The sequence below is a fragment of the Cornus florida genome, unplaced genomic scaffold, assembly GCF_030987335.1.
Source record: "Cornus florida cultivar Cherokee Brave unplaced genomic scaffold, ASM3098733v1 CherokeeBrave_3.0.0_Hap2_Chr04, whole genome shotgun sequence".
Lineage (NCBI taxonomy): Eukaryota > Viridiplantae > Streptophyta > Magnoliopsida > Cornales > Cornaceae > Cornus > Cornus florida.
The window spans coordinates 11,715,079-11,781,518 of NW_026775574.1; the positions used below are offsets into that span (position 1 = coordinate 11,715,079).

General features: G+C 36.1%; 1 pseudogene; it reads left to right on the plus strand.

Moving 5' to 3' along the window:
* The first annotated feature begins 33,570 nt into the window (after window positions 1-33,570).
* Window positions 33,571-49,514, plus strand: LOC132302725 (UDP-glycosyltransferase 89A2-like; annotated as a pseudogene).
* The last annotated feature ends 16,926 nt before the right edge of the window (window positions 49,515-66,440 follow it).

The window sequence follows — 66,440 nt, forward strand, 5'->3', positions numbered from 1 at the left end:
GCAAATCCTTAATTACATGGATACAAGTCCTCGTAAAATGACCTCGCATTAACCCACTCACATTGAGCACAGCAAACTCCACCAACGACCACGGCTAAAACTCCATAAAGAAAAACACGAAAAGGAAACCACCAGTCCCACTGAGGACAACACCCCCAACTCCACTTCTAAAATGAAGGATGCCAAGGTCAAAGACTTCACCCCCAATATGGAGGTAAGTCGACCAAAATCAATTAAATCCTCACCAAGGACTCGAGACAACAATGGTGACCCTTACAAATCAACAAATCCATAACTATGCATAATGCAATGAAGAAAAGAGACTCACTCCTTATGAAGCCCCAAACATTTACCAAGAAAAGAGGAGAAACCTTATTCCACACAGTGTCAATAAGGCAAACACGAAAAATAGAGCATTCTCCCCACCTTAGGAAAGTGGATAGCCCATGATAAAACAAAATGTGATAACTCCTTCACGAGGAATTCCACAACAAAACCACCGCAAAAGCCCGTATATACACTACGTGCAAACAAAGGGAACACAACACTAGTCCGCGTTCTCCCAAAATAAACCAAAAGGAAAGTCCCGCCTAGACACCATATGTCATGTGAAAATGGAACAATGGTAACACTAAACATCGCAATCAATGAATGTGATGAGGGAATACACTGCTATAAAGATAAATCTACTCGCATAAGTAAAATCAATGATATATGTAACACGTCTCCACGTAGGCACAAAATCATGTTATTAGGGCAAAACTACAACATGGCATCTCTAAGCATATAAGTAAGGAATGCAAATGCCATATGATAAGAAAATACATGTGGGTACACCTCCACCTACTCATGCATCATGGTATCATAAACATAACTACTAACATTGTAGTAAATAAACTATAGAAAGGAATGTAAAGAATGAACCCTAAGGAAATCATGTCCTAATTTGTCTAAGTGGAAGGAAAGGTTAATCCTAACCATGATCTAACTCTAAAAACCACCAAATCACTAACATATCTCAAAACAAACGTGAGTCCTTACCATAATGATAAGACCAAGAAAATCAATCTCTAAACCTCAAGGCAATACTACAAGTGACACTAACAGTGCAATGCTCTCGCCACCCGAACATCCATCAATCCACTCAATCCCAAAAATGTCTTGACATAAGAAGAACCCAAAAAAAATGGTAATCCCAGCCATACCATCAAAGAATCAAATCAATTACTATGTCAGACCTTAAAACCACCATCATCCACTGTCTCAACATCGGACGCTCGAAACAAACTCAAGAGATCCTACGTCTCTAACAATCCTAAAAACTTATAGCATCATCATCATCGATCAAAAGGACTACGCCTATCAAAACAAAAGCCTACACCAATTCCATCTGAACTGCACTCGTAGCTAGCCAGTACGGTAGCATAACAATGCTATGCACCCGCCCACAAATGTACCCGCCCACAAAAATCACAATCTTAGAAGAATTAGCCCAAACAAACGAAGAAGCCTAAGGGGTCCATGACCTCACCATGGACTAAAACCAATAGATCCCTCCCAACACCGAGACTCCAAAACCATCAATCCATAAGACACTACAGCTAAGAAAAGAAACTCATCTCACAAGAGCCTAAACAAAATGTGTCTCTCCACCTATCTCAAAACCAATGCTAGGTTAATAACAACCTACACCACCACGAAACTGTAACGACAATCACTATCACCCTCAAGGAAAAACACCTATACGCAGCTAAGCACATATGTCATCACACCAAGTGCCTAACTCACCGTGCAACTCAACCTCAATTCATACCTTAATGACCAATCCCATGTCATGCCAAACATACAATAACAGTCATTCATATACAAGTCCAATTCTAGCATACATCATACATCATACATCATGCTTAACATTTTAAAATCAAAGGATGCTCGACAAAACAATAAACATATACAACATATATAAATAGCAACTAGCATGCTCTTTACATTAAAATCAAATCACGCTAAACAAATAGCATGCACACATAACACATGTAAGTAGCAACTAACATGCTCTTTTACAAAATACACCTAACAATGCATGAAGACCAAAGATTAAGAAGCTCACATGCCTCTTTCACACCCCACTAGTCTTTCTAAGTCAAAGACAAATGAGCACCAAGATATTCGACTAAGTCATTAATCAAATTCAAGTGCTCACGACCTAATGCATCCCACCAATGAATGCACAGATAAACCCCACATGACAAAACACATAAGCACTTAAGTCATATTAAGACATGTAATAAAAGCTTCAAAACACTTAAACACCTAAGCACGTAAACATGTGAACACATCAAAGCATGTCAACGAGAAGTGTAATACCCCAATATTTTAAAGGATTTATTAATTGGGATTAATTACTTTTATTTTATTTTTAAATGAGTTGTTTGATTTAATTAAAATTAATTGCTTTTATTTTAATTTTAAATGATCATTTAATTAGAATTAATTATTTTCATTTTATTTTTAAATGATTTATTTTATTTAATTGAGTGTTTAGATTAATTGTCTTATTTTAATTAGATTATATTTCGTGATTATATTTGTTGAATTGATATGGTGTTTTGTTTTGTGGAATGTTATGATTGAATTGGTTATTTGATTTATGTGTATTTATACTTGTGTGAATTGTTTGTTAATTATTTGTAATTATTAGCTTTAATTTAATTATTTTAATTGTTAATTTTAATTAGATTGGGCTTAAAAGGAGTGGGACCAATCGATGTGGTCTCAGACTTGAAGGAAGCCTTGATGAGTTAATTAATAAAGGCCCATGATTATAAAGATATTTAAATAATTATCTTTGTATAATTATATATATATATAATTATATGTATATAAATATAATTAATTAATTATTATTATGGAAAGAAATATATATATATTTATTTATTGATATATGTATATATGTTTATGATTTAATTAGTTAAGGATTTGCATGCAAGGAAATATACAAATATATATTATATAATATATGTGTGCATATATATTATTTAATAATTATTATTTCTTTTATTTGGTAGTCCTACTAAGAATAAGATTTGTGATTTAATGTATATAAATATACACATAAGGTTTAAAGTTAAAAAATTTTACACGTTAGAAAAATAAGAGAGACAGAGAGAGAAGAAGAAGAGAAAGCTGACAAAGAGGATGCCGGATCGGAGAAAGATGACACCGGAATTAAAAGAGACAATCGAGGCTTGAGACGTCGGTTTCCTTTCGAAACCTTCAGGCGAGTTTTTCTCTAACTTTCCTATTAGAACTCATAAGAATTTCACCTTGAGTATCAATATTTAGATTAATTTTATTTGCTTAAAAATCATGGTTAGATCAGAATAATTAAAAGGTATAAATTATTATATTGATTTTTTGGATTATTAGATTTTAATTGATATATATAGGTGTTGTATATACATTTTAAAATTAATCTATAGGTGGATCTGTGACCCAAGAGGGTTAATTGGGGTTACTTTATTTTTTGGAATTTTTATAGAATTTCTAGAATTTTTCTATATTTTTCTTGATATGTTTTATATTTTTCTGATATTTTTAGGATTATATATATATATATATTTATTTAGGATTATATATATATTTTCTGTACACGAATTGGAGGCTGCATTATATCGGCGCATTAGATAAGGGGTGAATAATCCAGTGTGGTGCGACTATAGTATATAGGTGTGCATGTAGATCTGGGCCGCTGGTGCATTGAGATAATGACTGAAAAAGATCCAGTGTGATGCGGCGCATGCTATTACGGTACACATGGAATCTGGGCCTCTGATGGGTCTTGATTAATGGGCAGTTGATCTGGTGTGAGTGTATACATGTGAGCTCAGGTGAGATAATTAGGTGTGGGTGTATACATGTGAGCTCAGGTGGGATAATTAGGTGTTGATGCATACATGTGAGCTCAGGTGGGATAATTAGGTGTTGATGCATACATGTGAGCTCAAGGGAGCTAATCTGGTGTGGTGCATTCATGTGAGCTCAATGCTATAATCTGGTGTAGGCGAGCTTACAGGACCTGAAAGACTTCTGCCAATCAGAACGCGCCAGCACACACATAGCTTGAATCCAGCGCGTGCAAGTGCATGGTTAGCGCGTGGGCGCGCGTGGGAAATCCCTGTTGGCTTATTTCAACACTTGAAATTGAAACAGTCATAACTTAGTCATCTTAAATCGAAATTTGGTCATTCTTGAGCTTAAATTTAAGAATTTTTCGTCCTCTTTCCAATGGTACCAATTTCATTATCAGATTCCTATCCTACTAGGAGATATTTATGTATTATTAAGATGGTGTCGGAAAATTATTTACCGAGATGGAGTATTTATAGGAAACTAATTCTAACGATATTTAATAACATTTAAATTGCTTAAATATAATTAAATTAATATATTGTTACAGAAAGAAGTATATATATATATATATATATATATATATATATATATATATATATAATTATTTATATATGTGTATATATGGTTTAATTGTTTAACATAAGTATAGAGGGATGTGTGTGTATATATATGTATATATATGATTTAAATAATCAAAGATTATTATGGATGGTATTATACATATTTATATATTATATAATATATGTGTATGTATATATATATCATTTAAGATGATTAATATTAATTATTTTTATTTGGTATATCTGGATAGGTTGGTCATAAAGAAATGTTATGCTTATGAAATGCATGAGATATCTATATGTGATTTAGTTCATCGTTAAGCTTAAGGTTGGTACATGGTTGAATTGTAGGCATGAATGAGTTGCCAAAGGCTTAAATATGTGGCCTAAATATTTGTATGAATAAAACACATACATAGGAAGTATGGATGAGTTGCTAATTAAAAGTTAAATATATATACTTAAGGAGACATGGTTGAGTTGCCAATATATAAATAAATATATTTATAATGACATGGTTGATTTGCCAAAGCATAAGTTAATGGCTATGTGTATTAGATGTTTAAATTGCATCTATGATTATTGTATGTATAGGTTGGATTAAGATTACATGTTTTAAAATTAGAATAATCTAATACTTACAAGTTTGTGTATTATTATATATATATTAGTAAAATAATATTGGTGGAGACATGGATGATTTGTCAAAGCCTATATATTGGCTGTGTGATTTAAATAATTAAAATTATCATTAAGTATTGGATTAAATGGAATATTCCTTTAAATATGATTTGTTGTTTAAATGATTAATTAACTGTCTAGGATGTGATTGAGGTTAAAGAACTTTTCTTTAAAATAAATAGTGGATTGGTTTAGGTATGATTATTATCCGTTCTTTTAGTTTATTTCAATGTAGGATGATAGACTTATTTTTATAGTTGATTGGATTATTGGATAATGTTTTAAGGGGTCCTTGAGTTACGGGATTCCCGAGTTGTAATTGTTGGAGAATTATTAATTAATGAAATATTTATTTATTATTTTTCTTCAGTAGTTTATTTATTTTTTATTATTCATCTTTGTATTCTGTGCTTGTTTAAATACTTTAATTGTTTTGATATCCCTTAATTTTGTGCGCGGATTTGATCAACCCGTGTTCTAAAATTAAGGGGTATTACAAAAAGTATGAAGTGAACCCAAAACCGCCGTCCTAAGGTTTTCGAACCTCAAGTTCTGATACCACTTGTGACAGCCTAAGTTTTTCAAACCTGGTGCGTCAGCGAGTGACCCGAAACTAATCCGATAACGGATTCCAAATGTAGAGGCAAAAAAAGAAGTGAAGGGGTATCTAGAGATGGATATCATCTTTAAGATGCCAAAGTGACATTCCAGAAAGTCACGAGACTTAATAGAAACGAACGCGGAAGCTAGGTTTTTAAAACGTATAATTTATGCCTATAGGGGTAAAATGGTCTTTTCGCATTGAAATGGATTCCACCGTGCATACCATTGAATAGAAAATGAAAAGCTAATTAATTTAGACTCAAAAATCACTTGATTTGGAGTCCGAACGAGGAAGATATGACTAACGGAAGAAAAAGGTCAAAAGAAAGCAACACATGACCATCTAACCGGTTAGATGATTTATGTAACTGATTAGATGGCAAAACAGAAGGGATGCAAGATTGCCGAAGGTCATTTAACTGGTTAGATAATCCATCCATTTGATCAGATGAACTTCGTAACTCAAAAATGCTTTTTGCCAATAAAGATTTTTTTGGAAAAAATGGGTTTTTGAAGGCCAAGATGAGATTTTTTGGAAAAAGTTTGTGAAGTAACCCCGCACACCCCAAAAAAAATAAAAATAAAAAATAAAAAATCATCATGTTTTCAGATCAACCATAGTCCAAACCAAAGTTGGAAAAAAATGCAAAATGATGAAAATGCCCCCAGCAGAAACTATGCCATAGAAATTAAAACAAGCTAAAAATTTGCATACATTTTATTACATAAAGATGCTTGGCCCTTGGCCTCATTACATATAAATTGAAGTAACATCAAAATAAAGACATTCAAGTTACATTGCATGCCCAAAAGGAAGCAAGCTATGCCTTTAAACAAGTTATACAAATACTACACAAAAGATGAACAATCAAAGGAAGCATGCTAACACTTGTATGTCAAATATACACAAAAGTAATCCAAACGCAACTAAGCCAAGGTAGGAATGGTGAGCATCCAAAAACATTGTATCCTTTCCAGAAAAAGACCCAAATCAATTAGGGTGAGTAAACAAGTTACTCGTAGGATAATGTACATGCGTATAACTTAAAGTTTTAACGGTTTTGTAAGTTAATACAAACGGATACATGTGGATCATGCCGCCTAACGTCTAAGTTCAATGTAGAACTAAGGGAACATCCTAAAACTACCTCTGAAGCTATAAAAATATAATCCACAATAGGTACCACAATTAAACAAAATTGGAACCAATAAAGCCAACAACAAGTTGCAACAATTTAGTATCATTAACTTGAAACGAAATGCAAAATCAAACAATATGGATATATTTGGACATCACGCCAGATAAAACCAAATGCATAATAGCTATTTTGGGTTACTGGCCTGCCGGGAACTACCCTAGTGCGCACAATTCAGGAGGAACTCTTACCCTCCGCACTAGAACCGTGTTACCACAAATATACTAAGTATACAATGCACTTTTCCACCTTTCATGCACAACCAAATGGGGATTCACACAAGTCATGCCCTAAGTCCTCAAGCTACAATAGCAATGTTTATAACAAGATTACAAAATGAACCTCCACTAAGCTACAACAATGTTGTCAATACAAGAATTTCATTCATGTTATACAAATAAGTTTCAATTCCATGATTTAAACATCAATACAATACCAAATATATAATCAAATCATTGTCCACAACAATATAAAAATTCAATAATTACACAATAGAAAATCACAAGATTTCAAACATCCCTAATTGAAACAAGCTTAATATATGTCAAAGAACAAGTATAAGCCATACATAAAACAAAACCCTAAGTTAATTTCATGTTATTCACATTTACATACAACCCTAAAATTTGAAAATGACATATAAACAACATATACTAACTTCAAGAATACATAAAACACTAAGGGTATAAACATATGGCATTCCCTACCTCACTAGAGGATTATTCCTCTTGAATCCAAGGCAAACGAAGTCAAAATAAAAAACTAAGCAAAGGTGTTCCAGAGAAAGAAGAGAGGAAGATTTGATCTTCAAAGTGGAAGATCAAATTCCAAAGGGAAAGGGTTTGAATTTCAGAAATGTAGGCTAGGTTTATGGTTTTCTCAAACTGCCCACTAGAGAATTGTCCCTCTAAAATCCAAGGCAAACAAGGTCAAAATGAAAAACTGTAAAAAAGTGTTCTAGATATAGAAGAGAGGAAGATTTAATCTTCAAAGTGGAAGACCAAATTCCTCAAGGAAGGGGTTTGAAAATCAGATGTGGCAGCTAGAGTTTTATGGTTTAATAATGGTGGCTTTGAGAGGACGCAACAATTTTACAAATTTTCCCACTAATAATGGCTTTGTTAGGCAAACACACGAACACACCAACACAACCTCTCTCTCATACACACACAGCCACCCTCCACTTGTCACTCATCTAGGCCTCCTCACAAGATTTGATCCTAAGCCTACACTTGTCTACAATCTAAGCTAACAAGTGCGCCAAAGGTAAGTCAACACATGGTCCAATGGGAGAGTGGCACTTGTCACTTTTATCCCCTATTTGCAAGTTAGTCACTCCACAAAATATCTAGCAAAATAATTGCACAAAAGTCCCTAAGGCAAAATATCTCAAAAACATAATTACACAAAGGTACCCTGTAAAACAAAAATGTTTCCGAAGAAACCATGCATCCATACCCTTGGAAAATATAAATAAACAAACATGCATTTCTATGAAAATAAGACATACGCGGGCAGTAAAAGACAAAATAATGCAATGCACGTGGTGCAAGAAATCGGTTCCGAGCACCGAAGCCTACCTCGGGTGCAACAAAAGCCAAAGGTAACGCAGAAAAAGAATAAATCAAACAATTAAATAATAAAATAAAATAATGAATGACGAAAAATCGGAGAAGGAAAAAAAAAAAAAAAAAACCAGAGTCCTTACATAAGTTTGAGACATTCCACAAGAGATACCCCATGCTTATAGTTATAATTATAGGGATTACAAAACACAAAGTTATACATATCATGATTACATTTTTCAAAATGGAACTTTGGTTGCAAAAGCTAGCAAAATAGTCTTCTAGTCCAAACTAAGCCTATAATGGAACGTCGTCCGCCACTTTCTTTCCGTGTCCTGAAAATGATAGAAATAAGGGATGAGCACAACTGCTTAGTAGAAGTCACATAAGGCATCAACTTTGAACTCCCTTGAGCCACGTGACACACAAAGGGATAATGAAATTGGGAACTTGGATTAGGAGTCCATATAATAATATTTGCATTCCAAAAAAAAAAAAAAAAAAAATTTATTTCAACGACACAATACATTTCAACAATAAACCATGTATAGTATGAAATACAATGCACCCTTTCCCGTGCTTGGTCTCTACCGACTCAACTTCCAATTTTCGAAACCCGCTAACTAACTTTACTAAGGCAAGATTGATAACTATCCTTGGTTCCAAATCCGGCAACCATTTCGAGCCTAGTATCAACTTTTTCTCGTCCTACACTGGGCCGCACTCCTTCTAGGTCAAGTTAGTCCCGGACTCACGAAATCTGGTTCATTTTTTTTAAAAAAAAATCCCACTTTAAGAAAAAAATTCGTTTTGCAAAAGCTTGCTTTTCCAAAACCTTTTCAAACCCCTTTCCCTTGCTATGTCATGAAATACACCAAGTTATGTCCTCTAAACATCAATCTCATCACAACAATAATGATATCACATGATAATTACAACTCAATGGACATAAACAAGGTATTCCATAATAATATTCAATTTCATTCGTAGCATGCGCATCATAGAATCATATCAACATAACATTATGATATCAATTTGTACATCAATATAACTTCCACATAACAAGGTCATGCATGTCTTTTTCACAAAATTAAACTAAATCATGCTTTAACACTTTAAACATGTTGTTAACACCAACAAGACAACAATATAATCTCATATATACAAATCTTAAAATTTTAAAGAAAGAAAATATAGAATTGCTTAAATAAAGACAAAGCTTGAGGTATTAGGAAGACCCTTACCTCAAATGGAGAACAAACCAAACAAAACCCCAATTTCAGCCCAATTTTCCCAAAATTCGAAAATGGTAAAGTGCTCTAAACTGAGATTAGCTCCGATCAAAACGAAGGCCTCGACGAGGTCATTAACTTTGCCTTCAATGGCAAACTCTAAATCTCCAAAGATAAAGAAGGATCTGAGCTTGTAATAGTAGGAAAAAAAAAAAAAAAAAAGAAAAAAAAAAAAGAAAACAGAGAGACAAAGATCTTGCTGTGTGAAAGAGAAGAACAAATGGTCTGATAATGACTATATATGTTCATTTGCAATGATTAACAATAGTGGCGGGTCCCACAGCTACTAAAATATCTTATTAATTAACATTAACATTAACATGTAAAATATATATATATATATATATATACACACACACACACACTAAACATAATACCACCACACATTTAAACATATAACCATGTATACAAGCATTAAATAATAATGAATGAAATGCAACAAACCCAAAACACAATCCCCATGCATAATAACTTCAGTAACAGGTCCAACCTGGAACCTCCTTCCCCGAAAAATGAAAAAATGTCGAAATGGCAACCATTGCATTTTCAAGAGTCTTGAACTCGAGGAAATGCCCCAACGAACTCTCGGGACTCACCCGGCACACCTCATAGTGTCTGGCATGCAAAATGAGGTACGAAAAGAAAAATTCTGAAAAATAAAAAAATTCCCAAAATTAAAAAATAGGAAAAATCAGAGACACTACACCCTTGTTGATGTATCTATCGAAATCAGTTAAGTTAGAAGTGTGTAATCAATGGTAACGGTGTTTCATTCTTATATTATCAAATGTTTATGCATGTATGTTAATTGCACCTTTAATGAGGTTTATGGGATGAAATTTAGCATAGACTAATGGTTGATTAGGGTCCAAGAGGGGTAACCAAATGAAAAAGGGACAAAACAACATTTAAAGGGCTTCCCTGAGATCGAGCTTGCAAGCCCTGGTGCGAGCGTTCAGCATTCAGTTTTGTGATTTGAGGTTTCAAAATAGAACCAAAAAAGCTTAATCGAGCACTTGCAGGTAGGACCGAGCGATTGGAGCTTGTCAGGATCCGCGTATGTGGTTGTTTTACGCACGTGTAGTTGTGCACTTGGCATTGTGTGAGTGCTCGCGTGACACCTACCGAGTTCTCGCAGTTCACTCTACATGTATGGAACATTTTGGTTTTTGGCCGTTGTTTTCAATGTGACCTCACCAGCTAACTTAAACGATGACCGTGAGCCATAAAGGACCTGTTAATTAATCTTGTGACGTTGAATGACCGTTTTACCCTCAAAGTCTTTAGGGTTTCGAATTGAACCAGAAGTTGGAAATTATTATTCTTAATTGAATAAATGTGATGCAAATTGGCTAATAGGACTTCATTATGACCATTGTCATGCAGTATGATGTGTATTTACCATTAAACCCTTGTGTGACCTCAAGTTCGAGTAAGAACCCGATTCATGATTCGGATCCCCGGATCCGGGTCGTTATACGTTATCTCCTAAGAGTTGGTTAGGCTCAACTTAGGCTCGATAGAGCTTTGCCTAACCAAGCTCGGGCTTGGCTCAGTAAAGATTTTATAAGTTCAGGCTTGGCTCAAGATCGATAACAATCACTAATTCCTGATCTGTTCCATGAAATCCATTCACCCTCTTCAACCAAAAAGAAATCCATAATCCATTCGAACTCCATCTTCCACAAGGAAAAAAAAAAAACAAAATAAATAAATAAATAAATAAATGTAAAATAAATTTTCAAAATGAAATCAAACCTTTCAAGGTTTTATCCCCTGATCTACAGTATTGTTGCACTACTTGACCTTAAGATTCGTTAGAGGGAGATAGAGATAGAAGAGCCATGTGTTGTATGATGAGGGTTGCTGGCAATAATGACTTATCTAATCTTAACTTTAGCAAATCAAGGGCTGAGATGTATTAAAGATTAATGGCTGAGATTCAATCATATTTGGATATATGATGGGCTAATTAATTATAAGTCATTAGGCCTTATTAACGAAATGGTGTATTGAGCCAAACTTATATGGGCTATAAACCTTAAAAATACAGATTGGTAATAGAATATAGGCTAAACATATTAAATATAATGTATGACGGTACTATAAATGGGCCTTTACTTAACAAGCTTGTTCATGAACCTAACGAGTTGATCTCAAGGTCATTCAAGCTCGGCTCATTTACTAAACGAGCCTAAAAATTGAGCTCGAGTTTGACTCATTTACTAAATGATCGAGCCCGAGCTGAACTTTTAACGAGCTGAACCCGAGTTGCTCATGAACACAGAGCTCATTTGCAGCCGTAATTGAAACTATCCAATTCAAACTAAAATCTTGTAATGTTAAGCTAATAAGAAAGCCTTTATCATTTCCGCAACAATGCGGTCACTATTGCCTTGGGACAAGAACTAACCATTACCTCATCCTTCCCTCTTAAATGTTAAATACATGATAAACATATAAATTATTCAATTTATTTGATTAATTACAAGCATTTTTATTTTTTATGCCACACTATTGCCACTATTATCCCAACAATTATGACGTCGGGATAAATCAGGGTAAAAGCAAAGAGGCCCCAACAGGTATTTGTTTGACGAAGGCCTCCCTACATCAATGAGGAAGGTCTTATGCTTATAAGAAGTAGAAAAATACTTATGTTGGATAATTAGATTCATTTTTAGTTCCATATAAAACATTATGGGTCAACCATAAAAGAAACCTCTCTACTTTTTCTCTCCCCTCTCTCTAACCCCAGCCGCCCCCTTCGTTCTCTCCCTCTGTTTTGCTCCCCACCCCCTCCCATGGGGGTGGGGAGGTGTTGATCCGCGCCTCCCACCGCGTAATAAACACGGTGTGTTGTAAATAATCACTCGGTGGGTGGGTTTTTACGCCGTTTTATTGTTGTTTTGTTAGATCTGCTCCTGTTAAGCTTGTTTCTGACTTGATGGGGTAGATCTGCTTTTTGTTTCCAACTAGATCTTCGATCTAGGTCGGATTTTGTTGTCCCTGCCTCTGTGTGGGTTTTGTCTATCCTAGTTTCTTGTGCGAGGTTTGGGTGGGTTTTCTTCCCCGTCGGCGATGCCTTATGGATGCAACCTTAGAGCAGTTGCCTTGCCGATGGCCTAACCTATGGGTCACTCCCGTTGCTGTTTTCCTCCCTTGGTGATTTCCGCTGTTGCGTTATTTCTCAGCAAATTTAGAGCCTGTTCTTCAGTTTTTCTTTTATTACTTCATGATTTGTTTGTCTTTGTAGGGCCATTTTTAGTGCTCTTTGTAGATGTCGTATGGCTGTTTTCTTATTGCTAGGGTAAAATAATAATAATAATAAAAATAAATAAATAAAAAATCTCAACCTCCCAAAATTATAAAAAAATCCCACAAAGTGGGCGCCCTTTTAAGTATTAAGTTTCATCAAACTTTTATTTAGTTCCAAGCCTACATAAATTTGTAACAGACCCCTCCAAACCTACATGAAATTTGGCCCATCTAAATATCCATTGCATATAAGACCTCTATCCAATTATCCAAGTCGTACTTGATTTTCTGCTTTTGTTCTTTCGCAAGTTGTGCATGTTGATTTTCGGTTTTGCTTGGGTGTTGGTTAGAGTGTTTGGTTGTTTTTGTTTTGGAATTCCTTTTTTCAAGAGTTCGTGTTCTGCTGTTGCCGATTGATTGTTAAGTCGGCTCGTTGTTTTTGGGGCTGGATTTGCTGCGCCTCTGGGTTTTTCGGCTGTGTGTTTTTTGGCTTCTTTGGTTTTTTCGTTGTGGTGTTGGATCGGCTGTGGGGTTTTGTCTGTGGGGTTTGCATTGCACCGATCTTGTGCTGTGCCGTGTTTGGATTCCGGTGTGTTTGGTTTCTTCCGACTTTTGCTTTTTGGTGTTGGGTTCTTTGGGGGTGCTTATAGGTTCGATTGACCTTGTAATATGGGGCCAGACGGTCTATAATTGCGCCGATCATTGTACTGGCCGTTTCTTTCTGGCGGTAGTCTTGTTTTTCTCTCATGTTATGCACTGTTTTTTTGGTGCCTGAAGTTTGTTGGGCTGGGCTGTGGTTTTTTTGGGCCTGGTGGGAGTGTTTTTTGTCTTTTTACCGCACTGGGTTTTTGGGCTGTAATGTATTCTGCCTATTTTTTTGGACAGCAGTTGGGCTCGGGTCATGGGCAATTGGAGTTTGATCATAGATGTTTGTCCAGTTTGGTACCGGTATGTTCTCTGTTTGCTCACTCACACTGTCCAAGTTGGCACTTGATGAGCGCTGAAAAGTGCGCATTTAAACCCCTTAAGCTTAGGTATTCTAGGACATTTATCTATCTTACTTTCCCGTTTTAGACTAATTTCGTATTATTGCCCTTTTTATGTGCTTATCCCGAAAATAAGCTAATTCAGCTAAATAAGAGCTTAAAAGAAGCTAACTCAACCTGGATGGAAGAAAGGAGCAAAGTGGAAACAGATTGAAGCAAAGTGTGGAAATCAGTATGTTCGATCGATCTTAAGAATACTTCGATCGATCGAAGTTCATCGATCTAGACTCTCCAAGATGGATCGAAGCCCTGTTGTCCTTATCCAAAGATCTCACAAATTTCGATCGATCCAACAATTCTCAGATCGATCGAAAAGATTCCATCTTATCCTGTTGTACCACCTTACCTAACACTTTTGTCTCTTTCCCCAAAATATCTCAGATCTGTCCTTATCCAAAAAGGCACCGCCAAGGGAAGATCGATCTAGCCAAAGTTTGATAGATCTTAGCCATGTTTGATCGATCACAGCATAGGTTCGATAGATCGAACCATCTCAAATGAGAAAAATATATATTTCCAACTCATTAAAAGTTGTCTCATTATGCAATCATTAGAGGAACCCTTGTGTACGAGCCTAGACCATTGGGTCTGACATTTGAGCTACATATATAAGGAATATGAGATACTTTAACATATAGTTTTGGATAGTCTTTGATATACTTTTTGGAGAGATACAATTCTTAGAAAGGAAGAAAAGAGAAGAGGAGGCTAGAGACACATTCTTGAGAGGTTTTTCATCTTCCTCAAGAAGAAGAGCACTTCTACCATGGAGATAGCTCTTGAGGGTTGGAAGACACCATTCATGAGTGGCTAGACATTCTCTTGGGGCTAGAGTTAACATGCTTTATTTACCTTGATTTATATATTTTTGAGGGGATTTGTGTTGTAATACATGTTTTGACATATGTATATACATAGATCTTGTTTATTCAATGATTTGTGTGGTTTAATTCTTCCAATTGATCATTTCATTCTATCCATATGTCTATGTATGCTAGAATAGATGTTCATGTGTTTATCTCTATCTCTTGTGTTGTTGATACATGTCTGTTTGTGTTGATGCTATAGATCTAGAGATTGTTAAGACATAGTGCTTAATAGAATGCTCTTGTGGTTTATTTGATGGTTCATACTGATTTCTTGATGGATTGTGCCTCTCCCTTAGTTTAATTAGTTAATTTTCATGTCATTAGCTTAGATGTAGTGTAGTTACCTTAGTTGTTAAATGGGAGGATAATCCATACTTGTTGTTTGATGTTCCATACTTATGAATGCAAGTTGTATATTTCTCTAACTATGTGATGTGTTTGGATTGTGAGCCTAAAGAAGGATTAATGACTTAGTTTGATGTATTGTGCTATTCAATGTGTTGTTTAGACAATATATACTTAATTGGCCATCCATGCTTGTTAAAACAACCACACACACTCACTATTGTTGCAACATATGTTCCCCCCCCCCCCCCCCCAATTAATTGTGAATTGAGTATTGAGAAAGGTGATACTTAGTGGTGATCTCTAAGTTTCAAGACCTCTCTCTCTTGTTTACTCTATCCTTTAATTACTTGTTTTACATTGAGTTTGTAGTTTAATCAACCAAACAACCTACATTTGATCACTCGACCTACTAACCCTAAGCATTGATTCCATTACTAGTAGCCCTCTAATCCATTAGGACAATCCCTACTCACTCTTGCTACGTTAGTAGCAGTGGTAGTAGTGGTTTTTATAAATTTAAACTTGACCCAAAAGGCTTTTCTTGAACCTACATTCACTACATTATTTTAGCGTATAAAAGCGGCCACCGTCAGCACTTACCTTCTTCATCTACTGTTCCGTCTCTTCCCGTCATACCGGACTTTTCCATAGGTTCAGCTATTAGAAATCCATCTATTTTAATTTGGAATTGCCAAGGTTTGGGTTCCCAATTGACTGTGCAGCAACTTAAAAGCCTTCAAGCTCGTCATTCTCCTGACATTATGGGTCTATTGGAAACCAATAATAGTTCTTAGAGACTTCTTTTCTTACAAAATTTGTTGGGTTTTTCAAAGGGTTGCTTAGTTGAGCCATTGGGGTCGGCGGGGGGCCTTGCGCTTTAGTGGTCCGATAATGTTTAACTGCAGGTGGTAGATAAAAATCGATTTTCCATTACGGTTATGGTTAGTTCACCCGTTAAGGTTCCTTGGTATTTATCTATTCTCTATGCTAGTATGGTTGTTCGTGTTCGGGCTTCGCAGTGGGAGTATTTAGTTCACCGGGCTGCCTCTTGGTCTGGTCGTTGGCTACTGGTTTGCGATTTTAATGACATTCTGCATGCCTCTGAAAAGCATGGGGGACGAGTCAAATAGAGTTGGCAGCTTCGTGCTTTTCGTAATTTGGTTAACCAGTGCGCTTTGTTGGATCTCGGGTATGTGGGTTTTCCTCTTACTTGGTCTAATAAAAGGGATGGCCAATCTAATATTCAGGAGCGCCTCGATCGGGCTCTGGCTACTAAGGATTGAGTCTCTTTGTTTTCCAAATGCTCAAGTTTCTCATCTCACAGTTGGGGGTTCCTATCATTTTGCGTTGCTTCTTCAACTTCAACCATTGGTTCGGCCTCGGAAACGAAAATTTTATTTTGATAGTCGCTGGACTATGCTGAATGAGTGTCGGACTATTATTGATTGTGCTTGGTCCTCATCAATTCGGGGTTCTTGTCAGTTTCGATGGGCTTAAAAATTATGGCAGTGTAAAGCTGATCTTATTCATTGGGCAAAGCTTAAAGATTTCAATTCTAAAGTTCGCATTCATCGGGCTACTGAGCAACTATGGCAATTAAAATCTCAGAATTCTGATTATTATCATGCTGAGGTGGTGCAAGTGGAAAAATATTTACATTCGTGTTGGTTAGAGGAAGAACTATATTGGAAGCAGAAATCTCAGGTTTTGTGGTTGCAAAAGGAGGATCGTAATACTAAGTTTTTCTATTTTACTACAAAACGTCGCCGTGCTCGGAACACTATCTCGAGTGTGTATGATGAATGGAATCAGTATGACGGCCCTGGTTTTTAGGTCAGTGTGTCATTGATGAACCGAAAAGATGATCCGATAACGGATCCGAATGCGGAAGCGAAAATAGAAAACAAGACTCTAAGAAGTCAAAGTGACCTTCCATGAGGTCATGGAACTCAACAAGAACTGATGCGGAAGTAAAAGATCTAAAATATGACAAATAATCCCTCAGGGGCAAAATAGTCATTTATAAAAACTGTAGATTCGGGTGCCACCGAGCACACCGCTGGAAGGATAACGAAAAACTAATCAAGATGGATTCAAGAATCGCATGATTCGGAGTCCGGACGAAAGAGAAACGGCATGACGAAGAAAAACGAGCACTTAAGGCGAAAAGGGTAAACTGGTAATTATCCAAGAAGATTCGGGTACAACCGAGCACACCGTTGGAAAGACAGTGAAAAATTAGTCAAGTTCAAAAAAAAGTTCACTCGATTTGGAGTCCGGACGAGGGAGAAATGAGGGTTTGAAGTTGAGACGTCGCGGCGGCCCAACGAAGGCCATGGCGCACACGGTGCCCATGCACGAGCCCACGGGCGCCTATGCCAGCGCCCAATGGCATGCACAAGCTGACAGCAAGAAAAAAAAGTGAGATTCCAGAACTGAGGCTTGAAACGGAGGTCAAGACGAGTTTTTATGAAAAAACGCGAAGAAGAAATCCCCCCTAAAATCGATTTTTCTACCCGACTAAGTGAACGGAATAAAAAAAAAAACTCACTGTGAAATCCCCAAAATGCCCCTAAATCAGAACTGGACAGGAGGCAAAAAGTTGCTACAGGATCTATCTACATCTGAGATCAAAAAGGGGTGAGAAGATGATTTTTTCTGGAAAAACACAAAGAAGAAACCCTTGTCAAAATTGAGTTTTCTACGTGACTCGCTTGAGAATTAAAAAAAAAAACGCAATCTAGAATGTCTGAAATGCCCCTCCATGAAATTTGGTCATGGAGGTCCAAAAAGCTGCTAAATAAAAAAAACAGAAAGCTGAACTTTGCGATGTGTTTTCTGGAAAAACACAAAAAAGAAACCCCCCCTAAAATCATGTTTTCTAAGCGACCATGTCGAAAGAAGAAAATAAAACTGATGTGAAAAGTCTATAATGCTCCTAGAACAGATTATGCAACAAAATTGAAAAATGATGCCATAGGAGGCTCAAATCACAAAGAAAAGGGTTTTTCCCGGAAACGATCATGCACGCAGACGTAAATGGTGATTTTGAGCGCGCGGGAATGGTCCACGGCTCCCGGAAATGGCCGAGTCAAAATCTGACCCCCCAACGGCCAAAAAGGCGAAAATGAACTTGAAATGGAAAAATATGGAAACCAAAATTAGGATATGGTTTCAAATGACCGTTTGGCCCTTGGACACACTTCATACAAGATAAATGAGACCTAGTGGAGGTGCCGGAATACACTTTGCACCACCCGATTTGAAAATGAATCCTTAAAGGCTCGGTTTCTACTATTTTAGACCAAAATGCAATATGTGAATTGAAATGCAAAAATGAAAACTAAATGGTGTTTGGCCCTTCGCCACACCTCACATATGGCAAATGAATGCTAAAGGATGAATTACATACACAATGCACACACCGGTGCGAAAATGACATATTGAAACCCAAGTTTTCATGTTTTTCTCATTAAAGGCAAAATTCTACATTTTTGAATATACATGGATTACAATGAAAAGAGTGTGCTTATGCACACTTTACATATATGGAATCAAAGAATACAAGTTTTATCAAAATAAACAAAAGTAAACATGATATGCTACCATGTGCATATTCAATGTCATCAAAAATACTTAAAGACTTCTAGCATGTCTAAGAGTGTTGTGTATCTCACAACAAAGCTTCTTTACCTGCAAAACACCCAGTAACTTCGGGGTGAATAAACAAGTCTAACAAGTTTATTCGTAGGGGACGAGCTTGCATGACTCGATTTCTTTAAGATTTTTAGACACCATGAATCATTTCAAAAAGGGATCATGTCACCTAACGTCTATGTTAAAGGTTAGACTCAGGGATCATCCTAAGCTATCATAGATCAATTCTAGCATAAATCACATCATCTATGCAATCAAACAATATGGAAGCACGTTATACGAAGCAACAAGATAAAGGTTCTTAAAGGTATTAACTTGCAATCTAGAATACAGAAACAACTAAAGTGATCATGCCACCTAACGTCTATGTTCTAAATAAGTCTAAGGAATCATCCTAGACCATGTTGAACAATCAAAACACAATTACAATTTCAATGCAATCTAGCCACATAAAAGCATGTTATACAAGGCAACAAAATACAAATTCTTAAAGCTATCAGCTTGAAATCTAAAGCACGAAAACAACAAAAGTGGGTCATGCCACCTAATGTCAATGTTCCAATTGAATATATAGGATCATTCCTAAACTACATTAGAACATCAAAACACAAATCACAATATCGATGCCATCTAACCAACATTAGAACTTCTAATACAACGCGTAAAGCATGGTTTCTCAAAATAAACATCCTGAAACTTAAAACGACAAAACAAGTAAGAAACAACAAGCCATAACATCATCTAGTTATCAACTTGAAATGAAATGCGAAATCAAATAAAGTGGATACTTGGACGTCACGGCGGATTAAACTGACAATGTGGTTACTTTAGGGTTACTAGCCCATGGGTAACCTCCCTATGTGCGCACTAGACTATATAGAGGGTGTAATGACCCGGTTATTTCCCTCCCTTTTTTTTTCTGAAATTTTACGGATAAATTTTTTTCGTTTAATTTTCCTTTTTGAGTTCTGTTTCTCGTTGTTTAATGTCATCTCGAGTGCTCGAAAATGGTTTCTGAGACTCTTTCGTTTGGATTGACAATTTCCTTTGAGGACTAAGTCATTTCTACATTTTCACTTTTCGGACACTATTTACTTTTGTCTTTTTTCCTATTCTGTCTTTTCCCCGTTTGTCACTTTGTTGGCAAAACCTCACTTTTCGTGCTCGGAGTTAGTTTTTGACTTCACGTGTCTTCATTCGAGGTGGTTTCCACGAAATACGTGTCTTTACTTTTGCAAGAAAGTACTCTGGTTACTCCCGATGTTCATAGGGGCATGGATGCATAGTTCTTTGGAATTATTTTCTTTTCTTGGTGTATTTTTCATAAATTTCTTTTGAAGATATTTTATTTCAGGGGTATCTAAGAAAATATTTTTGGAAGATATTTTCATTCTGGTGCATTAGTGCAGTTTTCACTTTTTGGAGGGGCCATTGTGCAATTAACTAAAGTTATTGGAAAAATATCTCGTCTGGAGCCTGGATCCTCGTACGGGATTCATTTTCACATTTCGTCGAGTCGTGTACTCTTAGAATTCCGTTTTGGTCATTTTTCTCCAGTTTCAGGGTTTCTGGCCCTAGTTGCTGCCGAACTTGTTCGGGGTATAACTCTCTGCTCGGAACTCGGTTTTTGATACCATTTCTTCCGTTGTTCATATTTTCTCATTTTGAATCTTTTTTGTTCACGGAGTTTTGCCGTTTGAGCGCGTTTGCTCAAAATTTACTTTTCCGGACCCGGCGGGACCCGTTCGGGGCACTTTTTGAGATTTTCTATAAATAGAGGGACTTAAAATTAAAAAGTCATCTTCTCCCCTCTCCATGCATGACCAGAACCTGCTATGGCAGCCCAAGGGGGCTGCCACCCTTCTTCTTTCATTTGAACCTTCTTCCCTTTGTTAAAAAGTCGAAGTGCTTTCGCCTTTTGTGTTTGTCTTGACCACACGCATCTTTCCCCCTTATTAGAACCTGTTTCTGACCATTTCTTGAGTTTGGATTTGAAGCCAAGGCGTGAATTTGATGGGGCTTCTTGTGAGTTCATGTAGATCGTGTTGTCCCCGATAAAACCTAGGAGTTTCGTCGGATTCAGAGTACTTTTTTTTCGGTGGGCTTTTGAGATTTTCATCTCAAATTAAGGTAGGGGGTGTTATAATTTATTTTCTTGTTATATAACATACTTGTGATGCTTATACAACTCAATTACATGATTATGTATCAAATCTAGAAACTATGATTTATTATTTCTTTGTGTAAGATTTAATTTTTTCCGGTTGTCCATAACTTGTTTTAAACATGTGGCATGATAGAATATTACCCCTTAACACGATCATTGACATATATTAAATCTAGATCATTTGGACAAGTAACGAAGATTTTATTTAATATTTATCTTGAATAAAATATTAATTCATGTGGCCTTAACTAGTTTGAAATCAATATATGTTAGCATATTATATTAGGCCTTAGCATGCTCTCCAACATAGATGAATTTGAGAGTAATCGGAAGTGTTTTGAAATCTAGTAATACTTAATTAATTTATTCCGAGTGTACTATTCACTCCATTGGATTTTTGGCTTCATTTTATTGATATACATGCCATATAGTTTCACATATATTTAATCGAAAATATTTGATTAGATTTTGAAACCTTTCATTTAATTATTTTTTATTATTAAAGTTTAATACTCATTGCCGTACCTTGCATGGAAAAATTCTTGTAATAGGCTTTTAAGTTAAGTCTTGGCATGTTATATAACATACTTTAATTTGAGAGCATTTGGATGAGTTTCAAGATCTAGAGATTTTAATTAAAAGAATTAATTAAAATATATTCAATGGTTCCATAAGCTTGATTAAGTTTCTAACTTTGTATTCATGATTTTCTTGATAAGTTCCTTCACGTGTATCAAATTAAGAATAATTGGATAAGTTTTAAAGCTTATATATCATTATTTCCCTTGTATAGAACTTAGCCCACATGGTCGTAACTTGCACTTCATGAAGCTTCTAGCTTTTTATCATGTATCTTATACTCGTGGTATATTTACTTCAATGGATTTCTTATGCTATATATCTTGGTTCTAGTCTATATAGATGCACACTATGATTTCTTGACATTTCACATGCCATTATAGTTGATGAACTTAGGGCATGACTTGTGTGTTCCAAAATCTTGGTTGTGCATGAAACGTGGTTAATGCATTTCTTGTATTTTGATATAATCTTGGTTGCACAACTTGTTGATTTTGGGACTTGGGATATCAATCAAGAATAGGGGAAGGTACCTTTGGGTTAGTAGCCCTAAAGTGATCCCAAGAACAGGGGAAGGTACCCTTGAGTTGATAGCCCTAAAGTGATCCCAAGACTAGGGGAAGGTACCATTGGGTTGATAGCCCTAAAGTGATTTCAAGAGTACAGTTTTAATCCGGACGATATCCAAGTTTCCACATTGTTTGATTTCACTCTTTAAATTTCAAGTTGCTATTCCTTGAAGATTTAAACTTGTCGTGTAGGTGAAATGCTCCAATCATGTTAAATTGCATAGACATTATGCCTTATTCTTGATTTCATGTATTACTCTTGTCTTGCTAATTGGAATGTTCCAATCTTGTTTACTTGCATAGATATTATGCCATGATCTTAACTTCACGTATTTCTCTTGCCTTGTCAATTAAAATATCCTAATCATGTTAATTGCATCGATAATGTAATCCCTGTTAGCTCGTATTCAAGCATCCTTCTTGCCGTGTTCCTTGGATTATTCCAAGTCTTGATTTGTTTCATAGATGTATATGTATCAGGATTCTTGTTGTTTGCACTATAAGGTAGCTTAGGATGCTCCCTGAGTCTCACCTTTGACATAGAAGTTAGGTGGTATGACCATTTTGAACTGTTCCATGTAGTCTAAAAATCTCTAAAGAAATCGAGTCAATGCATGCTCATTCTCTACGAGTCAACTTGTTTACTCACCCCAAAGTTACTGGGGGTTTTGATCAGGTACGAAGACTTGGTTCGTGATTCTTATCATGCTTGGATGATTTGTAGACTTGAAGATTTCAATTCTTGTAAAGGTCGACTTGAAATGCCATTTATAGCCATTTTGTCAAATGTGTATATTTGACTCCAAACTTGTATTATGTGCTTAAGCACACTTTTTGGTATTCATTCTATGTATATGATATGTGGCCAAGGGCCAAACTTCATTTGTAATCCATGTATATTGAAAAATGTAGAATTTTGCCTTTAAAGAGAAAAGCATGAAAACTTGGGTTTCAATATGTCATTTTCGCACCGGTGTGTGCATTATGTATGTAATTCATCCTTTAGCATTCATTTTTCATATGTGAGGTGTGTCCAAGGGCCAAACACCATTTAGTGTTCATTTTTGCATTTTAATTCACATATTACATTTTTGGGCTAAATAGTAGAAACCGAGCCTTTAAGGGTTCATTTTCAAATCAGGTGGTGTAAAGTGTGTTCCGAAACCTCTACTAGGTCTCATTAATCTTGTATGAAGTGTGGCCAAGGGCCAAATGGTCATTTGAAACCATTTTCTAATTTTGGTTTTTATGTTTTCCATTTCAAGTCCATTTTTGCCCTTTTGGCCGTTGGGGGGTCGGATTTTGCATCAGCGGTATTTTTAAGCCATGGACCATTGTAACGCATTCAAATAGGTAAGTCACATTTGCATGCATGATTGTTTTCAAGAAAAACCTCTTCATTGGCAATTTGAGCCTCCTAGGGATTCATTTTGCACTTTTGTTGCATAATCTGATCTAGGGGCATTCTAGACATTTCACATCATTTTTATTTCTTCTTTCGACATGGTCGATTAGAAAACGTGATTTTAAGGGGGGTTTCTTCTTCGTGTTTTTCCAGAAAATGTTGTCATGGTACCGGAAATCCCTCGTGAAGTTTCAGCTTCCAGTTTTCATTTAGCAGCTTTATGACCCTCATGACCAGATTTCTTGGAGGGGCATTTTGGCTATTTTACAGTGAGTTTTTTTCATTTTCTCTAATATGTCTGGGTAGAAAATTTGATTTCGAGAAGGGTTTCTTTTTTGTGTTTTTCCAGAAAAATTCATCTTCTAGCCCGTTTCTGCTCTCAAATCCTATAGCAACTTTTTGCCTCTTGTCCAGTTCTGATCTAGGGGCATTTTGGAGATTTCACAGTGAATTTTTTTCGTTTCTGTCCATGCTGTCGGGTAGAAAACTCGATTTTAGTGGGGGTTTCTTCTTCGTGTTTTTCCAGAAAAACTCGTTTTGACCTCCGTTTCAAGCCTCAGTTCTGGACACTCAATTTTTTTCTTCTTGCTGTCTATCATGTGCATGCCATTGGGCGCCGACATAGGCGCCGGTGGGCTTACGCATGGGCGCCGGGTGCGCCATGGCCTTCGTCGGGCTGCCGCGACGTCTCAACTTCAAACCCTCATTTCTCCCTGGTCTGGACTCCAAATCGAGTGAACTTTTTTTTATCTTGACTAATTTTTCGATGTCTTTCCAACGATGTACTCAATTGCATCCGGATCTTCCTGAATAATTACCAGTTTACCCTTTTTGCTTTAAATACTCGTTTTTCTTCGTTATGCCGTTTCTCCTTCATCCGGACTCCGAATCATGCGATTCTTGAGTCCATCTTGATTAGTTTTTCGTTATCCTTCCAGCGGTGTGCTCGGTGGCACCCGAGTCTAAAATTTTCAGAAATGACTATTTTGCCCCTGGGGGCTTATTTGTCATATTTTCGATCTTTTGCTTCCGTATCAGTTCTCATTGAGTTCTACGACCTCATGGAAGGTCACTTTGACTTCTTAGAGTTTTGTTTTCCATTTTTGCTTCCGCATTCGGATCCAGTTCGGGTCATCACAGGACACTGGGTTGAAAAAAATCCAGGGTCGTTACAGAGGGACTATCCCCGTATTAGAACCACGTCCTAGCCGTAACCAAACAACGACATCCCCAAGTTTCCAAAATCAACAAGTTGTGCAACAACGTATATATCAGCATGTATATACAAGATAATCAACTATCTACCAATACATGCTTTAAGTCCACAACTAATATGATATGATGAATGTCGAATCTTCAGTGTGCGATTTGTTACACGCTATGCATGAAAGATGTTAAGTACGAAATGTACAAATCATTACACAAGGCAACAATATATTCAATAAGGAAAACATATTCTCATGAGTATAAACATAGCAACTATGTTATCCAATGCTCAAAGCATAACCAAATGAATATACAACAAGTCTATGTCCAGGATTTTGATATAAAAACGACTTTCAAACACAATTAAATCCATTGCTCAATTAGATAGAATTTAATTAAATAAAAATAATTAAATTCCCTAGATTCTAATTCAATTCAAAATAACCTCAAATTAATACATAATAAAGAACATGGTATGGTCATCACCTATATCCATTCTAAAACTCAATTAGGTTATTAGAACAACAAAGTAGAACTCTAATTAAATCATGCTAATTTAATTACCAAGGTTCTAAAGCAACTTCAAATGGTCCACAATTAATATGATATGAGTAAACAAGTCATGGCCAATACAAATATCAAGTTAAAATCTTAATTAAGCTAATGGGACCACAAAATAGATTTTTATTAATTCTTTTAATTAAAATCTCTATATTTTCAAACTTAACCAAATGCTCTCAATTTAATATATCTTAGAGAACATGCTAAGGACTAATGCAATATCACATTATAAGTTTATTTCATTCAATTTACGACCATGTGAATTAAACTTTCACTAAAGTTAAATATAAAATAAAAGTTGCAATTCTCATGCAATTAATCCCAATTTAATATATGTGAACAATCATACCAAAGCTTAATTTTCTAACATGCCAATTCAATTCCAAGTTGTATATCACCATGAGGATTAAATATTAAACAAGGAAATTAATTAAATGAAATGTTTCAAAACCTCACCGAATATTCTAAATCAAATATATGTGAAGCTATATGGCTTGTGGATCAAGAATATCAAGTCAGAATTCAAATGGAGTGAATAGTGCACTCGGGGCAACTTAATTAATCAAGTTAATTAATAATTACTAATTTTTAAAACACCTCCAATTACTTTCAAATTCAACTATGTTGAAGAGTATGCTAAGACCAAATATAATATGTTATCAAACATTGATTTCAAGCTAGTTAAGGCCACATGAATTAATATTTTATTCAAGATAAATATTAAATAAAATCTTCACTTCTTATCCAAATGCTCCAATTTTAATATATGTTAATCAACATATCAAGGTGTAATATAATGTCAAGCCACAAGTTTAAAACATGCTGTAACTCACCGGAAAAATTAAATTTCATACTAAAAAATAAATAATAAAAAATTCTAGATTTAATATCCAAGCATGCAATTGAGTTGAATAAGCATCACAAGCATGTAATAGAGCAAGAAAGTAAATTATAACACCCCCTACCTCAATTTGAGATGAAAACCTCAAGGCCTAGCGATAAAAAAGTGTTCTGAATCCGCTGAAACCGAAGGGTTTTGTCGGGGACAACACGATCTACATGAATCCGAAGGAAGCCCCATGAAAATCACAACTTGACCTCAAACCCAAACTCAAAAAATGGTCAAAAATGAATTCTAATAAGGGGGAATGGTAGAATACGTCGAGGGAAACAAAAAACGTGAAAGCCGAAGACTTTTCACTTAGGAAAAGTAAATCAAAGGAGGAGAGAGAATGTGGCAGCTCCATGGGCATCCATGGCTGCTTTAGGTCGTGCAAGGGGAGTGGGGAAGATGAAGAATGGAATATCTCATCTCCCTTTTATAGAAATCTCAAAAAGTGCCCCGAACGGGCCCCGCCGGGTCCGGAAAAGTGAATTTTGAGTAAACGAGTTCAAACGGCAAAACTCCATGAACGAAAAAGATTCAAAATGAGAAAATATGAAAAACAGAAGAAATGGCGTCAAAAACTGAGTCCCGAACAGAAAGTTATGGCCCGAACAAGTTCGGCGGCAACCGGGTCCAGAAATTCTGAAATTGGAGAAAATTGACCATAATGGAATTCTAAGAGTCCACGACTCGACGAAATGTGAAAATGAATCCCGTACAAGGATCCAAGCTCCAGACGAGATATTTTGCAATAACTTTCGTTAATTGCACAATGGTCCCTACAAAAAGGGCTGACCGCGAAACTGCCCCAGAATGAAAATATCTTCCAAAAGATATTTTCTTAGATACCCTTGAAATAAAATATCTTCAAAAGATATTTATGAAAAACACCCCAAGAAATGAAAAAGATTATGAAGAATTGTGTATCCACGCCCTTATGGACACCGGGAGCAACCAGAGTATTTTCTTGCAAAAGTAAAGATACGTATTTCGAGAAAATCACTCAAGATGAAGGCACGTGAAGTCAAAAACCAACTCCAAGCATGAGAAATGAGGTTTGTGCCAACAATGTGACAAATGGGGAAAAGACAGAATAGGGAAAATGATGAAACAGGGAAAAGGCCGAAAGACGCGTAGTGTTCGAAAAGTGAAAATGCAAAAATGACTCGGTCCTCAAAGGAAATTGTCAATTCACATGAAAGAGTCTCAGAAACCAATTTCGAGCACTCGAGATGACACTAAGCGACACGAAACAGAGCTTAGAAAAGAAAATTAAATGAAAAAAATTCATTCGTAGAATTTCAAAAAAAGGGAAAGGGAGGCAAATGACCAGGCCGTTACAACCTACCCTCCTTAAAGGAATTTCGTCCCCGAAATTAGGAACATACCAAAAAGAACAGAATAATGACCGAACAAAAGGTCAAATCAAGTGACAGCTCACAACGCACTTAAGGACAAATCCTAAAGTCTAAAGATCAACTAAAGGAATGCGAAATTATGAACTGAGACAACACCCCATACAAATCGGCACGTTAACTCAATGTTAACTACCGAGAAAATCCCAAGACAACGAAACGTTGAAACATGATAGAAGAAGAGAGTGACAAGGCAATACGAATAGTGACCAGAACCTACCCATACTTACTCGTCAGCAAGGTAGCATGACAATATAAGGCACTAGTTCGTAACATGCCTCAGAAGGGAACTTTTCGATACAAATGACATCAATGTTAGAAACGATCATTACCAAAAGTTCTGCGGGAACCAGGCATCTGCGAGAGTTGGAGTAGCTAATCCCAAAACTCTGACAACAATGACACTGGCACCATACGCTTAAGGTCTTAGATTTAGAAGCCACGAAGGAAAAGGAAATGAATCGCAGTCCTCTACGCTCACATGAGCCTTACTCGCATCGATTGACAGAACAGACAAGAAGGTTCCCGACATGGGTCCTTACAGAATGAATTTCCCCTATCCAAAGAGGAAACTCGTGAAACAAGAATGCATCCAAGGGATACGACAAATCCTAAGAGGCAATGCCAAAACCAGACATAAAAGTAAACAGCTAGCATGCATCATAGCAATGGACTATCTACTCAAGGTGCCATATAAGCAAACATGTCAAACAAAGATACTTTTAAACACATAAGCATATAAGTACAGAAAACATGTCATCACACCGAGCATGTTATCAAACGAAGCACGTAAACATGTTATAATACCAAAACATGTTATCAAAGGCATATAAATATATCAAGGTACACCAACAAAAGCATGATATGCACCCAAAACCCATCGTCCTAAGGTTTTCGAACCTAGGAGCTCTGATACCACCTATGACGGCCCTGGTTTTTAGGCCAGTGCGTCAGTGATGAATCGAAAGGATGATCCGATAACGGATGCGAATGCAAAAGCGGAAACAGAAAACAAGACTCTAAGAAGTCAAAGTGACCTTCCATGAGGTCATGGAACTCAATAAGAACTGATGAGGAAGCAAAAGATCAAAAATATGACAAATAAGCCCCCGGGGGCAAAATAGTCATTTCTGAAAACTATAGATTCGGGTGCCACCGAGCACACCGCTGGAAGAAGAACGAAAAACTAATCAAGATGGACTCAACAATCGCATGATTTGGAGTCCAGATGAAGGAGAAACGGCATAACAAAGAAAAACGAGCACTTAAGGTTAAAAGGGTAAACTGGTAATTATCCAGGAAGATCCGGATGTAACCGAGCACACCGTTGGAAAGACAACGAAAAATTAGTCAAGTTCAAAAATTAGGCAATATTTGTCTCCTCCGTCATCCCATCCTACGGGCCGTGTTTTCCATGGCCCCAATAAAAGCCCTTGGCCCTGATGGGATGAGTCCACTTTTCTATCAAAAGTACTGGGAGGTAATTAAAGTTGATGTGGTTCGTGTTATTTCTAGTTTTTTTTGCCTCGAGGAATTTATTATTTTGTTTTAATCACACCAATATTGTGTTAATTCCTAAAATACACTCTCCTACACTGGTCAGTCATTATAGGCCTGTTTCTTTGTGCAATGTTTCGTATCGGATAATAGCAAAAATTATGAGTAATCGTTTGAAATGGATTATTCAATCCCTTATCAGTGAATCCCAGTGTACTTTTATTGCAGGTAGACATATCACGGATAATATTTTGATTACTTATGAGCTGTTGCATTTTTTAAAAAATAAGCAAAAGGGGCGTAAAGCTTTTATGGCACTGAAGCTTGATATGAGCAAGGGATATGATCAAATTGAATGGGGTTTCTTATTGCACATGTTGCGCCGGCTAGGGTTAAATGATTTTTGCTTGTATTTCTATTGTGTCTTATTCTCTTAAAATTAATGGGAATTCTGTTGGCTTATTCTATCCTTCGAGGGTTTTACGCCAAGGTGATTGTTTGCCCCCGTATCTTTTTATTATTTATGTTGAAGTTCTTTCCATTGCCACTTTGAGTGCGCAGCAAGCCCAGCTGTTATCAGGCCTTCAAATTTGTCGGGGAGCTCCTTCTATTTCTCACCTTTTTTTGCAGATGACTCAGTTGTGTTTTGTGCTGCGGTGGAACCAGAGGTTCGGGTTTTGAAACGTATTTTGGCTAATTATGAGTCGGCACTTGTCCAGTAAGTGAATTTTAGTAAATCGTCTATATTTTTCTCAAAAAATGCTTCTGGTTCAATGCGCCATTTTATTAGTCACTGTTTGGGTTTGCAGTTAACTAGCTGGAATGATAGGTATTTTTGGGTGTGCCGGCTCTTTTGGGACGGTCTAAGCGGGATGTTTTTCAATTCCTTTTTTCTAAGCTGCAGGACCGTTTGTCTTTCTAGAAATCTAAATCTTTGTCGGCGGGCGGTAATGAAGTGCTTGTTAAGGCGGTATTAACTGTTTTGCCGACGTATGTGATGTCTTCATTTAAGCTGCCTCGCATTTTGTGTTTGGATTTGATGAAGCATATTCGTGCATTTTAGTGGTGCAATAAGGATAAAAATCGAGCTATTTATTGGGTGCATTGGACCTATTATGTAGGGGTAAGAAGAGGGGTGGTCTTGGTTTTCGGGATCTAGAGGCATTTAATTTGGCGCTTTTAGCGAAACATGCTTGGCATTTTCAGGTTCAGCAAAAGGGCCTGCTGTTTCAGCTATTGAAGGCTAAGTATTTTCCTTCCTCTTCTTTTTTGGATGCGCAGCTGGGCTATAATCCTTCATGGGGTGGCAAAATATTTGGTTTTCTCAACTTTTATTGCGTTGTGGATTGAGATGGTTGATTGGGAATGGTCGTTCTACTCGTATTTGGGATGATCATTGGGTTCTTGCGCTTTCTTAGAAGATTCCACCTCTGGCACATGGTGTTCCATTTTTCTGGGTGGCTAATTTAATTGATTCTACTACCCGTACTTGGAAGGAGGATGTCTTGCGTCTTTTGTAATCTCTTATTGTGGTTTGCGAAATTATGAAATTGCATATTAGTTGTTGGGATAAACCGGATGTTCCAATCTGGGGGCCTGACAAGTTTGGTTTTTTTTTTTTTTTTCTGTTCATTCAGCTTATCAGCTTGCTCTATCGATGACTAATTTTTTAGGTGTTCAGGTGTCTAATGGTTCGTGGAATTCTATATGGCGTTGTCAGATTTTATCTAAGGTGCAACATTTCCTTTGGCGCTGCTGTCATCAAGCGTTGCCCACTACGGTCTCCTTGATGGCGAGGGGTTGTGGTGTGTCATTGTTGTGTCCTCATTGTGGTAGTACGGAGGAGACTATGGTGCATCTGTTTTTCCTGTGCCCTCATTCTTTATAGGTTTGGAAGCTGTCACCTTTCTGTTTTGATTTTTCTGATTCTAATATTTCTTCATTTTGGGAAGGTTAGTCTTTTTTTGTTCAAGTAGCTACAAATTCGTCTGATTCAGCTGGGGTTCTTAGTTTGATTTCTTTCTGTGCTTGGGGTATTTGGAAGACGAGGAATCATTTAGTGTTTGAAGGGGTGCTCTGGGGGCTGACTTGGTTGTCGAGCGTGCGGTAGCAAGTTTTTGGGAATTTCAGGATGCCAGGTCTCATTGTTCTGTTTTTCATCCTGCTTCATCCATTCCGTTGGTGGGTTCTTGGATTACACCTCCGGTTGGACAGGTCAAGTGTAATTTCGATGCTTCCTTTTCTAGGAGTATGTCATTAGGAGGGGGTAGGGTAGTTTTTCTTGATTTCCGCGGCATGGTTCTTCAGGCGGTTGTTTTCCCGCAGTTTCCTGCCTCTTCGGCTCTGGCTGCTGAGTGTCTTGGTTGTCAACGTGTGGTGTTTTGGGCTTCGGAGTTGGGTTTTTCTTGTGTTTGGTTTGAATCCGATGCTAAGGCTGTTGTTGAGGGTGTGCTGAATGACGACGATATGGCACCATCTGAAATTGCTTCTCTCTGTTATGATATTCGACGAGACTTACAGCTGATTCAGTCAGTGTATTTGTCTCATGTTCGTCGTTCTGGCAACAGGGTAGCTCATGCATTGGCTTAGCTATCTTCATCTTCTATCCAGGTGGATCACCTTTTATCGCCAATTCCTTCTTTAATTCAACAACTTGCGCTGGAGGATGTTGGGGGTTAGTTGTGGCGGTTGGGTTGCTTTTGTTTTGGGGCCTTTTGGCTCCGTTGTCACAAAAAAAAAATAAATAAATAAATAAATAAATAAAGGTAGTCGTACCTGATTATTATTTTTTCCCTACAAGAAGCAAATAAATTACACCTTAGAATGTATCTAAACCAAGTTATTTGCTTCCTTATAAATTCAATGCAATGAGGAGCAAAACTTGCCTAAAACATATTGGAAAGATTGTCTTGATTTGATATATGGGATATATGATAAGGTTAATTATTTTGTCCATTTTTTACATATCTATGCAAAAATTGACTAAATATACTTTTAATGCACTTAATGAAATGAAATATGTAATTTTTTTTTATTAATAACCACCCTTATCTCTGATCCTTTACATTAAAAATATATGTTAAAAATTATAGCGTGAATAAAAATATAATGTTTTTAAATTTTGTATTCATATTATTAGTTTTATCCCTTGCTGAGTCCGCTCCTCAATATATAATTTGACCATTAAATTTAAAATTGAAAAAAATTTAATATAAATATTGAACTAAATTTTTTCAAATTTTAAATTTCAAATCTAGGGTATCTATATTCTTGCTACCAAACATAACTTCACTTGCATTCTCAAAGTTTCTCGGTTTCTTAATCATCCTACTATTAATTACAACTCATTTATGACAACTGGGACAACAATTTCAGTTTCCAAACAGAAGTACAATTTTTCTTAGTACAAAAACTAAAAAGGGAAAAAAATCAAAATTGTCACTAGAACACTTTTTTTCTGCCATATCTATCCTATACCACTGTGGTCTCATCACATTTTCATTGAAGTGGTGAAATTTCACCTTCCTACTTAATTCTTTAACATAATATTCCTCCTTTTACTTAATCTCCAAAAAAAGCTCATAAGCATATACCATAACTTTATGAAAGGATCTGATTCAGTGAGCAATGTGTGAGTATGGTCACTTTTCGTTTGAGAATATCAAATCGGGATTTAATTCAGAGGAGAACTTACTCTTCGAATATGAGTATGATTATTTTTCGTTTAAGAATATCGAATCGGCACCTTAAATTTAAAATTAAAATAAATGTAGTTCAAAATTTTATTTTTATAAAACTTTATTTGAAATTTTTTATAATTTTCAAATAATCAATTGAATACTTCCAAACACATATAACATCAACGTATTTGAAAAGGGTTGGCTGACTTGCTTCCGCGGAATAAGCATAAGTTCTTCAAGAATAAAATTAGGAAAGTTGTGTTCACATCTACTCTATGATACATTTGGTGCAATAGGAATTTTTATTTTTATTTTTGGGTCTTGCTGTTCTGTTGTTTGTAGAGGGTTTGTTGCATTTTGTTTTTGTAATCATTGAAGTTGACTTATAAATGCTGAACTTTAATCAATTTTTAGTGATGAAATTGCGACATTCACCCTTTAGATCTTCCTCTCCTTTCAGAGGAAAATGCAGAAAGTCTTTTTTTTTTTTTTTTAATAATAATAATAATAATAAAGTGCTGACATTCATTGTTTAAGGCTTTAAGCATGGGTTCCAATCTACAGCGACTGTTGCATGTGTTTTTGTTTTTGTTTTTTTTTTTTTTTTTTTTTTTGGGTAATTCAATGTTGCATGCGTTCATGGAAAGAGAGCGATATTTTTATATCTCATAACATATAGACTTTTGGTTATAAAAAAGTAAGATTTTGTTCTCGAGTGTCATGGGGTGGAGTAGCACGGTATATTTATCCATCCTCCTGTATTATTAATCTAAGATATAGAAAGCTACTGTTTTAAGTAATATTTTGATTTTAATTTGTTACAAACCGTAAATTGAAAAAATGGAACCAAAAAAAAAAAAAAAACTCACTTCGTAGGAAAGTTTATATACTCCCCCCATCTATTTATTTCCGGGGAAGGCGTCCATGCTACCTATGCTGGACCTAACCCACCAATTATCTCTCCATGGCCTAACCATAACCATCTTGGTCACACCCAAAAACCTTCCCACACTCAGCACACTTCTCTCCACACACCCTTCAATCCAAACTCTAGTCCTTCCCTTCCCATACCACACTTCTCTCCCCTCCGGCGTCGTGAACGTCAGAGGCGTCGGCTTCTCCGGCATCGTACCCATCATCAACGCATTGAGTAAGCTTCATGATCCAATAATCCAGTGGTTTCAGTCCCATTATGCACCCCCTGTTGCTCTCCTCTCTGATTTCCTCCTTGGGTGGACCCACCACCTGGCCCACCACCTCGGTATCCCCAGGATTGCATTTTTCTCATCCGGGGCTTTTTATGCCTCTGTCAATGATCAACTTTATCGCAATGTAGACACCGTCGTTTTTTACTTGTGGTTAATTTTACTCATTTACCGACGTCTCTGAGTTTTATTGAGGAGCATCTTCCTTTTCTGTTCCGGCAACACAGAGACTCGGATCCCGGGTGGGAGTTTGTAAAGAATGGCATGATTGCAAATACTTCGGGTTGGGGGTGCGTTTTCAATTCCTTTGATGCTTTTGAAGGCCAGTATTTGGATCACTTGAAGAAGAAAATGGGGCACGGGCGTATATTTGGGGTTGGACCACTTAATTTGGGGGGTGGGGTTGAGAATATGGGTAGGGTTAACCCTTCACTAGATACGAGTGATTGTGTGTTGGCATGGCTCGATGAGTGCCCTGATGGGTCTGTTTTGTATGTGTGCTTTGGTAGTCAAAAGTTTTTGAAGAGGGCCCAAATAGAAGCCCTCACTTCTGGGCTTGACCAGAGTGGGGTTCGATTTATTTGGGTTATAAAACCGGTAACGACCCAACAAGTGGCAGATGGATATGGATCGGTACCCGATGGGTTTGAGGATCGCGTATCCGGATGGGATGGGCCCCACAGGTAGCAATCCTGAGTCACCGAGCCGTGGGTGGGTACGTGAGTCACTGCGGGTGGAACTCTGTGTTGGAGGGAATAGTGGCTGGGGTGATGATCTTGGAGGCGGAGCAATATGCTAATGCTAGGATATTGGTGGAGGACTTGGGGGCTGCAGTTCGAGTGTGCGAGGGTGCGGACCAGGTGCCTTAATCGGCCCAGTTGGCTCGGGTAATTTCCGAGTCAATGAGTGGGAGCATAATTGAAAAAGTGAGAGCAAAGGAGCTGAAATATAAAGCACTTGAAGCAACCAAGGATGGTGGGAGCTCCAAAAGAGATTTGGACGAGCTCGTGAGAGAGTTGGTCCAACTTCACATGAAAAGAGTTGTACATTGAAAAGGATGGCTGGTAATGTCCTCTTTCTCGTGTCAAAAGTCCTCTGTTGACAAGTCTTTCCTATAAGAAATTTTATTAGAAGGAATCATGAAAAAAAAAAAAAAAAAAAAAAAAAAAACATTTGGTGAGTTTTCTTGACCATATTGTTTCTTATCCTAGTCAATTACAGCAAGCCCCTAATGAAAAGTGCAAATTCGGCACCGCGTGGCACAGGTGATAAAAGGTGGGGACGACAATGGTGATGGAAGGTGACAGCAGTGGTGGTGGTGGAAGGTATCAGCGGTGGTGGAAGGTGGTGATGGAGTTGGTGGAAGGCTGTGGTGATCAACAAGGGACCAAGATAGAATATAAGGTAATCTTGTCCATTTATATATGAAAATTACATGAACAATTTTGGAGAATTTTCAAAAGTCAATTGGGTTTAGATTCAACTTGATTGCAGAATTTTGAAACCATAATAGGTAAGAAAATGGATTTTGTTATTATTGAATTTATTATTTATATAAATATATATAATTTATATAGAGTAACCGAGAAACGAAGGCATGGATATACACCGTCCAAACTAGAGCTTTTGGTCGAATTGATTGATCTTTAGCCTCAATCATAGAGAATTTAAATCCATTTTCTCTATAAGTTTCAAAAAAAAAAAAGAAATGAGTCCTTTTAAGAGATCTATAGTAACATTAATTTGCATGTCCTCTGTTTGCATAAATTTGTTTACTTTGTTAAGAATTCAAAATTCTCAATTTCATATGTAGCTAAGCACTCAACATCACTTTTTGTCTTGGGATCTTCACTAGTACTTGCTAAGTGAATTAAAACATTTCTTATATCTGGAGCTTGAAATCTTATTGCTTTAACACTTTCTAGTTGACCTTCTCAACGTGTTTGTGATGGTGGCGTAAGTGTAAAACCTTTAACATTGTGTGAGAACTTTCCATCGCTTTGTGGAAGATGAAAACAATTAATACATGCGTTGTACAACTCCAACAAAAGATAATGCTTTAAAACAAGAGTTTAGCATATCACAAAGTACAAGATTAAGAATATGACAACCACACAGCGTGTAGAATGCTTTAAGATTTATATCTAGTAATCTTTTTTGTACACCTTCGTGTTTCCTTTCATATTAGAACCATTATCGTACACTTGTCCTCTTACATCACCAATATCAAGTTCAAAACCTTTCAAAGCATCTACAAGTTCATCAAAAAGCCCTTCCCCTGATGTATCATTCATTTTTAGAAATCCTAAAAAGAACACTTCTACACTTATTGGACTTGCTGAAACATTAACACATCTGAATATAAGTGACATTTGCTCTTCATGACTTGCATCTGGAGTATAAGCGAGAATAACTGAAAGTATTTTGCTTCTTAACCCTTTTAATGATTACACATTTGATTTCATTCAATATCCGAAGAATAAATTCATTTTGAATTTGCGACTAAGATATTGGTAATGAATTTGTCTATCTAGCTTGAATTTGAAAAATGTTTTTCTTAAAATGTCAATCATTTCAATTATGCTTTAAAAGTTTCCATTATTTTCTTCATAAAGTTTCTCATTGTCCCCACGGAATGCCAAACTATTTCTAGCAAGAGTTTTCACAACGGAAATTATTCTCAATAATACTTGCCTCCAATGTTCTCTATCTTTGTTAATTTTTTCTTCCACAATTTTATTGATTATTGCATTTTTTCGTAATCAGATTTCTACTTCAATCCAATTCCCCATGCTAACAATGTGTTCACGACTAGTCTCGTGACTTTTAAGTTTGTCAATAAGATTTTTCCAATCATTGACTTCTTCATTTGCCAAATGAGTTTTTTATTCGTCACATTTAAACAACTTACAATAAAAGCAATAGACTTTGTCCAAATAACTCGAATAAATTAGCCATCTCCTATCATATTTTTCACCGTTTGACAAGTGTCAAATGTAATATATAAAAGATAAATGTCCATTTTTTGAATTTTTAGGAAAATTTTCAAGTTTGGCATCTCTTTAAGAACTTCTTTCAACTAATAAATCTCTCATTTTTTTATCAATATTTTTCCAATTTCCTGGATCATTAATGTTCAAAGGAAGATTATCATTCTCATTCATATATTCTTTATTTACCAAATCTTCAAGTTCATTCACATTTTTTTCATTTTGATTCTCATTCCTATCTTCATTCATTAAATCTCTATGTTCATTAAGATTTTCTTCATTCCTATGTTCTTCATTCACCAAATTTTTAACTAAATTCTCAGTTCGTGCATTGTTCCTAAAAAAACTTATGAATAACACCTTTTGAGATTACATCAATTCTTTTTTCTTTTCTTTTTTTTCTACCCAAATTCAAATTTTCTTGTAGACATAATTGTCAAAAATCTTGAAATCTTAGAAATCTAAATAACAGGAAATGCAATCAACATAAAACTAAACTTAAAAAAAAAAAAAAAAAAATGCTTTGCTAAAAAAAATATAGATTATCTCAATGGCTCATGATATGTCTTCAAGTGAAGGATTGCTCATGAGATGTCTAAATGATATGATTTACAGAAAAACAAAAATTTCTCATGAGATGTCTAAATAATATGTCTTCGAGTGAAGGATTGCTGGATTGGAAGTTTGGAACTCCTGTATTACAAATTTACAACAAATTCATTGAGTTCACAATTTACATAGAAGAATAAGATAAATTAAATCAAAATAATTTTTTGGTTTAAAAACTACTTGAATTAGAGTACCGTGAACTAGAAGTTTGGAACAGAGGCAAGCCAACTACAATGGAGAATGTCACCATCTGAGCTTTTCTCTAACCAAATTTCACTAACAACCTGCCTAACAAAGAGGCCTAATATAACTTTTAGAAGCATCAAATGATCAAAATATGATGATGGTACGGGAGAAATCTGTCATTTTCCTGTTTGTTTCCCTTATATTTCAATGTTTTCTGAGAAATATTTATTTCCCCAAGTTCATTTGAGAGGAAAAATAAAAATAGATAGAGAACAGGAAAAATCAGTTTATTTCTTTTTTGATTAATCCAATCTGATAATTTTATTAAGAAGAAACAGAGTTATAAGAGAGATGCGAGTCTGGTGGCCAAAAGTTTCCCCTTGCTGCCTTTTTATTCTTCAGTATCTGTTTGATTGCTTATAAACATTAGAACAAAAAGATTACTTGGTAGTTGATACCTCACAGCAGGTTGTGCTTGGCCCTAGGCCACCATGCGATGTGAAGAATAAGCGACGATGATGATAGATTGATGCAGATGCGATGCGAGTAACGAACCCAAACTGCGAACTGGAAGTCTGGACTTTGGAACAGAGAGAGAGTCTGAGAGAGGAACAAAAGAGTGAAGACGATAACGATGTGATGTTTTTGGGTTTTGAACTTCTGATTTTTGAGGAAAAAAAAAAAAAAAAAACTTTTGATTGTTGCAGTTGTAGTTTTACTGAGCAGAGAGAGGGGGTAAGCTTTAGAGTTGAGTTTGTTGAGATTCTTGAGAACCAGAGTTACGAGAATGGAGATTGGCGGTTCAAATGATTTGCTAGCATTTGCCTTTTTTTTTTTTTTTCTTTTTTTTCTTTTTTTCTTTTTGAGCCCCTTAAATGATTTGTTGGGTTACAAATTTTTTTTGGTGGCCCATCATTCACGGGCTTATAAATTTTGAGGCCCCTTAAATGATTTCCTGCATTTGGTTACAAATTTATTTATTTATTTATTTTTTGGTGGCCCATAATGCATGGGCCTATAAATTTTGAGGCCCTTAAATTATGAGGCCCTAAGCGATTGTCTTGGTCGCCTTGGGTCAGGGCCGGCCCTGGGTGGTAATGGCATTGGTGAAAAGTGGTGGTGACGAACAAGGGACCAAGATAGAATATAAGATATTCTTGTCCATTTATGAAAATTACATGAACAATTTTGGAGAATTTTCAAAAGTCAATTGGATTAAGATTCAACTTGATTGCAGAATTTTGAACCATAATAGGTAAGAAAATGGATTTTGTTATTATTGAATTTATTTTATATATATAAATATATATAATTTATATAGAGTAACCGAGAAATGAAAGCATGGTCATACACTGTATACCCCTAATTTTAAAAAGGATATTCCTGGTATTTAATGGTATTTAATTTATTATTTAAGTGCATTTTATTTGATTATGTGTCATTATTTTTTTTTTATTAGGTGCTTAATTGTTTTCTTTTGTGGTGATTTAATTTATTTAAATGTTATTTATTTTTAGTTATTTGATTGGAATTTAATTATATAATTGGCATTAATGTTTTAAGTGTAATTGGTTTAGTTATTTGATTGGAATTACTTGTTAATCTTTTAATTATTTAATTGGCATTAATGGTTTAAGTGTAATTGGTTTAGTTATTTGATTGGAATTACTTGTTAGTGTTTTAATTATTTAATTGGCATTAATGGTTTAAGTGTAATTGGTATAATTATTCTATGTGTGTCTTATTTTATGTGTGTCTTATTTGGTTTAATTGGGTTTACTAATTATTATTTTGTTCAATTAGATTATTTGTTAAATATTTAATGGTGAATAGGGTAATTAGGTAAATACATCTAATTAGAGTTTTAATTACAGTATAAATTAGGGTTTTATATTATAACCGTCGTAGGTTTCTACGTTAATTGGATGGGCCGGTTAGGATTGTGAGTTGGACTTAAATGAACCTAGGGTTTAGGAAAACTCTATAAGTATAAGGTAGACGTCTGTGTAGGGTTTTTTTAAACAAAGCACACGTTTTGTGGAAGTGAAGAAGGAAAAACGCAGTTTTTCACAGCCTGCCAAGGTTTGATCAAAGCTCCGATCCCGCTTTGTCCGTGGTCCGATCGAGCTGAATTTTGGAGGAGAGGTTCACGACTCAGTGACGCACAATCTGAATGGTGAAGATCAGAGTTTGACCTCGGGAACAGTGATTCGTACTCGTGAACAGTAAATGGGTCGCACAGGTTTTTTCCATTCTGCCTAGATTTCATCAAACATCCGATACCGCTTCGTCCGTGGTCCGATCGAGCTGAATTTTGGAGGAGAGGTTCATGACTCAGTGACACACAATCTGAACAGTGGAAATCAGAGTTTGACCTCGGGAACAGTAATTCGTACTCGTGAACAGTAACTGGGTCGCACAGGTTTTTTCCATTCTGCCCAGATTTCATCAAACATTCGATCCTGCTTCGTTCGTGGTCCGATCGAGCTAAAATTTGGAGGATAGGTTCATGACTCAGTGTCGCACAATCTGAACGGTGGAGATCAGATTTTGAGTTTGGGAATAGTGTTTTGTACCCGTGAACAGTAACCGGGTTTTGGAACTTGCCGGGATTTTTTAAGAAGACGACGTTGAAACTTTGAACAAAAGTTTCTGAGGCAAGATTCTATCCTTACTCTTTCCCTTAGGCTTCATACTCTTTGCACTCTTAAATGATTCTAGGATTAATGAAGATTAAACCAAACTAAAATGATATCTGTTTTGCTATGAAACTGGTAGTTACAGTAGTGTTGTATGCTTGTTCAACCTAGACTAAGCATGTTTGTGGATGAATTGTGGTTCTGTGGTTCACGTTTTTCCTTACCACTGCTAGTATAAATTATTGGAAGGATGGGTCTAGATGATAGCTATCTTAACTTCTGTAATAGCAACTGTTGGAACTTAAATACTAGGAGGATTTGAGTTGAACACTAGATCGGTTTTGTGGAACACTATAATTTGGGCGTGTCTACATACATACTGTGAATATTATTTTGATGCTTACATTATCACAGTTAGTATCAACTGTGGAGGTTAGGATTTTGTGATACATATCCTACATATCTGTATGTCATTTGTAAGGTGTTAAATGGAAGTTTTAATTAATTTTGTCTTTATATCAGACTAAAGGGAACAACTTAAATTGGGCATGTATATGTTGTTGTTGTGACCCTGTTTATCAATGCTTATTTTATCACTGCTAACATTGAATGTTGGATGTTGGAATTTAGTTGATATATACTTGATTTATTGGTATTATTGACTACTGGAGGATTGGAAAGAAGGCACCGGTATGGGACGGTGGCATACTAAGGATGGGTTTGGTTTTTAAAACAATACCATTACCCACCTACTTGGAATAAGGATGGGATTAACTAAAAGTTAAGTCCCGTGGATTTGTATTGTCATGGCAACTACTTGTTGAGCGGCACTACCAGGGATTTTGGATGGATTTTATATATGTACTGTTATGGTGCCTCGGTATGAGCTTGAGCCTCAGGACCGATGGCTAGGGAGCATATATGCATCGGGCTGTGTAGCTGGCTACGATGGTTGGAGGTGTACCCTGTTTAGGTATAGGTACATATGCCCACTTCGTGTGTGTTTTAGCATGTTACCTCTATTCAGGTTGAGACCGGCCTGTAGTCTAGTGAGAGTCCTTTAGTGTGACTATATATATATTTACGGACTATTAGCTATTGTTGAATTGTTTAGGATGTACATGCGTATCGGGCCTCTATTTGGATTGTAGTAGTATAGAACTTGCGCGTGGGCCTAACCCACTTCTATTTTTCAGGTACACGACAGTTCCAAGCTTAGACGTGTTCGTGCTGAGCAGAGGTCTCTATTCACTCTTCCGACGATGTAGGGCTCTCTCTATAGTTTTATTTCTGGACGTTTATTACAGTTGTTCTATCTTCCGTTTGGATGTTTAATAGGAGTCCGCTAGAGATAGATTCCCAAGTTGTAAACTGATGGAGTTTTGGAGTTTAGGTTTGATGGATTTTAATAATTATAATATTTTACGGATTCTATTTTTAGTTCCTTCCAGCTTTAATTTCATTTCTTAATTTATTTTGTATTCCGTGTTCATTATAAAATATTAATTGTTTGATATTCCCTCGGGTTTGGGCTTGGGCCTGATCAACCCGTGTCTCGGATCCAAGGGGTATCACAGTTGGTATCAGAGCACTCCAGGTTCAAGTGGCTCTAGGATGTTTTCGTATTAAGTCTTCCGCGTAGCGTTTTCTCTTGAATAGAGCTTAAGTTAGGATTCATTGTATTCCTTATGGTTCGTATGGAAAGGGTACTGACGTCTGTCTTTTCGTGTTAACAGATGGTTAACGCTAGAAATGGACAAAACATGCAAGGAACTAGAAAGGAAAGGAGAACGGCACATAGGCAACAATATCTCCTACGGCATCAGCAAATGGAGGAAGAGTAGCAAAGGCTTGGGTTTCATGATGACATGGATCAGTTTCAGGAGGAACAGGAGAATGTTCAACAGACTCTAGACCAGGTCAGAGATCCAGAGATTCCTCCTCACCTCAATGACCTCGTTGCTCGGGCTATAGAGGCTAGGGTAACAGCTGCACTTCGGAATCAGCCTTAGGTACAGCCGGCACCTGTACCAGCACCAGTGGTTCAGACGGATTCTTGGGGAAAGGCTAGGAGCTCTTTCACAAAGGGGAGTCCACCTGTGTTCTCAGGCTCAACCGATGCGAGAGCAGCTCACCAGTGGAAACAGGACATTGGGTGTCATCTTCGTTTGGTTCAGTGCACGGAGGTTCAGAAGCAGATGCTTGCTACTTTCAAGCTAGTTGGGGATGCACTACAGTGGTGGGAGTCAGTTTCCACCTCAGAGGAGAGGATGGCATTGTCTTATGATGAGTTCAGTGCTCGCTTTGATGAGAAATATTTTCCCTATGCAATCAGGGCAGCTATGAAGACCGAGTTTCTAAGTCTGCAGCAGGGAAACATGACAGTGGCGGAGCATGAGCAGCAGTTCACACGCTTGTCTCTCTTTGCACCGGAGGAGGTGGATACAGAGGAGAAGAAGTGTAACAATTTTGTCAAGGGACTGATGTGGTCTATCAAGAGAGCTATTACAGGTAGTCCAGCTTATACTACCTATGCTCAGGTGGTAGACGCCGCTCTACAACAGTATCAGTTGACTGTGGACATCAGACAGGCTCGTGGTGAGAAGCGGGGAGATAAAGACTCTACTAATCAGTCAGCTGAAAAGGGGAATGGCAATGGTCACCGGTAGAATGACAAAGGCAAGTTCCAAGGACAACAGCCTTGGAAGAAGCACAAAGGTGGTTCAGATGCTCACCGGAATGGGGCACCTATTCAGAGGCAACAGAATGGAGGACCACAGGCAGGACAGGGTCAGCTACAGGCTAACCGACAGAGGAGGCTATTTGGTACTTTCCAGGGTAGTTGTTACACTTGTGGAGAGTATAGTCATACCACCAGGCAGTGTCCTAAAGCAGGACAAGGATAGGAACAGAGACAGTATGTGCAGTAGGGACAGAGGGCGCCAGTGCCTTTACCAGCTCCACAGGTTCCATGGATTCAGGAACAGACACATCTGGCTTTACCGGCACCGCCGCAAACTCAGGGACAGACACCACAGCAGTTGCACTATGGCAGGGTGTATAACCCCATGCCACAGGATGTTCAGGCACCTCAGACTATTGAGGGTAAGTTTCTTATTCATGGTTTGCATGGACGTGTTTTATTTGATACGGATGCTACACACTCATTTGTAGCTAGGACTTTTGTTGTTTTGTCTGGGATGAGGACGAGGGTATGCACTAGACCTCAGGGTATTTCTACACCATTGGGTGATACAGCTATTATACATAAGAGTGATGGGCCTGTGACACTAGATATTGGCAGACTCAGATTTCTAGCCAATCTATTGGTCCTGGACATGCACACTTATGATGTGATACTTGGGATGGATTGGTTGTCTCACTACCATGCCTAAGTTGTTTGTTTTGATAGATCTATTATTTTTACCATACCTGGTCAGGATATGTATGTAGTAGCTATGCCACATTCTAAAGTGGGCGGTAGCACCTATTTGTTCCATGTGGATGAGGAAAATGAGGAGGGGATTACTGTGTCATTGAATAACATACTGATTGTACAGGATTTCCCGGATGTATTTCAGGAGATTCCAGGGTTGCCACCTAGTCGCGAGATCGATTTTGTGATAGACTTAGCTCCAGGCGCTGCGCCTATTGCTAGGGCACCCTATAGGATGGCACCGGTAGAGATGAGAGAGCTGAGGGATCAGATTCAACAGTTACTCAGCCAGGGTTTTATTCGTAGGAGTACATCACCTTGGGGAGCACCGGTTCTGTTTGTAAAGAAGAAGGATGGTTCGCTTCATCTGTATATAGATTACAGGGAGTTGAATAATGTTACGATTCGTAACAAGTATCCTTTGCCCAGGATTGATGACTTGTTTAATCAGTTAAGGGGAGCCACATATTTCTCCAAGATTGATCTGCGTTCTGGGTATCATCAGCTGAGGGTCAGGGAGCAGGATGTTCCTAAGACAGCATTTCTCACGCGATATAGTTTTTATGAGTTTCGAGTTATGCCGTTTGGGACGACTAATGCACCTGCAGTATTCATAGACTTAATGAATAGAGTCTTCCGGGCTTATTTGGATCAGTTTGTTATTGTCTTTATTGATGACATCTTGATCTATTCTCGGTCGGAGGATGATCATGCTAGACATCTTCGCATAATCTTGCAGACGCTTCGTGAGCACCAGTTATATGTCAAGTTCGAGAAGTGTGAATTTTGGCAGCGGGAGGTGAAATTTCTGGGTCATATGGTGTCAGAAAAGGGGATAGCAGTGGATCCGGCCAAGGTTTCAGCGGTGGTTGAGTGGGGACAGCCTACATCACCTACTGAGATTCGGAGTTTTCTTGGTCTGGCAGGATATTACAGGAGATTCATCCAGGGGTTCTCCAAGATAGCAGGACCACTCACTCATCTGACCAAGAAGGGTGTACAGTTCGTGTGGGATGAACACTGTCAGTGAGCTTTTGATGAGCTGAAAAGGAAGCTGACTTCTGCACCGGTTCTGGCTACTCCGCAGAGCGGGATAGAGTATCTTGTTTACACGGATGCTTCGTTGCAGGGTCTTGGATGTGTATTGATGCAGGAGGAGCGACCGATTTCTTATGGATCTCGGAAACTTAAGCCTCATGAGCTTAATTATCCAACACATGATTTGGAGTTGGCAGCAGTGGTCTTTGCCTTGCGTATTTGGAGGCATTATCTGTTGGGTGAGTCCTTCAGATTATTCAGTGATCACAAGAGTCTGCAATACTTGTTCACTCAGCGGGAGCTAAATATGAGACAGCGCAGGTGGTTGGAGTTTGTAAAAGACTATCATTTTTCTATACAGTACCATCCAGGGAAAGTGAATGTAGTGGCGGATGCATTCAGTCGCCGACCTGTTGGTAGTCTTTCTGCTCTATTCACTATTGAGTGGAATGCTTTAAAGAGTGTGGATGAGTTATCGGATCCTTTTATGGCTTGCATGGTGGTTACACCTTCCATCATTCGCAAGGTTTTACAAGCACAACTCACCGATCAGCAGTGTGTCGACAAGGTCACAGAGATAGCTTTCGGAGAGGTTCCATTCTACTATGTTGGGGCTGATGGAGGTTTAAGGTACAAAGGACGGTTAGTGGTACCTTCTGCTGATAATTTGAGGAAGGATGTGATGACTAAGACTCATTACTCTGAGTTCTCTGTTCATCCAGGAAGCGATAAGATGTATCAAGATATGAAGCGGCAGTTTTGGTGGGCAGGTATGAAGAGGGACATTGCTCTTTTTGTTTCTCAATGTAGTACTTGTCAGATGGTTAAGATTGATCATCAGATGCCGCCAGGAGCTCTACAGCCACTACCAATTTAGAAGTGGAAATGGGAGAGCATATCTATGGATTTTGTGGAAGGGTTGCCAAATTCTTTCAAGGGGCATAATTCCATATGGGTCATTGTGGATAGGTTGACCAAGTCAGCTCATTTCTTGCCTATTTGCACTGACTACACTTCGGAGCAGTTGGCGAGGCTTTACATTTCAGAGATTGTGAAGCTACATGGCATTCCATTATCTATTACATCGGACAGGGATTCGAGCTTTGTATCTGGATTTTGGAAGAGTTTTCAGCAGGCTTTAGGTACGGAGTTACACCTTAGTACTGCTAATCATCCTCAGACTGACGGACAGATTAAGCCTAAAAGCATCCCCCATGACTAGTTTACAGTAGTTGACAACAAGTATAGTAATAACATCTGCTACAAATTTAACATGATAAAAGCGACGAACTGAACCCAGATTTTGCAACTACTGTAACAGAATTATTTTAACATATACAGATCATCAAAATATCATATAATAAACATATATTTTCAGTTAATGATCAATTAAACCCTAGAGACTATCCAGGTGCACAGAACACAGGCCAACGAGAGAGAGGAAGAAGAGAACTTGCCTGTAGTTTTAGACTCAAAACTTGTCGCCGTCTTCCTAACTTCCGACAACCACTGCAACATTGTCTAGCCTCCTATTACTTCTACTCTTCCCTTCTCCTAGGTCTGACCTTGAAGCCTAAGTCGAAAACCTCACAAACTTGCTTTGCTCTCTCAAAGCCTTACTCTATAACTCTCTGTATCTATGTTACGTGAGTAGGGTTTTCCAACCCTTAATACAGATTATAACTATGTATATATAGGCATAAAAATAATAAACCCCAATCCTTGTTTAATTAGAGACAGAGCCCTAATCCTAATTCTAGTCGGCCCACAGAACCTAAATCATATACATATTTGATTCATGTATGATGGCTCAAAGAAAACCCTAACTGAAAAAAATGTATTTAAAACCTTAGTTAACATATTTACATATTTAACCTATTCAAATTAAACAATTAACAAATAATTAAATTTTAAAACAACCAATTTATCAAGTAGTTCAATGTAACAACAACATTTAATTAAATGACAATTAAATCAAACAAGTCACAAAATACAAATAATTTCAAATAAATCAAATATTAAACACAAATAAATAATTAACACACCAAAAACGCACTTTAAATAATTTATTAAAAATACCAGGACTATCCTTTAAACTTAGGGTATTATAGGTTACATGATCAAGAGATCATAGCAATCCGATCTCATGAGACTCTTGAGTTGCTCAAGAGGTTAGAAAGATCAAAGCGATCTGGGTCGTCCATCGTTGATAGTTGCAGATGGAGCGATCTTGGCCGTCGAATGTTGGAAGGTAGTGGGCTTATAGATTAATGGCCGCATTTAAACCCACCTCAATCTGAAACACGGGCTTGAGGTGATCCCATATATTCTATATGAGATGTACCAAACTTGTGAGAGAGGGAGAAATCCGGTGAAACATCGATGAACCCAAATTCTGGTGAGGTACCGGCGAGACTCTGGCATATTCCGATGAGGTTCCAATGAAGTTTTTGGCGAGACTCCAGTGACAAACCTGGATTCCGGCGAAGGTTCTAACCTTCCAGCCTGGATTCCTGTGACCATTCCGACCAACTTTTGAGTAACAAATTATGGAATTTTAAACATTTCACGTGCATACATTCAATACATGTCTAATAATAGATGATCCCATGCCAGTTCTTCAATTGACTCATTTTGTTCAATATGAATCTGTACTTGAACAAGATTGGGGTTGAAATCAAACGCTCCAAAGCCATTAGTATCTCAGCAACAGGTTCACCGACTACGAGTACTAATAGCCTCCTTTGGAAAGAACTTGCTTGGAGGTGGACTGACATTCTATATATATATATATGTTGATATATGTGCTTAAATATAATTTTTTAAATTATATTTTATTTTGAATAAATGATTGGACGGAGATAAATATATTGGTTCATAGAGAATCCCACTCTATGGACATACAAATCGTTGAATCTGGCTTAGTTGAATCTCGGGGATACTACTGTCATTTGATATTTCAATTGCACCTAGGAGGGACTTTAACTATCTTCAAGAAGCCATTATGAGCTTCTAAGCTTTGATTTGAAATTATATTTAATTTTATTATTATTTATCACATATTTATATTTATGTGATTATCACCTCTTACTATTGAATATATTGTCATTATCTGACCAAGTTCCAACAATTTGAAGATACTTTGTCTCTAACCAAATTTTATGGTTTTTTGTGAGGGGTTAGCTCTAGCAGGTTGCAATACGTCTGATCAAATCATGTTTAGTGATTGATGAGAATTTCACAAAAAGAAAGTTTATTACTTTCATTGGAAACTTGTGATCGGTGTTGATACTAGAGCGAATGTCCATATTTCAATTTTTCAAAAATCATCAAGGTCTATGATTAATGGGGGATATAATGACAATATAAAAGAAGAACTCTTCAACTTCTAAAGTGGCAAGCACTGACATAATTTTAGTAAGTGATTTGTCTCAGGAAGGTCTTCAAATTTGCAAATAATGTGAGTTTTTAAACTAATCACTTCTTCGTCCAAAATGAAATATCATTAATGGTATGCTTGCATTTATGAAATTCTTCTATTGATAATACCGAGCCAGACTATTAGAAAAGCCGGCACCAATCAAATAACAAAAAAAAAAAGAAGAAAGAAAAGAAAAAAGAAAGGTAATCAATCTATTCTTAACAAATTCTTCTACTGCCCAAACCTGAAATTTTAAGTGGCTGTCTAAAGAATATTACCTTTTCTATGTCTTGACAGTATGATGATGCTCTTTAAACTCAAAATAGAAAAATAAAAAAGTGCAAATGAAATAAAAAAATCTAAGCCAATTCAACTCAGAACAACTGATTAATTGAATGAATAATTTCCCTTGTTTGAAGCTGATTTTTTTTTTTTTTTTTTTATATAGATTCATCTGAACTTTTATAAGAATTATATTTCTTGATTGATAGAACTAACGTCTTGGAGATCATCTACAAGTCCATGCTTGTGTTCTGAATGCAACCATAAAATCTGATAATGTTAGATAAAAACCTATTGATTAAGAAGATGACTTGTTGTTTGTTTTTGTTGACGCCCATTTTGACAGATGGAATGGTAGTGATGTGGCAATAAACGGGCTTCCATCTTGGCAGATGATATGGCAGTGTGGCATGGTTTGTTATGGTATATGCTCCCAATTCTTATGATATGGGGCATGTTGGCGAACCTGGATTCCCAGTTTGGTTGTCCACTCCTTGCTCCAATCATTGATTGGCTTCCACATTCCTGGTAGAATGTCAATTTCTATTAAGGCTAAATTGTTCTTCAATTTTCCTTGCACTTTACAAATATTGGAAGAACTACAAAAAAAAACTAGTGTTAGTAGCTATTAATTTAAATTGCAGTAGCGTAAGCGACTGTACATTCACAATTGCAGTTAAGATTGGTTAGTTTTAAATGCATTAATTATTTTGACTTTCTATATTTATAGAACCCTACCAACATTTCCTCTTTTAATCTATATCTTTTTTAAATCTCAGAATCTGTATCTTGTTCTTGTTTCTTCCTTTTTTTCGGATTTTTTTCTATCTTCTTCTTCTTCTTCTTTCTTTTTTTTTTTTTTCAGCATACATTCACAGCACATTAGTTATTATTATTATTATTATTACATACATACATGCATGCATACATACATACATACATACATACGTACACATCTCCATATGAATTCATTAAAAGAGGAGATAAAAAGAAAGGAATAATTTAAAAGTGTATTTTTGTCTAAAAAGTAATGTTAGTAGAGTCCCATAAAAATAAAAAAGTTAAAGTAATTAATACATTTAAAACTAACTAATCGTAGGCTCCCTCCCCATTACAAAACACAAAAAGGAAAATTAATCCTATTTTCAATAAGGACCAAAAATAAAAGATAAAATATTAAAAAACATTAAGGACTGACCATGGCTAACAAGTCTAATAAAATAAGACTAAAATATATTTGTTCCTTAATTTAATAAAAAAATATTCATCTATTTATAAAATAAAATAGAAATATAGATTTTCTTTTTTTTTTTTTTGTTTATCATTTTAAAATTTTCTAGCTTCCTCTTTTTTAAGATCTGCAATTGCTTCAATATTAATTAATTATCATGTGGTAATTTTAACTCGACAATGTTAAAGAGAGAACACCCAAATTTGAATATTTATTTATTTATTTGTTTTTGTCGAGGTGTAGGGTCTCTTAGAACTATTATTCTAAATCTAGTTAGTAAATTATTCTAAAATCATCTCCTATTAGATCGATCAATGGCAATGTGTAATTTAATCAAATTTATTAGGTACTCGAGAATCAATAATGAAGAAGTTCATATTAATTAATTGTTGTGTAGTAATTTTAACTCGGACTTGATGAGGTAGAACCACAATTTGAACTATTATTTATTTTTTTATTTTTTTGTCTAGGTGTTGAGTTTCTTAAAACTACTCTATTTTAAATCTAGTTAGTTCTTCTAAAATCACCTCCTATTAGATTCATGAGTAATTCCAATTAGTTCTTTGAAAATCATCTCCCTAAAATTAATCTCCTCCAAATATATAAGTGAGTTACTCCGGTTAGTTCTTCTAAAATCATCTCCAAATATGTTAATGCGTAACTCCAGGTAGTTCTTCTAAAACCATCTCCTATTAGATCAAAAAGTAATTTAATCAATTTAGTTATGTACAGAGAATCGATGATGAAGAAGTTCATGTGACTGCCTAAGAAATAAATTAGAGTATAATGATTCATACTTGATATTGATTCAACCTGATTAATTAATATTGAATTGAACAATTCATAGAATAATTTTTTTTCATTGGGAACTTGAAAGAACCCTTGGTATAGAATAATTTCCTGATTTATATATAAATGCATATCTATATATGTGTGTGTGTGTGTGTGTAATGTGTGAAATAAATATATAACATTTAGGAAAAATTATTAATTGAAAATAATTTGGATCTACGGATATATCAATACTTGGATAACTTGTTATAATTACATATGATCATATATATATATATATATATATATATATATATATATGCTTTGGTCATTAGAATTTATCACTCACAAATTTTCAATTAGTTAATTAAAAACTATATTTGTTAAATTTAAAAGTTTAATTATTAACAATTACTCATAAATGTATTTTTAGAGCTTGTGAATTAAGTTATTATTATTATTATTTTTACTAATCTAGTACTTGACATACCATTTGCAATTATATACCATTTGGCAAGTGTTCATTATTTACAGTTTTTTTAGTTGATTGTATTACATCCACTTTTTTCTTTTAAAAAAACAAAATGATGAATTATATTAATGCACTATTTCTCAATTTATAATGTCATAACTACCCTCTATTTAATTTTAACATATTTTTACCTTCTTTACTTTATTTACTATTTATTTTTTCCAGAGGTTCTCTCAAAGAAAATAATTTATTCCATACTAATAATTTAATTTTTGACAATCAAAACAAATAATTTATTTCATTTTTTTTTTTTTTGTACAATTGAAAGGAATATTATTCAATAAAGTTAACTTTTTTCGGTCAAAAGAGATACATTTTTTTTATATATATAATTTTTTATGGGTCATGTCAAAAGAAATAATTTATTAGATAAAAATAGCCATTTTTTTTTTTTTTTTTGGGTCTTATCAAAAGAGATAATTTATTCAATATAGATAAAAATAAAAATAAAAAAAAATTAATCCTCTTGTTTTCATACTTTTTTTTTTTTTCTTTTTTTCTTTTTTGGAACTCTTGACCAAAAAGATAATTTATTCAATAAATATTTTTTTTCATTTTTTTTTTTTTTTCATGTCAAAAGAGATAAATTTTTTTAAGGTTACTTTCTTATTTTTTTGGTCCGGTCAAAAGAGTCAATTTATTCAATATAAATTTTTATTTCTTGGTTCGGTAAAAATATTTTTATTCAATTATTTAATTAATTTTTTGTTTTATCAAAAGAAACCTAAATTAATAATTATCAGAGATAAGGAGAGGAAATCTAAAAGGACAATTTTATCATTTAAAAAATAATTATTATTTATGAAAAAACTACATATAAGTAGGACTAGGATGTCTAAATAACAAATTGGTCAATTTTAAAAGTTAATTTTTCACATTGGTTGAATTAAATTAAATAATTACAAATGCATCAAGAATGATTGCTAAAGTCCAAAATACCCTCACACTTTTATTACAAAATACAAAAATATCCTTTTTAAAATTATCTAACTTTAAAAATTAAAATAAATAATTAAAAATTAATTTAATTAGAAAATAAAAACTCTCCATCTCTTCGTCCATGGCATTGGATTGCCCTTTGGGATTCATGTCATTTGATCCAAAAGGTAAGAATTGAAAAGGAAAACTCCACAACAGTGGTGATATTATTGGGAAACGTGCAAGTTTTTAAAACTTTTGAGGGATTTGCAATCACGGATCTTGATTCATCACACAGAGACAAGTTTTGTGTAAAGATAAATAAAAGATGATGCATAATTCAATAAACAGATTGAATACTTACATCAAAGGTCTGAGTAAACCTTTTGAACTTTCCTCTAAAGTGAATGTTCTCATTTATTGTAGATCCCTTTATTAAGATCCTTTCTCCTTCCGTTCGATTATTATCTTCCCTTTAGGAATCACCAATATGCCTTGATGAATGACTTTGGAATCTAGGCTGGTGGTAGCCTCCTTTAGAAGAGAAAACAAAACCCTAAAATCTAGAGAGAGAAAGTGTATTCCTTTTTCTTGTTCTCCAAGTCACACCTAAAATATACATGAACTCATGTATATATAGGCAAAATAAAAATAAGAATAAGGAAACAATAAATCATTCTCCATCTCTAATTTAACTTTCTCAATCCTAACATGACTCCAATATCAACTTGGGCTATTGGTGAGAATCCTTTTGGGTTTACTATTTTCTTGGCTCCTATAAATTAATAATTGGTCCGGTCCATTAAACCATGGACTCAATTCAATTAATTCATAAATTAATTTCTACTCCACTAAAAGAAATTAATTGCACTCCAATTAAATAGTAAATAACCTCTAAGTCAATGTTGCACTTTGACCCCTCTATGTTTAATTATTTATCGGATAATTAAAGCCATCAATCCGACAACATAATTAATATAAGTATTTTGTTACCTTTGATTATTTCCGGCTCGATCACAATAAAATATTTATTTGACAAAAAATAATAATAATTTATTAAATAAATATATATAGAAAACATTTGTCTAAAACATACGAAGGTCTTCGAATTTAATTTGTGATCAACCATAATCAAAACAAAATAAATACAAATAGCACTGATGCAAATATTGAGAATATAGACCTCTAATTATTAATTACATAATTACCCAAAGTGTCGATCTAAGGATCCCGAGGTATCCGCCGAACAAATCAAAGTAATTATTAATTAATAAAAGAGTCTATACTTCTCTCATACTTGAGAGTTAAAAGCCATGACTGTGATAGAGAGCAATTACATACAACAGCTCTCGCAATATATCTCAATCTATCGTGGACTCGGTTTAAGTCTTAACTAATTAAATGTCCATCCATAATTACCGACTTTAAACCATTTATGATTACTAATTTATATCATAGTATTAATTGCCATTACATACATATATAAATATATTTTGTAATCAAGCAGACACCATCAATTTCATAAAGAATCGAAAAATAATACATTCCATTCACCAATTGTATAATGCTTTAATAATAATATCCAAATAAGAAACCATGACTTTTACAATCCAAAATTAGAATTTGCTATGTTAGGGTACACATATCCTAACAGCTCCCACTTGCACTTATAGCCAATTCAAATCACATCTAACTCCCATGTTCTCCATATGACGATCAAACATCTTAATCGGTAAAGCCTTTGTGAATGGATCAGCAAGGTTATGTTCCGATGCAATCTTAGCCACAAGTATATCTCCTCGCTTTACTATATCACGAACCACATGATGTTTCCTCTGAATGTGTCTTGTTCCTTTATGAAATTTTGGGTCCTTGGTTTGGGCTATAGCTGCACTATTGTCGCAATGAAGCGTTATAGGCCGATCTATGTGCTCCACAACCTCTAGTTCAATTAGAAAGTTTCTCAACCAAACAGATTATTTTGCTGCCTCAGAGGCTGCAATGTATTCTGCTTCCATGGTTGAGTCAGCAGTACAACCCTGCTTGACACTCTTCCAACTAACTGCCCCTCCGTTGAACTTGAACACATATCCAGATGTAGATCTCCTGGCATCAGGATCTGATTGAAAATCAGAATCCGTATATCCGACTGGAACCAGATCATCACCTCCATAAATGAGCATTAGATTCTTAGTTCTTCTAAGGTATTTTAAGATATTCTTCACAGCTGACCAATGATCAAGTCCAGGATTGGACTGATATCTACTGACAATCCCTACAGAGTAGCAGATGTCCGGTCTGGTACAGACCATGGCATACATGAGACTACCAACTGCCGAAGCGTATGGTACCCGCCTCATTTGCTCAATTTCCTTATCAGTCTTGGGAGACTGGTCATTAGAAAGAGCCAACCCATGTCTAAATGGCAAAAACCCTTTCTTAAAGTTTTCCATTCCAAACCTGATCAGAACTTTGTCAATGTAAGACTCTTGAGACAAGCCTATTTTCTTTTTAACCCGATCTCGCATAAGCTTGATCCCAAGAATATAGCTTGCTTCTCCAAGATCTTTCATCTCAAATTTATTGAACAACCACCTTTTAACTGATGACAATGCTTTTACATCATTACCAATGAGCAAGATGTCATCAACATATAAAACGAGAATCATGATGACATTACCCTGTTTTTTCTTGTAAACGCAAGGTTCAAACACGTTTTGTTCAAAGCCAAATAATTTGACTGCCTGATCAAAACAAATGTTCCATGTGCGTGAAGTTTGCTTAAGTCCATAAATAGACCTATTCAACTTACATACACAGTCCTCACGACCTTTAACTATGAAACCGTCTGGTTGCCTCATGTAGATGTCTTGTTCAAGATGGCCATTTAAAAATGCCGTCTTAACATCCATCTGCCATATCTCATAGTCATAATAAGCACTAATGGCCAAAAGAATGCGAATAGATTTAAGCATTGCAACTGGTGAGAATGTATCCTCATAATCAATACCTTCACGTTGAGTGAAGCCTTTGGCAACCAATCTAGCTTTGAATGTCTAAACATTCCCATCCATTCCTCTCTTTCGTTTGTAGATCCACTTACAACCAATGGGCTGAACCCCACTAGGAAGTTCTACAATATCCCAAACTTTGTTAGAATACATCGATTCCAACTCTGATCTCATGGCATCTTTCCAACGATTCGCATCTATATCGGTCAACGCTTCTGCATAGCTTACTGGGTCCGACTCATGCTTATCGGGGACGGCCTCATAGACCTCACCCAAAAGTGTGAGTTTTTCGGGTTGGATGATAGTCCTCCCACTACGCCGAAGGACCGGTGCAGGAATCGATGTACTAGATGATGGTAATTCAACAGGGACTTCTTGTGTCTCATCATTCTCAGTATTTATATTAGGTGTGTCCACAGGGGGTATATCTGACGTGCCAACCATCTCCTCTAACACTATCTGGCTACTAGGTCTGTAGTTCATAATATAATCCTCCTCCAGGTAAACAGCATGAGTGCTGACAATAACCTTATTGTCCCTGGGATCATAAAATAATCCACCTCTAGTGTCCTTAGGATAGCCAACAAACAAGCATGCATCTGATCTTGCTTCCAACTTGTCTGCTTGTTTCTTTCGTACGTGTACTGGGCACCCCCATATATGCATATGATTTAAACTAAGTTTTTGTCCAAACCACAGCTCATATGGCGTTCCTGAAACAGACTTGGATGGAACACAGTTCAAAATATATATCGCTGATTCTAAGGCTAATCCCCAAAATGATAGAGGTAATGTAGCAAAACTCATCATAGATCTAACCATGTTAAGTAAAGTTCTGTTTCTCCTTTCTGCCACTCCATTCTGTTTAGGGCAGTCAGGTGCGGATAACTGGCGCACAATACCCTCATTGACCATATGATCCTTGAACTCCCCTAAGAGGTATTCACCTCCTCGATTAGATCGAAGTGTTTTGATTAGTTTACCTAATCTATGCTCCACTTCCGCCTGAAACTGACGGAATTTTCCATAAGCTTCTGACTTGTGTCGCATTAGGTAAATATATCCAAAACGTGAATAATCATCAATGAAAGTGATGAAGTATTCAAACCCTCCTCTCGCTTAGGTGTTCATGGGACCACACACGTCTGTGTGCACCAACTCTAATTGTTCTTTGGCTGAGTAAGCCCTTCGAGTCATTTTTCCTTCAATACATGATTCACAAGTTGGCATAGGCTCCTCTGCCTCACAAGGTAATAAACCTTCTTTAACCAACCTTTGAATCCTATTTTGATTGATGTGACCCAATTGTAGATGCCAATCATACAATGAGTTTGGAGAAACTGCTTTTCTTTTAACATTCAATCTAGATGAAGTTGCATTTAATTCATAATTTTGCATTTGATATGAGCTAGGAGTTAAAACATATAGATTATCTTTCAATACATCAAAAGTTATAACACAACTATTTAATTTAATTAAAACATTTTTTCCAAAAATAAAAATATAATTTTTGCAAACCAACGAAGAAACTGAAATTAAATTGTGCCTAACATTTGGCGCATAAAGACAATCTTCTAAAATAAGACTCCTCCCACTATCAAACTGCATATGAACCACTCCCACTGCTTTAGCTTCCACCTTGGCATTAGATCCCACATGTAAGTATATCTCTCCTTCATTGAGGCTTCTGGACTCCTGGAATCCCTGCAATGAATTGCAAACATGATTAGTGGCTCCAGAATCTATGCACCAGGAATCTATAGATTCAACCACATTACATGTCTCAACAATGAATATACCTTTTCCTTTGCTTTGTGTGCGAAGTATTGGGCAGTTAGGTTTCCAGTGACCCGGTTGACCGCAATGGAAGCAGTTTCCTTCGCCTTCAACCTGCACTTTCTTCTTTCCCTTATCCTTTTGGATTACTTTGTTTGGCACAACCACAGTTTTGGCACCATCCTTCTTCTTTTTCTTGCCCCTCCTCTTGAGCCTAGAAGTGGATGGTCCAGCAGACTGAGTGTAGTTGATAGATGCACCCTTGCTTTTGTTTATCCCTTCAAAGGTTACCAACTCATTCAATAGTTCAGCGAGTGTGTACTCAAGCTTATTCATATAATAATTAACCCTAAAAGAGTTAAATGAGTCTGGCAATGAAGCGATAATCATGTCAACCTGAAGTTCACCATCCAAGTTGCATCCAAGGATCTCCAGTTCATTTAAAAAACCAATCATTTTTAAAACATGTTCCCGAACTGAAGTACCTTGGACCATCTTAATGGTCATCAAATTTGTTATAGCATTTTGGCGTGCGCTCTTACCAATTTGCCCAAACATTTCCTTAAGGTTAAGCATGATGTCTGCAGAAGTGAGATATTGAAGATGTTGACTTTGGAGTACATTCGAAAGTGAAGCAAGAATGTAGCACCTAGTCATCTCATCTGCTTTATTCCATTTCTTAAATACTTCATGCTCCTCAGGAGGATCCTCAGGCAAAGGTAGAGAAGGTCTAGGAGTAGTAAGCACATAATTCAACCCCTCATATGTGAGTACAATATCTAGTTGTCTTTTTCAATCGATATAATTAGGTTCAGTTAATCGATTTTCTTTTAGTATGTTTGCAAGTGGACTAAATGGACTAGTCATGATAAATCTGAAAATAAAAGCGTTCATACAATAAATAAAGTGAATAATAATAATCATGCAAGTATAAAATAATTAATTAATTGTGGGTCCCTTAACCACATTGCATGAAAAATCGGACAATCAATATGCCAATAACTTATCCGGTTGGCGGAATTCATTATTGCTTATTGACGAGAACAACTCATTATTTCCATATCTCTTTAGACAATGCCTTATCTATATATGAAATAATTCCCGATTAGATTTAGCCTTTCTAAAATCACCTATTATAGACCACTCCGTTGGGGAGCTAATACTATTGATTTTAGATTGAGTGTATAACATAATTAATGCTCCAACGGAAAAACAAATATTAAATATATTGCCATTAATAGCTTAGACTCTTTAAATCATGCGTAGGGTCTTATTTTTAAAGATCTAACTATAATGGTTATTTAATAAATATATTTTCGTGAAACAACCATTCTTGTAATCTAGACTCTTTAAATCATGCGTGGAGCCTTATTTTTAAAGATCTAATCATAATGTTTATAATTACGAAGGCCATGGGGTAATGTATAAAAAATCCCCGCTCCCACTCAATTTTTAATAATATAAAACTAGGGTTTTCAATTCATGATTTAATGCATGCAAAACGCCTTGATTTTAATCCAATTAAATTTAGAAAATATATGAATTTTAAATGATTCACTAATCTTTAATTTGAGGCAAAAAATAATTTACAAAAATAATTATTCTGTTTCCCAATAAATGCTCTCAAATTAATTAGCAATCTAATCCAATTTATCTTCATAATTTAATTAACATAAATCAAGCCATTTAATTAAAAATCATGGATCCAATGCATGAACAATTATAATAAGTATTAAATTATTCCATGCATCAAATAATAGACAGAAGCAATATAAATGGCCAATGGATTCAGCTTTTAACGCCCGGAGGACCCCACACGCGCTGGCACGCGCCTAGGGCAAGCTGAACGTGCTCCCAAGCTCCCCCACGTGCCGGCACGCGCTTAGGGCGCGTGGGATGTGCCCTCACGCGCTCCCACGCGCCTGGGGCGCGTGGGACGCGCTTTCACGCGCGTGGAGGGTGACACACCCTTGGCTGGCGCGTGAGATCCACGCGCTAGCTTGTCCTCTCCATGCAACTCCCTGGCGCGTGTGGAACACGCGCCAAGCTTACCAAATCCATGCCACACCTGATCCGGGCCACCTCCGACGCCCCTTCTCGCCGCCGGCGAAGCTCCGGCCACAAGAAAAACGCCGAAAAAATTCCAAAAAATCCCAGAAAATTAAATTAAGCTTCAAAAAATTCCCGAAAAATTTCAGAAAATTACTGAAGCATAATTTTACCCTTTCGGACCCTCTTGAAGCTTCATAGCATCCTTTGATGAATATTACATGGCTTTAATAAATACTTACAATTTGAAATACAATGGAAAAATTAAATTACATCATTGAATTTTCAAACGGCTAAAACAAAGCCTTAATTACATTCATCCAAAAATAAAATTACATTCTATATACCTATAAGTTTCATCCATGACCCAAACACACATCATCATCCATTCACAATTATACATATATCATTATGTATTAATATATATCAACATAATAAATCATACATCAACATATATCAATAAATTTATATATGTATATACGATTTGGATCCATGAATATGATTTTTATAAACACATGTTCTCTAGTAATGAATCAAACCATGTGCTCTGATACCACTGTTGGGAAACGTGCAAGTTTTTAAAACTTTTGAGGGATTTGTAATCACGGATCTTGATTCATCACACAGAGACAAGTTTTATGCAAAGATAAATAAAAGATGATGCATAATTCAATAAACAGATTGAATACTTACATCAAAGGTTTGAGTAAACCTTTTGAACTTTCCTCTAAAATGAATGTTCTCACTTATTGTAGATCCCTTTAGCAAGATCCTTTCTCCTTCCGTTCGATTATTATCTTTCTTTTAGGAATCACCAATATGCCTTGATGAATGACCTTGGAATCTAGGCTGGTGGTAGCCTCCTTTAGAAGAGAAAACAAAACCCTAAAATCTAGAGAGAGAAAGTGTATTCATTTTTCTTGTTCTCCAAGTCACACCTAAAATATACATGAACTCATGTATATATAGGCAAAATAAAAATAAGAATAAAGAAATAATAAATCATTCTCCATCTCTAATTCAACTTTCTCAATCCTAACATGACTCCAATATCAACTTGGGCTATTGGTGAGAATCCTTTTGGGCTTACTATTTTCTTGGCTCCTATAAATTAATAATTGGTCTGGTCCATTAAACCATGGACCCAATTCAATTAATTCATAAATTAATTTCTACTCCACTAAAAGAAATTAATTGCACTCCAATTAAATAGTAAATAATCTCTAAGTCAATGTTGCACTTTGACCCTTCTATGCTTAATTATTTATCGGATAATTAAAGCCATCAATCTGACAACATAATTAATATAATTATTTTGTTACCTTTGATTATTTCCAGCTCGATCATAATAAAATATTTATTTGACAAAAAATAATAATAATTTATTAAATAAATATATATAGAAAACATTTGTCTAAAACATACGAAGGCCTTCGAATTTAATTTGTGATCAACCATAATCAAAACAAAATAAATACAAATAGCACTGATGCAAATATTGAGAATATAGACCTCTAATTATTAATTACATAACTACCCAAAGTGTCGATCTAAGGATCCCGAGGTATCCGCTGAACAAATCAAAGTAATTATTAATTAATAAAAGAGTCTATACTTTTCTCATGCTTGAGAGTTAAAAGTCATGACTGTGATAGAGAGCAATTGCATACGACAGCTCTCGCAATATATCTCAATCTATCGTGGATTCGGTTTAAGTCTTAACTAATTAAATGTCCATCCATAATTACCGACTTTAAACCATTTATGATTACTAATTTATATCATAGTATTAATTGCCATTACATACATATATAAATATATTTTGTAATCAAGCAAATTTCATAAAGAATCGAAAAATAATACATTCCATTCACCAATTGTATAATGCTTTAATAATAATATCCAAATAAAAAATCATAACTTTTATAATTCAAAATTAGAATTTGTTATGCTAGGGCACACATATCCTAACAATATAACGCACAAGATTTTTCAATTGTTATTTAAATGAAGCTATTATTATTATTATTATTATTATTATTATATTAGAAGGATCATGATACTCAGGCCGATCTATTTGGCTTATTTGTTAGGCAGAATTTTAAGTGGCAGTCAATGCTGGCGATAGATGAACAAACCTTGTACTAAACACACTATTCGTCTTCGCAATCTCAGATTTCGACAACAAAACGCGGCTCACCAATTGGGAGGCCACGACAACAACGGCGACAACGAAGCTAGCTATCACAACAAGGCGAAGCTTGCACAGACAAATCGCGGCCGCAACAGCAAATCCAACTCACAACTCGGCGACGAGATTCTATTCTGGTGACAATGGTACATTGACACGGCAGCGATCGTCGATTCTCTTTTCCGACAGTGATCGGGGACCGAGTGCAAAGAGGCTCAAAAGAGGTGAAGCAGAACCACCCCAACAATACAAGAGGGTGAAATTTGTGCTCTGAACCCTTTCAGACTTGCTCGCCGCCGATCACGTCGCTTCCCGATCCGGCATCCTTTAGCTACTTTGATTGATCGCCCCCAAGTCCTTCTATGTTCGACGTCTCTATTGCTTCGATCGTTGCTCTCAACTTCATCGTGAGCACTTCCCCCAATCCTTGTCTTTCTTTCAGACTTGCTTACCGCCGATCATGTTGTTTCCCGATTTGGTCATGGACGGAGTCACCGATAAACTTGCGTTCACTAACCTCGCCTAATTTGTCTCCTCTGCTCTTGGGGAAAACGAGACTTACAAGCATCAACTAAACCGGCGACTCGCGACGAAAAGGAGAACAAAAGAGTCTCAACTCACAACTACAGACCACAGCAACAACACCGACCTGAAAAAAAAATAAAAAAAATTCCAATCATGAAGAAGCCAACACGACACCCTTTTCTTCACGGTGAAGTCAACAAACAATTTTAACAGGACCGAAGCTTATGTTCGCCGCCTTCGTCACTTCACCCGAATCGTCTTGCCAGATTTGTGGGGCGTTAGTGAGATGTTAGATAGAGAAAGAGAGAGAGAGAGAGAGGAGAAAGGAAGGAAAGTACAAAATTGTCACGTGGACAACCACGTAGACTCTACCTACCTAATCGGTCAAATGCTTCAGTTGAAAATTTTTCATATTAGAATATGTAAAAACTATTGCGAAGTATTTGTTTTTTTTTTTTTTTTCTTTTTTGGTCCAAAGGTCTCTATTTGTTGTTTGTTTCCTTCTTCAATCAATTATAAAAAATCACAACAAATTTTGAGATGCCAAATTAATAACCCTATGCAAGAACCCTAATTTCATAAGTTATAACATACTTCTAATGGGATAATACTTACATACTCACTGGTGAGTAAGTTTATTCTACTGACCAATTATGTATTTTAATAATAAGTGGACACATTAGCTTTAATGACAAATTTAAAAAATAATTGAAAAAAGAGTATAAACTCGACTCGTTTTGATTAGGTAACTAATACCCTGTATTCCCTTTTTTTTTTTTTTTCCCTCTCTCTCTCTCTCAGCCATCCCAGTTTCTCCATTGTTCTTCTTATTCTCACAAGTCATCGTCAATCAATAAGCCTTTTATTGTTAATTCTCTTCCTACTGCGTCTTTAATGGGTTTGTAGATGTACCTCGATTAGATTATATATTTATGTTATTTATAACATCTACATCTAATGTGATATATAAAATGTTTTTTCCCAATAAATAAACAAATCAATCAGAATTTTTTTTTTTTCGAAAATTAATTAACTATAAATTTTTTACTAACACGGTCGTAGCATAAACTTGAAAATGTATGTTTGTTTTTCTACCAACAAAGTTATTACATCAATTGCATTCTGTATCTGTAAACATACATATTCATCGGTAAATAGCCTATATATAAACAATTTGTACTAAAAAAGCATATATGATCATAATAATAGTGATGAAATAGGATTAGAAGTTCAACTTCTTAAGAAGTCGTGAGAAGAAGCTGAAAAAGTAACCCCACAGCCCACCCTTGCCTATTAAGTGATATGAAGAAGCCCGAGAGATTTTGCAAAAGTGCTCGCCTATTGATTGACGATGTTCCATTAAAGACGAGAGGAAGAAGAATAGTGGAGAGAGGACAGTGTGAATCTAGGAAGGGGGTGAAAGAGAAAAAAAAAAAAAATACATAGGGTTACAGCTACCCAATTGAAGCAGGTCAATCCAGCTTTATTCTCTTTTCTATTACTTTTTTTATTTTGTCATTAAAGCTGATGTATTCACTTATTATTGGAACACATAATCGGTCAATAGAATAAACCTACTCACCAGTGAGTAGGCAAGTATTATCCCTTCTAAAGCCTATCTCTGAAACTTGTGAACAAAAATGATTACATATTTATGTTGAGATTTTATTTTTTGTAATCCGAGATTATACAGCTGTAGGATTGCATTATTTTCTCCTTTATTTAGGGCTAATTGGTAGGTAATTAGTTTTCCGATTATTGTATATTTAGTTATCTATTTTAGCTAGATATTACTCTATAAATTGAGTATAACACCATCGTGAATGATATTGAATTGAGTTTTAATTCTCATATCTTTTTTTGAATTTCAAGATGATATCAGAACCATCCTTGAACCGTAAATCTCTTTGAATTTATTTTTTGAATTTCACAGACACACATACATACATTCTTACCCCATATACATACTTTTTTATAAGAGACCCATACACATACAATCACCATAAACCATAAACCACCATTGATTTACGCCCTCTACCATCACAACCCATTGTCGAATCGCTCCACTGTTTATCGTCCGCTGCCATCACAAGCGTCGCCGAACCGTTGCATCATCCATCACTGTCGTCAAATCTTCTTCGTTGTCCATAGCCATCTCTGGCTTTGCAGCTCTCAGAACTACCGACCCAAACCAGATCTTCTCCATCGCGTTGCCGGATCTTCATCATCATCGCAACGCGTCGCGTTATCTTCGCCGGATATTCTCCACATCGCAAGCCGTTCTCTGCCGCTGCCTCCATCATCACCGTCGCGTCGCCGGATCAAATAGCTCTCTACCGCTGCCTCCATCATCGTCGGATCGCGTCGTGGTGATAATCGCCGGATCTGCTATCTCTGCTCGTATCTATGATTTGTTTTATTTTATAGTTGTGTCTGGTGCTTAAAGAGACCAGATTGGACTTGATTATTTTGTTTTTTTTGTTTATTAATATATAAATATCAAAAAAAAAAAAAAATCAAAATGAGTGAAAAAAATATTGAATCCTGAAGGTGTTTTTCATGCAGGGATTAGTCTTACTGAATCCAATTATAACGTTTGGTCCCAACTGATGGAGATGCATATTGCTGAAAGGGAGAAACTCTCCTATATTCGTGGCAAGACTAAACCACCTTCTGAATCAGAAGATGGTTATGACAAGTGGTATGCCGAAAATCAGAAAGTGAAGCGGTGGCTCTTAATGTCCATGACTCCAGAAATTATGAAGCGTTATTTACGTTTACCTACTGCCCACGAAATCTGGAGTGCTCTATCAAAGGCCTTTTATGATGGGAATGATGAGTTATAAGTTTTTACCTTAAACCAAAAGGCCTTCACTGCCAAACAAAATGGCAAATCTCTATCTGAATATTATGGAGAACTAACTGAAGTTTTCCAAGAAATGGGCCATCGAGATAAAGTGGTCATGAAAGATCCGAATGACATTGAAACATATCAGAAGTCTATCGAGCGACTAAGGGTTTACATCTTTTTTGCGGGATTGGATGGTGATTTTGAACAAGTTCGTGGAGAAATTCTACGCAATGATCCAGTTCCAGACTTGGAAGGCTGCTACTCTTTGGTTCGATGAGAAGCGGTACATCGTGCAACTCTGAAAGGGGAGGTCGAAAACTCTAAAGCCTCAGTCATGATGGCTCGAAACAGGTCTAAACAAAACTGGCAGGACCGTACTAAACCCAATCAATCTAAAGCCACCAACAGTGCATACAAGTCTACCTACAAATGCACCCATTGCAATCAGACTGGTCATAACAAAAGTTATTGTTTCGAACTTGTGGGATATCTGGAATGGTGGGATCATAGTCATTGGAAGAAGAATTCGACAAAGACCTCCACTACATCAATTGTTAAGATAGAGGATGATGGTGCTAAAAAGGCCTTGGGGTTGGTAATAACTGGAGATAATGGAGGTAAGGTTTTAAATATTTCTACACCTGTTGTTAATAGTGCATGGATAATTGATTCTGGTGCTACAGATCATATGACATTTGATTCTAGACAGGTCTCCCCACTTAATTCCTCCTCACAAAAATTTGTTTCTACTGCTAATGGTACTTCGACCCCAGTTATTGGGGAAGGCTTTTTGACACTCACTGATAATATGCATTTAGATTCTGTTTTAGTTGTTCCATCTTTAGCTTATAATCTTTTGTCAGTTTCCCAAATAACCACAGCTTTCTCTTGTGTTGTAATTTTTTGGCCTAATTTTTGTATGTTTAAGGACATCCAAACAAAGCAAATGATTGGTTGTGGTATTAGGCGAGGGAAGCTGTATTACTTGGACTTGATGTCAAAAAGTTCCGACAAGCTATGACAAGCATTGACAGTGGATGGTTTTGAGGGGGAGAAAAAGAAATCTGAAATCTAGCTGTGGCGTCGACGTCTGGGGCATGCTTCATTTGGTTATCTAAAAAGATTATTTCCTAGTTTATTTAAAAATTTTGATGGTTCTAGTTTCCGCTGTGATATTTGTGAACTTGCAAAGAGCCACCATGCTTCGTTTCCATTATATTTGAATAAAAGTCTATTTCCTTTATAGTTATACATTCTGATGTTTGGGGTCCGTCCAAAGTCACTACTTTAGGTGGATCACGTTGGTTTGTTACTTTTATTGATGACTGTACTAGGATGACCTGGTTGTGCTTGATGAAATCCAAAAGTGAAGTGAACTTATTGTTTCGAAAATTTCATAAAATGGTTAAAACTTATTACAATGCACATGTTCAGGTTCTTCGTAGTGACAATGATGGATAATATCAAAGTTTTGACCTTCAATAATATTTGGAAGCACATGGAACTATTCATCAAACCACTTGTTCCAATACACCCCAGCAGAACGGGGTTGCAAAACGCAAAAATCGCCACTTGTTAGAAGTTGTTCGTGCTTCATTGATAGAAGCTCATATGCCATTATCGTATTGGGGAAAAGCACTTACCTCTGCAGCATATCTAATCAATCGAGTACCTTCCAGCTCTATTGACTTCCAGACACCATTGCAGGCTTTCACTGACGCAGTTGTTGCCCTAACCGTTCCAAATCTACCTCCTCATGTCTTTGGTTGTGTAGCATTTGTACACCTCTATAAGCATCAACGCAACAAGCTAACTCCTTGAGCGTTG